The sequence below is a fragment of the Lactuca sativa genome, chromosome 4 (genome assembly GCF_002870075.4).
Source record: "Lactuca sativa cultivar Salinas chromosome 4, Lsat_Salinas_v11, whole genome shotgun sequence".
NCBI lineage: Eukaryota > Viridiplantae > Streptophyta > Magnoliopsida > Asterales > Asteraceae > Lactuca > Lactuca sativa.
Window position 1 is genome coordinate 65,230,239 of NC_056626.2, and position 72,089 is coordinate 65,302,327.

The 72,089-nt window shown below is 34.1% G+C and overlaps 2 protein-coding genes across 3 annotated transcripts; one reads left to right on the forward strand and one right to left on the reverse strand.

The window, feature by feature from the left end:
- Positions 1–5,485: 5,485 nt before the first annotated feature.
- LOC111883622 (protein transport protein SEC23) lies at positions 5,486–9,387 on the forward strand. Of its 2 annotated transcripts, XR_006190359.2 has the most exons (13): positions 5,486–6,380; positions 6,463–6,636; positions 6,758–6,919; positions 7,010–7,152; positions 7,277–7,352; positions 7,426–7,683; positions 7,778–7,855; positions 7,936–8,097; positions 8,175–8,438; positions 8,514–8,618; positions 8,713–8,901; positions 8,999–9,050; positions 9,370–9,387. XR_006190359.2 is itself a non-coding variant. In XM_023879946.3 (12 exons), the coding sequence occupies exons 1-11, from the start codon at positions 5,643–5,645 to the stop codon at positions 8,854–8,856; spliced, it is 2,304 nt and encodes a 767-aa protein (XP_023735714.1). In that variant the 5' UTR covers positions 5,486–5,642; the 3' UTR covers positions 8,857–8,901; positions 8,999–9,253. The 2 variants fall into 2 exon arrangements, 1 of the variants encoding a protein (XP_023735714.1); XM_023879946.3 differs by lacking the exon at positions 9,370–9,387 and having other exon boundaries at positions 8,999–9,253.
- A 1,963-nt stretch (positions 9,388–11,350) lies between these two features.
- Positions 11,351–13,494, reverse strand: LOC111883621 (transcription factor bHLH10). The gene is made up of 4 exons (XM_023879945.3): positions 12,565–13,494; positions 12,031–12,489; positions 11,782–11,889; positions 11,351–11,566 (listed from the first exon to the last, which is right to left on the reverse strand). The coding sequence occupies exons 1-3, from the start codon at positions 13,267–13,269 to the stop codon at positions 11,788–11,790; spliced, it is 1,266 nt and encodes a 421-aa protein (XP_023735713.1). The 5' UTR covers positions 13,270–13,494; the 3' UTR covers positions 11,351–11,566; positions 11,782–11,787.
- Between the last annotated feature and the right edge of the window lie 58,595 nt (positions 13,495–72,089).

Sequence of the window (72,089 nt, forward strand, 5' to 3'; positions counted from 1 at the left end):
TATTCTATGACGTGTACTCTTCCTAATGTGTCTTATGAATTAAGCATGGTTAGTCGATATTAGGATAATCCTGGTAGAGTCCACTGGACAGCAGTAAAGAACATTCTTAAGTATTTATGGAGAACAAAAGAAATGTTCTTAGTTTTCGATGGAAAAGACGAGTTAAGAGTGAGTAGCTATAGTGATGATTGGTTTCAAATTGATCGAAATAACTTTTGTTCTCAATCTAGCTAGGTATTTCCTACTGAATGGTGGAGAGGTAACTTGTAATAGTTCTAAGCAGAAAATGGTGGATGATTCTACTTGTGATTTAAAATACATTGTAGAAAACGAAGCAACAAAGGAAGCGACATGGCTGAAGAATTTCATTGGTGATCTCGGAGTTATTCCATCAATCGAAGAGCCCATAGAAATTTTATGTGATTATGAAGGTTCGGTTGCTTTAACTAAAGAACCAAAGGATCTGGGGAGATCAAGGAACATTATGAGAAAATACCATTATGTTCGACATAGAGTAGAAGATGACGACCTTGTGGTGAATCGAGTATCATTAGAGGATATTCCTGCAAATCCTTTTACAAAGGGATTGAGCAAGGTCAACCACTTCGAGCATGCTAGGAGCATTGGGTTAAGAAATGATGTTAATTTTAGTAGTTAGTTGATAGTTTGAAACAATGTAGCAAAATAAATTGTAATTGTTTTTCATGATTAAATAATGAAGATATATTTATGAGTATGTTAACTACCTTCTTCAATTATTTATTATTGTGTTTCATTTTTGCATGTTTACTTCCTGTGCATTTATTTATCCAAAACGCCGCATTCAAGAATGACTCAAGACTGTCATGGAGTTTTAGTAGATTGTTCATAATGATTTGACATAACATAAAGATTGTTGATATACTCATGAGTGCTTAAAATAAGGATTTTAAGTATTGGTTAAACTTGGGCTTAGAGATTATTTCATGGATTCTATCATGAGTAATTATAAGATGATTATATCTTCTATTCTTCAAGCAAAGATACATAAGTTACGAGTTTATTTTCCATTGGTATTATATTAACGCACCTGTAACTGGATGTTATAAAATGTAGTTCCATGCATGACATGATGAGCAAAGGTTATAATTATGTAGTCAAAGTTTATTCGTTCCTTTTGCCTATTAAAAACGACATCTTTGGGGCTCTCGGTGATTTGATGTTGACATTATAATATTGGGCCCATCCTGGACTAAATTGATGTGTTCAATTCGTAGTCTAATAAGGTCATCATAAATTAGAAATCAAGAAACATAATATTAGACTATGAGATTGATTTATATACAAGTCTTGTGTCCATACGACATCTTGTAGAACGAAGAAATGGTTGATCACTTATCTTAGTGCCAATGTCTGATATGATTCAGAGTTTGGGTAGTGGCTCTGGAAAACACATTTTATTATTTATTCAAGGTCTATACTTGCAATTGTAGTTGTTGACTTATCCAAGTGTGAGACTGTTGGACTAGGTGTCTAAGGTCATAACTAAATCGGTATAATCTTATGGAATAAAATCAAAGTCCTTTTTGGGTTGCCTTCAATAACTAGAAATAGCTAGGAACATCTTTAGAGGAGTAAGGAAATAATTTGTTAGATTATTATATGATTAATTGTAACGCCCGGTTCCTAGTATGTATGTTAAATCGATTAATTCATTTTTGTATAGGAACTCGACGAGTTGGAGGCCCCAAACTCGTCAAGTAGGAATGGAATTTGGACGCGTGATTTAAAGTCTACTTGACGAGTTGCTGCTCTCAGCTCGATGAGTAGAGTTGCTAGAATGAAACCCTAATTTTCAGGGTTTAGCACCCTATTTAAACACCATAACCTCCAAAGGCTGGCCTCATTTTCAGCCTCCATCATCCTAAACCCTAGCCACGAAATCCTAATTCATTTTTGAGTGATTTGATCCATTTTGTGCATTCTTGTGAATTTAAAGAAGAGGGTTCTTGAAGAAGGAGCAAGGACATGAAGGAGAAGAGTAGATCCAGAAGTTGAGCTCCATTTCTGGTTCATTGGAGGTATAAAACTCCTATCTTGTATATTCAATGTTTAGATCTAGTTTTGGAGTGATTTCTCCATGTTTTGGTCCAAGATTTGCTAGCTTTTGAGACTTGGATGTCCCAAGTGATTACTCTTTCATATATGTGGTCTTGAAGGACGTTTATGGCATAAAGGTGCAAACTTTATGGCCATGGAAGTCACATGCAAGCTTTAGGATGCCATTTTGGCCTTTAAAGCTCTAAAAGGCTATGCATGGAGGGAAAGTCAGGGACTTTACGTGTTCATATGATGTCTAGGATCTAGATCTAAAGTTTTATGCTTTAGTTTGGAGTATTATGGCTTGTAGATCAAGATATAGGTCTTACAAAATTAGGGTTTGAGCTAAACCTATTAAGTAGGGCTATTAACGGGTTAAGTTGGAAACTTTACCCTTAAAAGGACATTTTCAGTATGTAGATGAAGTATGGGGCTTAGATCTAAAGGATAAGAGCTTAATCTATTAAGATGGCTCAACAGATTGAAGAACTCGTCGAGTCCATAGAGGAACTCGACGAGTTGGGTCGAAGTGTCCCGAGTCTGTAAAGGGCAAAACTCGACGAGTTCAAGGATGACTCAACGAGTTGATTGGAGAAGTCCCGATTCTATGGATAAGAGGAACTCGACGAGTTGGATCGCGATTCAGGGTTCATGATTCATGGAACTCGACGAGTTAATGGACCAACTCGGCGAGTTGAGTCAACCTAGGATGTTGATTTTGACCAGAATGTTGACTTTAACCAAGGTGTTGACCTTGACTTTGACTTTGACCAAAGTTGACCCTTAAGGGAGTTATGAGTATGAAAGGGGTAATTAAAGGAAATCTTGTATGTGTAGGAGTTTGAGTATAGCTGATTCAGAACCAAGGACAGTTCAACTACATCACGACATTGAGGTGAGTTACCTTCCAGTAGAAGTGGGTCGAAGGCACTAATACCGACCCACTGGTAGTTGATTATAGTTGAGATGATTGTCTTTGTGATAATTGTTTGGTATGACACTATCTGTTATGCTTTATGTGCTAGTATGTTATGATATTATGTGATAGTGGTAGGAGGGGTAGGTTAGACCTCGTAGCCGGTTGAGTTAGACTGTAGGGTAGGTCGGGCACCCAGATATGCCTAACAATATGTTATGTTATGTTATTATGTGGTAGTGGTAGGGTTGAAATAGTCCCCGTAACCGGTTGAAATAAATCGGAAGGTAGGTCGGACATCTAGATATGCCTGGCAGGGTAGGTCGAGCATCCATATATGCTTGACAAGGGTAGGTAGGGCACCCCGGTATGCCTGACAAGGGTATGTTAAGCACCCGGATATGCTCAGCAGGGTAGGCCGGACACCCAGAGATGCCTGATAGTATGTTTATTGTATGATATGTGGTATAATGGGGGAACTCACTAAGTTTTGTGCTTACGGTTTTCAACTTTGGTTTCAGGTACCTCCTCTTCGAAGGGAAAGGAGTCGGCATGATTGCAGCGCATTACACCAGGATTTCCGCACATGAGATCTATGGATTTCCGCAAATGAGATCTATAGGATTTATACTCTGATATTATTTTGTCATGACATGTTTTGATTATGGATACATTGGTTTTGATATGAGTTAGTGTTATGATGTTTTCAGACAAATGGTTTTATAATTATTAAATTAAAATGAAATTTTTGGATCATAAATTTTTGGGATGTTACATTAATAAATTATTTAGAAATGGTTAATAATTAATTTAGAATCAACCAAAATTAATTAGAAATTATTTTTGGATTAATTAGAATTAATTAAAGGTTCATGGGTTAAATTATAATTGTTTAATTTTTAAATAAGGAAGACATTCTAAAACCATCCTTATGGTGGACGGTTTTAGGAGAGGTCCAGAAGGGTTCTGGAAGTCTCTTTTAATTGATAAGGAAACTGATTTGAATAGGCTTAAAATATTATTATTTTATTCCTCAAATTACGGTTCCCCAAACTATAAATAGGACCCTTATGTAAGGAATTTTCATCCCTAGCCTTTCAAGATCAAGAATCGAAAATTCCCTCCCCCTCTCTCTCTCTCTCTCTCTCCCCTTTAAATCGTTCCTTAGGGTCTTTAGAGTATTAGGTGTGGGCTATTAGAAGCATCCACATTATTGGTGCTTGTTTTCCACGAAACTCTTGAGGACTGAAGCTTAACTATATTCAATAATACTCAAAGGTATGTACACAATCCTTTTGTGATTTTCGATTTACATATGTTAGTTCATAGTTTTCATAGTGTGTTGCTATTATAAGAAAAGCCATAGATTTCTAAGTTGCGTGTGCCCATAAAATAGTTTTATGATTCTGTTGTGCAAATTTTGTTGTTTTAACTTTTAATGTAACCTAGAAAACTCATCAATGTCAAATACATAAATAATATGTTCCAATTTTACTGACTTGTCATCTTAACCGTATGAAACACATGTAATCGAAAGGCGTGCCAAGAATCCGAGGCTACAAGATATTCATCAAATTGGAAGCCGGTGACAAGGCATAATTCCCTCATCCCAAAGGCCAACTCTTACTCCTTAATCTAAAAACCATTTCCTCTAAATGGTTTTGAAGGTGTGTGACAACTTATTTGAATATGTAATCTAAAAGAAAATGATCATCTTCTACCTCAACATGAATATCTAACCACCTACCAATTTTGCAAAGACATTGAAAGAGAAACATTAAAAATGTGGTCATGTTGCAAAAAACAAAAACAAATTACTTTCAGTATAACACTTAAGATAATTATGGATTGGTCATGGTGCTCTCGAACGTATGGTTCTAAACATTCTGAACTAGTTCACCGTATTTCAGACGTGATCGTCGTATTCTAGACTTTTTCGGAGATGATTTTCATGTTCCGAAATACGAAAATCAATTTGGAGTTACCTAATGCACATGCTATTGTAAACGTAACTACTTTTCTAATCGTTTGGGTCTTTAGTAATACTAAAAGACTACATACCTAAGGCACATGTTATCGATTAATACAACATTCCAGAACTATTCTTGGAACGTTCTTTGCGTTCCGAACTCTAGTTTTCGTAGTTATAATTACAAATTTTAACAAGTACAAGTAAAGGAGCGGAGAACTTGCACGTAATGACGTAAAACCTCTAACTCATTGGAATCAGATGACATTTCCTCTTTGCCCATTAAGTTTGAAATATTAAGATATTCTTGTATGCATTCTGAAATGTCTTATGTATGTACTGTCATTTTCTCCGAAACCCAATATCGAATGGGCCGGACCGAATAACTTTAATCCACAATGATCCATTTCAAAATAAATTATTATTTTTAAAAGACAATTATTTTATTCAAAATACCGACTCATTTGTTTAGATTACTCAATGTCCTTATACTAAATTTACAGTTATTTCAAAAAAGTAAAATAAACATAACATATGGCCGGCTAATTACAAAGTGTCATCTACCGAAAGTTGGCTCCTTGGTCTCGCTTCTTCCCTAACAGGAACCTCTGCTTCCAAATCGAGAAAACCAAAGTCCACTGCTCTCTCACACTGATCAACCAATTTTGATTCAACAGGATGACGGAGTTCTTGGATTTGGAAACCCAAGACGCCGTGCGGATGCCATGGAATGTTCTTCCCGGCACCAAACAAGAAGCCGCTCAATGCGTCATCCCAATTTCCGCCATCTACACTCCGATCAAACCCTTACCCAACACCACCCCTCTCCTCCCTTACTCCCCCCTCCGCTGCCGCAATTGCCGATCCGTACTCAACCCTTTTTCCATCGTCGACTTCTCCACCAAAATCTGGATCTGTTCCTTCTGCCTCCACCGCAATCACTTTCCTCACCACTACCAATCCATCTCCGATGATAACCTCCCCGCGGAGCTCTTCCCTCAGTACACCACCATCGAATACGAACCCCAGAACGAGAGACCCGCTTCCCAAGCTATTCCTCAGGTGTTTTTCTTCGTGGTGGATACTTGTATGATCGAAGAGGAAATCGGGTTTCTAAGATCAGGGCTTTCGAGGGTGATTGGGGAGATTCCGGAGAATTCTCTTGTCGGTTTGATTACTTTCGGGAGGTATGTTTGTGTTCATGAGTTGGGGTTTTTCGGAAGAGTTCCCAAGGTTTATGTGTTTAATGGGGCCAAAGAGATTACTAAAGATCAGGTTTTGGAGCAGATGGGTTTCTTTCTAAAGAAACCGAGACCAGCTACAGGAGTTGTTGCCGGAGTTCGAGATGGACTTTCTCAAGAAAGCATTTCCAGATTCTTACTGCCAGCTGCAGATTGCGAATTCGCCCTAAATTCGGTATCATCTCCATACTCCTTTGTGTAAATTCCATGTTCAGTTGTTAATCTTTGTATACTTTTATAACTTGATACCATATCAGGTATTAGACGAGCTTCAAAAAGATCCATGGCCAGTTCCTGCAGATCAAAGAGCACCAAGGTCCACTGGCACTGCTTTAACCATAGCCGCTCATTTGTTGGGAGTATGTGTTCCTGGTTCAGGGGCTAGAATAATGGCGTTTTTGGGTGGGCCCACAACTGAAGGGCCAGGTTCTGTGAGTATATTCTAGTCACAGACTCTTACTAATTGTGTTACTCATTATTGTACATATGTTCAAGATTTTGTATCAACTATCAAAAGCCTTGTATTCTAAAATCTTTTGCATTTTCTTTCAGATTGTATCAAAAGCCTTGTCTGAACCTATTCGTTCTCACAAGGATCTAGATAAAGATGCTGCTCCTTTTTTTAACAAAGCAGTGAAGTTATATGAAGGACTTGCAAAGCAACTTATACATCAAGGACATGTTCTTGATGTTTTTGCTTGTGCTCTTGATCAGGTAATCATTCCTTAAAAATCTTGTCACTTTCATTACATATGGATTTAAATACTTAGCTAAGTTGACCTAACAGTTAGTTTATTCTTCTAGGTTGGAGTAGCTGAGCTTAAAGTTGCAGTTGAAAAAACTGGAGGACTTGTTGTGTTAGCAGAAAGCTTTGGTCATTCAGTTTTTAAAGATTCTTTATTGCGTGTTTTCCAATCGGGTGACACTGACTTGGGTTTATCATCAAAGTAAGGTTTGATTTAATCTCTTCAATCCTTAACACATTGATATCTCATATCTTAATGTTGACTCAATCACTTCTTGTTTTTGTTTGTAAATTGTAAATTGTAACAAAGTTCTCACTTTATGCAGTGGTATATTTGAAGTAAACTTTTCAAAGGATATCAAAATCCAGGGTATTCTTGGTCCATGTGCATCACTTGAGAAGGTTCATATAGTGTTTTAAAGAATGTTGACTTTTGGTTGACTCTTTGTTGACTGATTGTTGTTTTTTTGTGCAGAAAGGTGCTTTATGTTCTGATACCAGTATTGGTCAAGGGGGTACTACTGCATGGAAGATGTGTGGACTTGATAAATCGACTTCATTGTGTTTAATCTTTGATATTGTGAAGAAAGAAAGCTCAGATGTTATTGGTCAAGCTGCAAATAATCAGTTTTATTTCCAATTTTTGACTTATTATCAACATAGCAATGGACAAATGAGACTTAGAGCCACCACTCTTTCAAGAAGATGGGTCACAGGTCCAGGAAATATACAGGCATGATTATTCATTTATTCTATAAGTTACTTTAATTGTTAATTTATTATTATTATCGATTAAGAAAAGTCAAACTTGACTTTTGCATTTGTAGGATTTGGTTGCTGGGTTTGACCAAGAAGCAGCTGCAGTAGTCATGGGGCGACTAGTTTCTTTCAAAATGGAAACAGAGGTAACAATCTTTATATATCTAAAGGTCTTAATTGATTTAACTTATTTTATTTTTTATTTTTGTGTTGACTATATATATAGGCTGAATTTGACCCCATAAGGTGGCTTGATAAAACATTGATACATTTATGTTCACGTTTTGGTGACTATCAAAAAGACAATCCATCTTCTTTTGTCCTTTCTCCTCGTTTATCAATCATTCCTCAATTTGTCTTCAATTTGAGAAGATCTCAATTCGTACAGGTGTTACTTTCTTTCTTCATTTACTTTTCAGGAACTTTTTTTTTTGCGGAAATTAAGGTTTTTTAGTTTTTGTACAGGTTTTTAACAACAGCCCGGATGAAACAGCTTATTTTAGAATGGTTATGAACAGAGAAAATGTTGCAAATTCAGTTGTGATGATTCAGCCTTCTTTAATTTCTTATGCTTTTAATTCTGGAGCTGAACCTGCTTTATTAGATGTGGCTTCAATTGCTGCTGATAGAATCCTTCTTTTGGATTCATATTTCACTGTTGTTGTCTTTCATGGATCCACCATTGCTCAATGGCGTAAAGCTGGCTACCAAAATGAACCTGAACATAAAGTACACTCTTTTCTTTTTTTTTTTTTTTTAAAGAAAAGGGTATAAAAGTCATTTCTTGTATAATTGTAATTGCAGGTTTTTGCTCAGTTGTTGCAAGCTCCACTCGATGATGCTGATGCTATTGTAAAGGAAAGATTTCCAGTACCCCGTTTAGTGATTTGTGATCAGCATGGATCTCAGGTTACATAATCTCTCAACTAATTTATTATTATTATTATGAAATCTGTAAAACTTGTTTTTTGTTTTTATATAATTGGGAATTAATTTAATGCAGGCTCGTTTTCTATTAGCAAAACTAAATCCATCAGCTACATATAATTCGGAAGCTCCTCCTACTCCTGGTGGAGATGTTCTCTTTACAGATGATGTCAGCTTTGAAATCTTTTTAGATCATCTTCAACGATTAGCAGTTCAATAAATTTTACTTTTCTTCAACAATATACGCATAGTTTTCGCCAATTTTGTAAGATTTTTTCATCTTGATTACGTTCACTATTGTTAAATGATAACATGTTTGTCATGTATATTATTATTATTTTTTTTTGTTGGTGTGGTTGTAGTTTTTGAAGTATTCATATCTGGATTATAAAGGAGGGAAAATCAGTGATACAGGTTAGAAAGTGATGATTGTAGTTATTATGTAGAAATTATAATGTGGTTTTGTTTCTTGTTGTAAAGGGTAAAAGAAAACCCAAAACTAGCTTTTATTTTTACTTCTCAACCATTGTCTAAAAAATAGAATCTGGTTTTGTTTTGGTGTTACGTGTTTGTTTGTTAAAAAAAAGGACAAAAATAAGATTGTTCATATTGATTTATTTCTTTTTTGGGTTATGGTCGCTATTTAGCAACCTAGGACATCCGATTTACATTTTAGAACAGTAATCGTTTAATTATACTTCATGAGTTATTAAACAACTTTTTGTTTCGTTAGGGTTTTCGATGATAAAGAAGAAAATTTTTTGATGTGTTTTCTTCATCAATGTTGAAGATAATAGATTGGGAGGAAAGATTTGTAAAAGAGAAAATTATAAAATTAAGTAAATGTTTTATGTGGTTATTGTAAGAGAGGAGTGGGGTTGTGGGGTGGGTGGGGGTGGTGGGACTTGTTTTATTTATTTTTTTAAATGAAAAACTAGTAAGTTACTACTCCTGTTTTGTGGGGGACTGAACTTGTTTAATGACAAAAGTGTAGGGCGTAAACATGCAAATAATTGTAAGTCATGCAGCCAAAACATGAAACCAAAAAGTGTAAGGACCAAACATGATAATATATTATGGGGCATGCAATGGGGAGTGGGATGTGGAGGTAATCTTCAAAGTTTTTATTAGGTATGGATAATTTTTGTATTTTGTTAAACATTAGGTGCGAAACCCGTGTATTACATGGATTGATTTAAAAAAAATTAAACATTAAAGTGTAAACAAAAAATATTTTTTAATTAATCTATAACTTTAAAAAAAATAACGTATTTATTGCAATTTAATATCATATATATGATATTTAATATTTTACATATATAAGTATATGATTTTAATTTTAAAAATTGAAACAAACCAAAAATTGATAAAAATACCACAAAATGACTTTAATTTTTAAATGGATAATATTTATTTTAAAAATACCACAAAATGACAAGTGTCAAAATTAATGAGAAATTGATATGTGGCAAGAAAAATCTTTATTTATTCAGGAAGATATAGACCGTTTTTGTTAGAAAAAAAAGGACCTTTTCAGTAATTAACGGGACATTTTTTGTAATTTATTTTTTATATCAAGGTCAAACTTAACAAATTCTTCAATATATGGTCTGTTTTTGTAAAATAGAAACTTTATATGAACCTTTTTTATAAATTACAAAATTATAGGGATTAAATCTATCAAAATCCAAAACTTTTGGGGCAGAACTCTGAAACTCAAAAAAAAATATTATTCCTAAGTACTCTGGTTTTAATTCATTATGTACAGATGATCTTAACAAAAGAACATACGGTGTGTTTTTTTACAAGGCATCCGTTTTTATACCCATTTTGAATTCTGGCCCGTTGTATCCGACGGATTAAAAAGCATCGATCTAGACGAATGGGTTTGTTACTTAATCCACCAAATGTCCAATTTGGTCAAACTATTAGTCTTTTTTTGGGCCAAGTAGTTTTCAAATGTTGGCGTTAATTTAGGCTGATAAAAATAAACACACCTCTTAATATTTTGCCAAATAATAACAAAAATGTAACCAAGTTTCTAAATATAACAATACATATCGCAGGGGTCCACTTCAAATGTAGTGGGCGCTATAAAATGTTATAAATATGTGTATCCCAGCAAACCACTCAAAATGAAGTACTTCGAAATGAGACTTTATAATTGAGTAATACGAAATCTTATGTTGAAAAAAAAAAAAAAAACTTGGTGCAAAAGTGGGAAAAAGATCTTTTAAATATAGACGACCATTTCGTAGTGAATAATGCTTTTAGTGAGTCCGCTAAAACAATGTATGGCAATTGTAGGAATTTTTGAAATTTTAATTCCTGGCAAATGATTAAATGAGTTAATTATTTGAGTCATTTGATCTTTAGTCGAGTACTTAGAGTTAATTTGTGAAGATTTATGTATTCTAATTAGATAAAATCAGTATATCCTAAATCAGATGATTCCTATGTTAATTGAGTCGTATTTCCGGTTTTCTATGATAACTCGAATTGATAGATAGGTGGTTGGTTGAAAAGCTTATGCGTAGAGTGTGCAAGTTGTTTTTCAGATTTGTTCTGTTTTCTCTAGTTCATTTTTCATCAAATTTAAAGAAATAGTAGTTTTGAATGAAATAACAAAATCAACAATACAAAATAAAAAAGGTATTGGAGAGAAACCAAACAAACATTTTCATGTAATATAAAATTAACAAATCAAACCCCAATGGTTGCCTTTAGGCATGCAATTTCCAAAAGTCTAATTCCAAATACCAGAATTACCCCTGCTTTTATTCTAGTTAATTGATTTGTTGTAAGTTACTCATATAGTTAAGTGTCAATTTCAAATCCCAATTTCTCTCCTCTCTACCCCCTCTTCATGTCTTCCCCCAATAGTTAGTATCAAAGCAAACAAGCATAAACCCATGTGGTCTACCATAAATCTGCAAAATTACATTAAAAAAAAATTACCATTATATTATTTAAAACAAAACTATTTAAAGAGTTATATGTAATGTAATGAACACAATTTGAAAGAGTGTTTTATAAAAGTAGATAAACTTGTATGCCCAAATGTAGCAACACAATGGAAAAGTGTCTTTAAGGAATTGGCTTTTTTCTGTTGGGTAGATTGTACTTTCTGCAAAAATAGTTGTACCTTGTGTTAGTAGCTAGAAGTGACTGGGATAGTTGCATATTGTTTGTCCACCACCTCAATTAGCTTATTGGCTATAGCACTTGCATAAACAGAGGACCCTTCACAAATCTGCACATGTCATTCAAAATCAAGAAACTTTCCATGAATCCACCAAATAATTTGTTATTTGGAGAAATACCCAGAAAAATTGAACAAATGGGTTGTAATGTACAACTCAACATTGCATAAGATGGCTTAAAGAAGTTGTACCTTGGTATTGAACAGATAGCTGTAGAAATCACCAATGAGTCCACCAGCGACATGATGAAGATCCAGTTGAAGTTCATGAAGAACTTTTGAAACAAGAAACAAACAGTTGATCCTCTTTTGTTGCACCAATTTGATTGTAACTTCATCATCAATGATTCGAACATCGATCTCTGTGTTTTTGGATTTTCTCTGTAGCCATGAGCTCCTCATTGTAGAAGTTGAATTGCCGTTGTAGGTTTGTTGATCATGAGCATGATCTCCGGCACCGGCGCTGCCACCTCCATTGCTCTTTGTGTAAATACTCTCTACATCTAAAGTCGAATCGTCTTCTGTTTTGTGCTTTTTCATCCTACCTCTGTTGCATCTCTTCCTCTCCACCAAAATCTTCAGTTCTTCCACAGTTCTCTTGAGTTCGTTGATGTATTCAATGGCATCTCCGACCACCGATGCTCGATCAGCCTTTTCTTCAACAAGAAAACAGAATTAAAATTTGTAAATGTTATCAAATTCATCTGAGACTCAAAATTCTCATACCTTTGTGGGATTTGGGACTAATCCCTTCAAGGCCTCAAACTTGCCATTCAATTGTTGCCTTCTATGTTTCTCAGTCGCAAAATGTTTTGTATCTTTGTTTTCTCTCCCTTTTCCATTAATTATTCCCCCACCGAACTCCAAAACCGCATCTCCGTCATGATACAGTTGATTCTGTTCTCCTCTGTCCATATCCATCTCGCCAAAAATGGAGCCACAACCAGTCAAATTGAATCCGTTTGGGAGAGAATTCAGCAACTCTCTGAAGAATGGAGGCTGTGGAGGGAGATTGTGAGGCAATAGCGGATCGAACATGACTTGACCCGAGGTTTGATCGATATGGGTCGGGTTGGAAAAGCATATTGATGAAGAGCATCTGGGTAACTGGAAGAGATTAAGGAGATCTGGTGGTGTGGGTGTAGGCAAACAATTGTTATCGTTCCCGATAAGAACCTGATCATGAGGATTATGAGCCCAGTTGATTTGTTGGTGGTTTTGGTGATCCATGTCCATGTTCATGAGATGTTGGTGATGAAGCTGATCTGCAGGTGCTTCAATGGCGGAGAAATTGGAAATTTGGTGGAAGTTGGAGACATGGGGTTGTGGGAAACTGTCACCTTGGTGATCAATAAGCACTTGTTGATGGTGAGCTACAGAATTTGGATCGAAGCAACCACTTGCTTCAAACATATCTGAATTCTCCAGCATTTTCTCTGCAAGTTCTAGAGAGAGAGAGAGAGAGAGAGAGAGAGAGAGAGAGAGAGGGAATTTGGAAAACTTCTAAGCTTTGTGTATTCGAAAAGATTGAAAACGTGAAGTATTGATCGTAACAACACGAAGATGAATTCACAATCTGGCGATAGAATGAGAATTTGAGGAGACACAGAAGCAGATATCACCAAGTAACCAAAAAGGAATTGCTATTTAGAGAGGGAGGAAGGTAGGTTGAGAGTAGGGGACTGGAAGTGAAGATATAAACGTATTTATATTAGTAAAATTTGCCACAAAATGACTCCAATTTCATGTTAAAATACAAATTATCAACTTTCACATATTTGTTTGACATATATTATAATAAAAAAATCAAATACATTGTATCTTTTTGAAAATCCTTTTAACAAAACTCAGTAAACTTTTTGGAAACTTACAAATATTTTCATCAGCTATCATTTCTTTTTGTTGAGTAGTGGCTATGAAGAAATATCAATCCCCATCAATATCTTAACCTAATGGTTAAGGAACAGATATACAAATTAGATTATGCTCTTGCTAATTAACTAAAAACATTTTGAGTATGTTTGGCCAAAATAATTTAGTTAATTTAGTTGAAAGTTATAACTTTTATTTGTTGAACAAATGGTTCACAAAAATACTAATTTTAATGCAAATTACCATTATAATAATATATTTTGTGAACACAAAAGTTTCGATTGCATATATTCTTATAATATATATTTTTAAATAATTATGGTTTATGCAAAAAAAAATTATTTATATATAACATTAACCTTTTATGTTATTTTAGGAGTAAGATACTGGGTGTATGTATTAGTCATTCTAAAAAAATCTAATAATATAATTTTTAATCATATATTTATATAAAAGAAATTAAATATCCTCTTACTTTTTGTTCCTACAAATCCTCCTACTCAATTAAATAGTGACACGTGTAACATTTAATCACTTTTAAATCATCAATATTTGGTCAATAACAAAACAGTTTAAAGCACCATTGCCCTGGTTGGAGTTTAGATGACGGATTAAATTGTTAAAAAGTGATCCAAATATATCAAAATTCTTATAGGTAAATAATACTTCTATTTTATATATATATATATATATATATATATATATATATATATATATATATATATATATATATATATATATATATATATATATATAGTTAAGTTTCCTTTTGAAAAAAAATGATGATAATCATCATAAAACATAATTAATTTTATTAAAATATGACATTCATCTTATATTTGTTATCTTCTTTTTTATATATATATATATATATATATATATATATATATATATATATATATATATATATATATATATATATAAAAGAAGATAAATAAAAATAAAATGTAAAAAGATATTTAATTTTTCAAAAAAATTATAGCCATCATCTAGTCTAATTTATAGACAAACTAACCATAATTCTTGTAGTAAATAACCGTAAAATAATGCACGTGTTTTATGACTACTATTATTTTTTTTTAAAAATTTAATAATTCTTAATATAATCCATATTTATATGTAAGGGTCAAGAAATGGAAAGAAAAAGAAATAAATTTTAACAACTTCCAGTTCGTTGGTGGGAGATTCTGGGTTGGACCCACCAGAATTATTTGATTTGATTTTGTACTTTGTTTCATTTTCTTTACCCTTTCTTTTCATTACACTTTATGGTATTTTCTTTGCATAGTACAATCGACGGTTTAGATCTTCTTATCATGAATATATACAATTAACTTTTTTTTCGTATATAAGTAGGACAAGTATTTCCTTTTTGGAAAGACGAAGATGTTTCTTTACAAAAATATTAGAAACAAAGATTTAATCTGGTTGTTATATTGGATTATATTAAACTATGATGGATTTACAAATCATGTTTATTTTAAGATATTTTATGAGCTATTTATGAGTTTTGTCATATATATAAAAAAATTCTAGTACTTTTTTGTGTCTTGTTAGTTATTGTACCGTCATTTGAAATGGAGAATATGAATATGTACCATTTTGTATATATCGTACAAATAGTACATAATCAAGACTCTAAAAAAATTGGCAATCCAAAAAAATATTTAAACAAATATTTAAGATATTTCTTTGCAAATATCTGTCACGTTCATAGGCATGTGTGTCTCTAATGCCAATTATTAGTTTTTTTGGGCTTTTACATTCGTTTAATTTTGGTCTATTGATGGTAGCTCTAGTTTCATATGGATATCATGGATTCTTTTTCCCATATTAGTTATATTTAGGTCTTAGGATATTCATCCGATGATCAAAATTTTATAAGTGTTATATGGTAATAACAAATTTTGTCTTCCTCTTTGGCAAATGACCAAGAGGTTCAAATTATTTGTTCTTGTCGAATAACAATTTCGAACTCTTTTTATTTTTTCAAGAACATTCAAAACGATCTCTAGTTTGAAAATTCACAATCTAAATCGAAAATTTTGAATTTGTTCACGGTTTTTGTATTTTGCCTTCGTGTTTTTGGGTTTTGTTTTGAATGAGTTTATAAGTTTTGAGCTTGTTCACGAGTATCAAATTGGTTTTTTTGTGTTAAATATTTATCATAATGATATTAAAAAAAAAAAAAAAAAAAAACTTTCTTTATTGAAAAATGAAGATTTGTGAAGAAGAAAGAAAAATAATTAGAAACTTTTAAATTTCTGAAAAAAAAATGGTCATTTGCAAATAATTAAAAAAATAGTTATTAACTTCTAACATTTTCAAAAATATATAATAACTTTTTTAGGATATATTGATCCTTATATTTATATTTTATTTTATTTTATGAGTATACATTAATATACATTTATTTTTATTTTATTGTTATGACGATCGGTTGGTGGCTTATCTAGTAATACTTAGGGGGTGTTTGTTTTTTTGCAAAAGCTCTTCTTGACCGCTTATGTCTCACCGCATAGACGTTTGGTCTTGCAGACTGTTTGTTTTTTAAAAGACCGCGGACCTAAAAAGGTCTGTACATCCTTTTCTTGGAACAGATATAGACTTATGTCTTCTAACATTTTCTAGCCTTTTTTTACCTCTTCCCAAAATATATATATATATATATATATATATATATATATATATATATATATATATATATATATATATATATATATATATAACCTTTAAAAAAGAATTTTTTTTTTGTGATTATTGTAATTATTGGTTTCTTTATTTATTGTTTTTTATATCATAATTATTTATTAACCCAAATGTTTATGTATATGATTATGTTACATGTTTTTCTATTAAGATAATATATTTATCCAAATAATTTTGACATAGTTTGTAGATATTTTTATTTTTGTGCACGTTTACATTTAATAGATAAATCTGGTAATTTTTTTTATGTTATTTAGGATAGAAACAATATCATCAGTTAGTTCATATATATAATATCAAAAATCTTAATGAAGTTTTATTTTTCAGTTATCATAATTTATACCACGATAATAACTAAGTTCATTTAATTTTTTGATTATTGAATCCCAACAAAATTTTAGCCTTTTCGAATCTCAATCACATCGTCGAATTTTATATCCATTTCAATTTATTATTTTCGGTTTGTTGTGTTTTATCATGTTTTTTATCGGTTTGGTTTTTGCTCACCCATAATTATATTTGTGAATTAGTCGTATGCTTTATTTAGTTGCTTAAGTTATAGTTGATGAAAATTTTACTTTGTTGTAATATTTTTTATGTTTAAAAAAACTGGTATATCTAAATCTCAATTTATTTTAACAACATGCAGATGTTAAAAAGACAGTCTTCTTCTTGCAGACTGCAGACATTTGTTCCACTTCTTCTATTGCAAAGGTTTGTAGATGTGGTCTGCAGACTGTATACATTTTGTCTACGAAAAAACAAACAACACCTTAGTAAGCGCCACCCATAGGAGACTCAAGCTCAATGTCCTGAGTACTTCAATCATCCTAGAAAATGTAAGGCCCCGTTTGATACGCATCTTTCCAGGTCCAAACAGATCTTTCTGGCTGAATGGACCGGAAAGACTGTTTGATTTGCACAAAAGAAGGGTCTTTCCCGGTAAGATATGTCTTTCCCAGAAAGCCCCAAAATCATATCTTTCTGGCTGAATGGGCTGGAAAGACAATTATACACCAAACCTTGCCACTTTCTTTCTTTATTGGATTATTGATTTTTTTAAAATAACTTTTTTTAAATTTATTTTTTATTCAATTATTATTTTTTTTCATCATTCAGCACAGTCAATCAGATGTACAATCAAACAGCATGGTTTCTTTCCCAATCAGAAAACTTTCCTAGACAGCACTTTATCGGACAACACTTTCCCAGACAGAAACTATCAAATGTGACCTAACTCAATTCTGCTTGCAAATTAGCAAGGCAAAGACCGTTCATGTATCTTCACCTAATCACTCACTTGCTGGGAGATTGACTAGTTTGTTCTAAATGAAAATACTTCTTTTAGAAAACAATTTAATTTTTTAATATAGTTTTGTCTTTTAAAATATCTATCAAATTGTGAAAATGCTATACAAATACAAAGCAATCAAGATAAACTAAAGATAAAATGTTATAATACAAAATTACACAATTACATTTTATTTTTGCATCTAGCCCTTAAAAAATAGACTTAATCTTTTAAAATACTTCTTTTAGAAAACAATTTATTGTTTAATATAGTTTTGTCTTTTAAAATATCTATCACACTGTGAAAATGCTATACAAATACAAAGCAATCAAGAAAACTAAAGATAAAATGTTATGATACAAAATTAAACAATTACATTTTATTTTTGCATCTAGCCCTTAAAAAATAGACTTAATCTTGTCGCCAATTAAATGTTTCACATTTTAGCTTTGATTTTAATCGATAAATTTATAGAAATCTTTCTTATTGTATAATTTTTTATGTTTAACTAATAATCAAGTATTTTTTTTTATAATGGTTACATCCACATAAAGACTTTATTTTTGTTATCACAGTTCTTCAATAATTTTTATGCATGAGATATTCATCAAAATGATAGATATTAAAAAATAACTAGCTTTTTTAACAAGAAACATAAATGACCATCAAATGCAAAAATTTTGAATTTTCAAATTCATTCTTTCTAAAGAAAAAAAAAGTTTGTAAAATGTATTTTTCCATAAAAAATCCATATATAGTTACTATAGTTTGAAATTTCAAATAATTTTTCGTGAATTTTGAACTTGTTTTTCGTGTGTATAATTTGTAGTAACAATCAATGACATGATATGATAAAAATACATGTCAAGAAACGAAATTGAGACAAAATCCGAAATTGTGTTCATATCTAGTGTGAAAAAAACACAACATCATGTTTTGTATGATTAAGTATTAATTAAATAAATCAACAGTTATTTTATGTAAACTTAGCCATGTCGTGCGTGTTTTAATTCAGCCATTTTCATTTAAGTAAATAAAACATGACATCGTGTCGTGTCATGTCCGTTTTTTTATAAAAACTTATCTTTTCATTTTATGTCATACAAAAACACGATACGATTGTACGATTTAATACCAGATGTCTGAGTTGTGTTTCAAAATTATATTTTGTTTCGTATATCTATTTATACTAGAGATGAGAGATGAGAAAAAAAAAATCTTCATTACAAAATAACTATTTTAAAGAAAAATAAGTAATAACGATGGTGAGAATTGATGGAGAAGAAAATGTGACAGATAAAAGAAAAATCAAAGAAAAGTTTAAATTTAGTTCGAAAAAAAACCCCACTAGGTGTTAGGTTATTTGTTAACAAGCTTGTCAAGTTCTAATACATGTTAATAAATTTGGGTCATCGGTGAATATTATTCCAAACTTTTAGAACTGCATAAACTTGTTAAAAATCATTTTTCTAAAAGTAAATAATTCAAATCATTATTTGAAATATTTTAACGTTCGCAATTAATTTACTTTTCGAAATTTTTTAAATTGTTATCAACCGCAAACAAAAAGGCATACATTTTTATTAATAATTCATCATTCTACATACTATTTTATATTTTTCTTACTAGTTTTTTGGCTATAAACTAAATGGTTTTAAATAGCGTAAAAATCTACTAATCTTATCGATTATTTTTAACCACACGTCATATGTTTCAAATAAAAAAAAATTAATTTTATGTAAATATTAAACATAACTGAAAACATAATAATACAAGACACTTGAAATAATAGGCCTAAAATAATAGGGTTAAGGAGGATAAATCTCCACTAATAAATGAAAGTTTTTTTTGTCATATGTCACATTTTCATTAAATTTGCCAAATGTTATTTTATAATTATTTTAAATTGATTTTTTTTCACATGTTTTTTTATGAGTTTTTCTATTTTAATAAATTTCATACAATATTTTAATATAATAATTACAATAAATGTAGTAATAAATGAATATCAATTTAATTAATGGACTTACCTTCTTATTTTAAAATTCCAAAATTAAAGCTAATTAGTTTATTTTGTTTATTTATTAATATTTAAAAGATAAAAAAACCAATTTTAACAATTCATTATTTTTTTTTCTTATAAATCCAAAGTTCTTAAATATTTAGATCTTTATAGTTAATTTTTTTAATTAACTCATGTAATACATAGGTGTTACACCTAATTAAATAATAGATTAGTTTTTATTTGGTATATTTGATATAATATTCTTCTTATTTTGAGATAATGGATTGTATAAAAAAACTCAATAACTATTTATTTTGGAATAATAATTGATGGGGCTATATTTTGTAAAACTAAAAACACACACACACACATATATATATATATATATATATATATATATATATATATATATATATATATATATATATATATATATATATATTTCAATGGTAATAAGCTTTAAGAATTGGTTGTACAAATAATAATAACTAATAAGTCTTGCAAAACCCTTTCAATGGAGTTGATTTATTTTTTATTTTATTTTATTTTGCCAATTTTAAGCATGTACTTTTATCATTATATATAAAATGACGACGTATCGTAGATATCATTTCACAAATTACCTGGAATTAAATTAAAAGGTAATTTGTGAAAAATGGAAATTAATTTGAAAAACTGATATTCGTTATTACATGCTTTTACTTATTTTTCTACATTATATTGGATCACACAATTTGCAACCATTCACCAAAGTATGTTAGTTGGAGAGTTGCAATTTGGTTATATTTGTAATTAGTTTCATTCTTATACTTACTGGGTCCCATTGTTTTCCTTTTCATGCAAATTGCCCACTCTAACTAACTCAAGCAACCACCATTTTCGATTTTTATTTTAATTTGATAATACTTTATATCGATTATTGAGTTAGATATTGTCTTATAAAATAAAGTATTTTCTATGTGATTTTCTAAGGTATTATAAATCTTATTTGTAGGTTGAATCAATATATTTTACAAAAAATGGTTTAAGCTGTTAGAACTAAGAATGTACCGACTTAATACATCGGTTACCTGTATAAAAGATCATACATATTTTCATTTTTTAGATTAAATTTATATTTTATTTTATTTAAAAAGAAAAAATAATTATATATATATATATATATATATATATATATATATATATTGATTTGATATTTTAATTTAGATTAGTTATACAAAAAGTTATATGTTGGAGTTTTTTAAAATTAAATTTGAATAGTATAATGTATATTCCAAAGAAGCCCTTGTATTTTTCAAATAAAAAAAGTTTAAAACATAAAAACTATTATTAAAATTAAGATTTAATTCGAGAAAAACTTACAAGTTCTTTGTTGTGATATCTTTCATTTATTCAGAACCAATTAAAACTTTTTTTTTTATGCTTTAAAATAATGAGTTGTTTTATTGTGAAAAAACTCAATTTAATAAAACATTTTTATTGAGATAACAAACATTGTTTCAAAATATTACAATACTAAGGATGTCATAATTAAATATCTAACCCTCGTTAAATATTTAAAGGGCTTGAAAGCCCACAATAGTTTAGTGATATTAAATTATATTAATAACCTTATAAACAAACATTTCCAAACAATATAGAGATATAAATCCAACGTCCTTAGTACGACTACTTGTGATACATACAAATTGAGTGAGTCTGGTTTAGGAAACATGATAAGATACATAACGTTTTCAAGCCCACAATAATTTAGTGATATTACATTATATTAATAACCTTGTAAACAAACATTTCCAAACAATATAGATATATAAATTCAACATAATTATTTATAAGACATTCTACCAGGACATACCCAACCCAATCGATTCTCACAAATCCTAGTTCAACGATTATCTCCAAGAATCATCTAACCAGATAAATCGGTTGAACAGTTGTTTGGCTACATAGTTAGGGGGGGGGGGGGGGTCCTTGGTCAGTGTAAATCTTTTTAAAGACGACCAAATTTCAGAGTATTTGATAAATATGATATCCTATTTTATCTATGTCTGTAGTTTATAACGTCACACTATTAACTTAATTTATAGGACCATCTAAAATAATCAAATGTTGTCATCTCACTCTAGAATATGCTTCGTACATACCCTCCGACTGTATGATCTACACCTGCCAATACTGACTATCCAAAAAGATAAAGACTACTACACTCTGCTTTAAGTCTCAAACAAATTACCCAACTATAAGACTTCAGATTTTCAATTTAGTTTGATCTAATATCCTTTTTTTATAAGTCTTAAATTAAATTTAGCAAAACTATAATAAATGAAAATCAACTTTAAATAGATTTCCTAATTTTACAATACAATTATAACTTAGTAAATAAAATCAGCACAAAAATACATATATTAAACAGTTAACATATAAACAATCATGTGAACGATAAATACTTGTGATAACTAATTTTAGTATAATTATGCATTTAAAAGTAACTACACACTCACCTGATTAAATGTAAAAGACTTTAATTTAAATTTGTGCTCCATATAAGCTTAAGCTTTTTCTTTTAAAAATAATCTAAATAAATTATTACTATGTTTGGTTATCGTTTATATTATTTGTAGTTACAATTGTTGTTTTTTAGATTTATTAGTAATCCCAAACGAAATAGCAACTTATAGTTGATATGATACAACTAGGTAAGACCGTATTAGAGGTATGATCCGTTTGGTATGTAATGTCACACCCCCAGTCGAGGCGGCAGAACATGCCTGGCTATGCGACTTGGTCCAGTGATCACAAGCAATTGAATATACAACACAAGTACAATGATAAACAAACAGTAGTTGAATTTCATCTTGAAATTTAATTACAAGGTTCTTACAGATAATGATAAAGTACAGTAGTTGCCTTAAACATGTAGACAGATATAACAAAATAAAACTAGATAACTAGGTCGCTTGAAATCCATGACTAACCTTCTGTCTGAAATCTTGTTTAATAATATGCTGAGAATACATGTAGTTTTGATGGTCAGCACAAGGTTTGTGAGAGTAATAGACTTTCAGCCAACCATAGTAATGACATTTTTAAAATGATCAAAAAGTATTTGTGTTTGTAAGTAAAACCATGCCTGAAAATGAGGTTGTAAAGAACCTTTAAAGATCTTTGAAAACAAAAAGTATTATTCCATACATAACCATACTTAAACTATTTTGTAGTGAGAAAAACCAATTCCATGGTTTAGAGAGAGAGAGAGAGAGAGAGAGAGAGAGAGAGAGAGAGAGAGAGAGAGAGAGAGAGAGAGAGAGAGAGAGAGATCTAGTTCATGTTTATAGTAAGTCCTATAACCGAACTATGTGACTAGATGTGACCCTTACAACGCTTCATTGGACGTCATAGGTAAAGAATTAAGATATTTATACAGATAAAGTTATATGGATGAAGTTATAAGGATAAAGTTATCTGCCAATTTTGTAGTTAGCAACCGCAGATACGGATAAAGTTGTATTGATAAACGCCGAGTATGTTCGATAAATATAAGCGTAAAAGTTCATGATACTCATTTTAATAGGTGATAAATCTTATGGTAGTGTACATAAGTACATGTATAAATCTAGGATATAAGTTTAATAACTTTTATATATATATATATATATATATATATATATATATATATATATATATATATATATATATATATATATATATATATATATATATATATATATATATATATATATATATACTAGTAGGCTACCCGCGCGATGCGGCAACACGAAATAGTTCTTTACGGCGGATTTTTTTTATGTGACGATTAGTTTTCTTTTCATGTCAAATAGTTCGTTTTAGTCTTCTAGCAAAAAAAATTATGTTGGATAGTTCCATTTGACGAATAATTTCTTGCTAAGCACGTAGATGCTGGAGCGAAATAGTTTCTTATCCGATATTATCTATTGCTCTAGCTTTTATTTTACAATTAGATTAAATGTAAAAGTGTATGTAACAATTTTTAATGTTCAATGAATGAATACGTTGTATCATCAATTACTTTCATTTAGCATATAGGAATAGTTTCCTTTTCAAATTTAGGTTTGGTTCATTTTTTTTAAGTCAAAAGTATTTTATTGTTTTTTTGGACGATCCTAAATGAAAATTAATAATAAAAATACATAATAAATTAATTATTTCATATTATATGAACTTCACTTTCTCATCTAGTTACAAATTAAATCAATTATTTCATATCTTTATTTTTTAAAGTGATTATATATTAAAATTACATAATAAATCAATAATTTAAAAACTTTCACATGAAAATTAGGGATGAGCATATGGACCGGGGAACCGGCTGGAACCGGTCCCGAAACCAGAATCGGTACCGGAACCCGATGGAACTGGTCGTTGGAACCGGCCTAAAACCGGGAACCGGACCGGATAACTCACTCATATTTTGAAAGTTGCATAACTCACTCAATTTAACTTTTATTTGACCTGAATCTTTTTCCTACATGTAGATTATGATTTGTAGTTAAGTTTAGACTATAAAAACATTTGATTTAGTTAAAAATTGAATGAGTTACAAGGCCCGCAAGAAAGGTGTCAAATCAGAATTTTTTATATTTCAACAATTAAATATAATCTAAATTTGTTGTTCAAATGTGCATAACTCACTCAATTTAATTTTTTTTTTACATAAATCTTTTTCCTACATGTAGATTAGGATTTGTAGTTAAGTTTAGACTATAAAAACATTTGATTTGATTAAAAATTGAATGAGTTACAAGTCCCGCAAATAAGGGTGTCAAATCAGAATTTTTTTATGTTACAGCAACTAAACGTAATTTGACTTTGTTGTTCAAATTTGCATAACTCACTCAATTTAAGTTTTTTTTACCTGAATCTTTTTCCTACATGTAGTTTAGGTTTTGTAGTTAAGTTTAGACTATAAAATCGCTTGATTTGGTTAAAAATTGAATGAGTTACAAGCCCGCAAGGAAGCGTGTCAAATCAGACCGGTTCCAAAATCGAAAATCCGGGAAAAACCGGAATTGGTATAAATGCCGGGCCGGTTCGGTTCTTGATTTTGGCCAAAGTCGGTTCCCGTTTCGGGTCCGGGTCAGGCCGGTTCCGGCCGGTTTGGTCCGTTTGCTCATGCCTTAGGAAAAGTATCTTTTCAAATATAACATTCTAAAATAAAAGTTGATAGTATTTTAAAACAACGAAAAACAACTTATATCAAAACAATTACCAAAAAGGAACTTAAAATAATTAAAAGACATTACTCCTTAGAAAAAAAAATAAACAAAAACGATAACCTTTGTCATCACAAATGATATTTAACATTGATTTTAAATACTCAACATTGCTATATTTACTTACTAAGCTCGTATATATTTAACACATAATATAAATTATAACATGCTAGTGTTTGTGTCTTGATTATAGCAACTTAGGTATATGTCCTAAAGTACGCTATCACACACCTCGCCATTTACACTTAGCTTCTAAGTTTAAGTCCAAAATTTATCAAAAATTCATAATTCGCTTAAACTAAAGTTTTGATACTAACTATGACATCCCCATTTTTCAGAACCAATTAAAGCTTTTTCTTTATGATTTAAAATTGTGGGTTTTTTTTTTTGTTGTAGAAAATCCTAGTTTAATAAAACATTTTTATTGAGATAACTAACATTTTTTCAAAGTATTACAATACCAAGGATATCATAATTAAATACCCATCATATGTTATAACATAAATATTTAAAGGTCCTAAATACTATAGTAGGCTTATCTCTTATTCACTAGACATCCTAACTTAGATTCCAACAACCTTAGTACCGCTACTTGTGATGCATACAAATTGACTGGAGCAGGTTTGGAAAACCTGATGAGATACAGCCTATAATAATTTAGTGATATTAAATTATATTAATAACCCATCAAACAAACATTTCCAAACAATATAGATATATAAATCAAAGTAAATTTCTATAATACATTCTAACCGGATATACCAAGTCCAATCGATTCTCGCAAATCCTAGTTCAATGATTATCTATAAGAATCACCTAACATGATAAATCGTTTGAGCAATTATTTGACTACACAACTAGGGGAGTCCTTAGCTAGTGTAAGTCTTTTTAAAGGCAACTAGTGTTCAATGTATTTGATAAATATGGTATCCCATTTTATCTACATTTGTGGTTTATAACGTCACACTATCAACATAATTCACAAGATCCTATAGAATAATCAATTATCGTCATATCACTATAGAAGATGCTCTAGACGTACCCTTTGGTTGTCTGATTTGGACCTTCCAATATTGAATATCTAAAAATAGGAGTACTACTACAATACGCTTTATATAAGAAGTCACATCAATTTATAGCCAGCTAGGAAGGACGCTCTGCATGGGCGCGTCGCGCCTATGGCCACGTGTTACTCATCTGTTCGAAACCGTTTCAAGGAAAGGGTGTGTCATATTGCCACACTTGTCGCACTCCTACGGTGCCACATGTCGCTTCCTCGTTACCAAAAAATTAATTATTTTGTAAAATTCATAACTTTCGTATACGAGCTCCATTTTCAACGGTCTTTATATCCATGTGTAGCTATCAACATGTACTACAAATTTCATGTATGTGTTGTTTGTTTTTTCGAACCGAAAATGTCTGAAGTTTGCGGACCGCATCTACAACCCTTTGAAGAAGAATAGATGGACCAAACGATTGCATCATGTAATAAGAATCTGTTTTTTTTTTTATTTTTTTATTTTTATGTCTACATGTAGTTGCAATAAACTGAAATTAACTATATAATAGTTAAAATTAATTATAAATAAAAAAATTATTTAGTTTAATCATATGCAAATCAAATATAAAGATCATTGTGATGATATGATTTTTAAAAACATTTATATAAAATAATTAAACATCGTATTTGTTAGATAACAGTAACTAAAATTGTTAATTTAGCAAAAAAAAAAAAACAAGTCCATTTTGGTTAAACTTTCGATAAAGATGGTTATTTTTTTCGGTTAATTTTAATAAATTTAGTAATTTTAGTGAGTAACTATATAATTTATTAATATTTGGTTATAGACAATATAACACAAAAAAAATATTTATATGAAATTTATCAAACGATTTTGAAATTATATAAAATACACTCGAATTGTTTATAATATCTTTCATAATATTATAAAAAAAATAAACATGTTGTTGATAAAAAAAATTAGACAAAATTGCAAAAATGGTCCCTGTGGTATGCAAAATTTTGGGGTTTTAGTCCAAACCACGAGTTTTTTGGAACCATAGTCCTTTTGGAGTGGTTTCTATGTGGTTTTGGTCCCTGGACTTAACTCCCGTTAAGTTGGAACTGTTAAGCCCCCTCACGTGCCTCACACGTGAGGGTAATTTCGTCATTTCATGTCAGGGACCATTTTTGCATAAACGGTTTTTTGGATTAATTGACATTTACCCCTCATTTACTTTCCCCAACACTCGTCAACTCCCCAACTCCCTCCTTCTTGCTTCTGCTCCATTGAACCTGCAAAAAACCCTCGTTGCTTATCTAAACAAGATAATCGACACTACACATATAAGGGCATACGTTTAATAGGAAATGGTGTTCGTAATGTGGCATATCAGACCAAAACACGAAGTTGTTGATGTATCAACTGTATATGGTAAGCTGCTCTGTTTTCTTTAACTTTTATACTTTGCATTTTCTTATTGATTTAGAACAAAAAAATGCAAAATTTTAACTTTGTTAATATGTATAATTTTGATTTTTAGCTGGTGCACCCACATGGTTTAGTATTAAGCTTCATCACGGTGGGAAATTTACTAAATTACCTGATATAAAGTACATTGGAGGTGAAGTGCGTTATGTTGATTATGTGGACATTGATGATTTTTCTGTGCATGAACTTGATGCCATAATGCTTGACCTAGGTTACCCAGACCCACGGAATTCTGAATTCGCTGATCAATCCCCAGTTATATACTACCATTTTAGGATACCCAATGGTGACTTTCAATTTGGTCTTAGAGCTTTAGGGAATGATCAGGATGTGATCAACCTTTCTAAATATATTGCACATAACAAGCTGATTGAGGTGTACACAGAGCATGGAAAGACAAATTTATTGACTTACTTCATGTCACCAAATGCAAAGGGTAAAGTTGTCATTGAGGAATTACCAGAAAATGATGATCAAGGGGCTGAAGTTGAGGGTCAAGTTCATGCAGATTCTCCAATGAAAAATGTGAACCATGGTAATGGTGAGCCTATTGGTGAGTTCATGTCTCTGATTCTTTTTGGGGGTAAGAATGATAGTTTCTCACCAGAGTATAGAAGGGGTAGGGTTGGGAATTCCAAAATAGGTGAAAGTTCTTGTAGCAAGAGGCTTAATTTAGATTATATTGATGAGGTTGTTCACATTTCAAAGGAAAAGAATGATGATCTGGATGGTTCAACTAATGTTCAGGAGGCAGCAACTTGTGTTCATATTGATGATATGGATGGTGTTAGGGAGGCTGCAAATGTTGTTCAAGAGGCATCAACTTTTGATGAAGAAGGCTACAACACCCCCCTGTTAATAATGATGATGAACAATTGAATGAGTTATTTGATAACCTTATGGAAAATTTGATTGGGAGTGATGATGATAATGCAGAGTATGAAGGGGATGGAGAATCTGAAGAGGGTAATTGTGACAACCCGAAATTTCCATTGTACGAACATTATCTATTCAATAGAAGCCAGTTCAGTTTCAGTGATTTTCATACTTTTCCGAACAAGTTGTGTACATTAGGGTTTATGTTTTAGGTGATATCAGGAGAGTGGATGCTCCTGGTTTTGTGAAATTTGGGCATTTCAAGTTTCATAATGTTACAGTCCAAAATCAGGAATAAAAATATTTTCTGCCAAAATATTCCAGGACTATAAATAGTTTTCTGAATTAAATTAATTCATTATTCACAATTCCAAATAGAGAAAAGCCATATTCTCTCTGACGGATCTTCGGGTTTTCATCCCATATTGTGAGTCTACTTTACTAAATGTGTTTCAATACTTGTTAGATGCTTATTAACATCAATAACATGCTTAGATTACAAGATCCGGGAGTTTACCGCCCAAGAACGTTCTTGGGGAGTAAACTCCAAAATGGAACTTTAATGCTTTCTAGACCCATCCCCATGTTAGACAACTTATCAAGGACTTAGGGTATGATCTTTGTAGGCTAGAAATCATCCAAGAAACACAAGTTATAGGAGTTTACGGCCAAGGAACTTCCTTGGGCCGTAAACCCCTTTTCAAGGGCTTAATGTGCCCTAAACTTCCTCTTATGCTTAAAGACTTTAACCCTCAAAGGCTTATGCTTATTTAAGACATCTAAACCCTTCAAAATCATAGATTTGTAGGAGTTTACGGCCAAGAACCCCTCTTGGGCCGTAAACCCCTTTTTGTAGGGTAAAAATCATTCCAAGCACACCTTAGGCCTTAAGACAATTTACCTTGAATACTTGGGACTAGAATGGAGAGTAGAACACATAAAAACCACTCCTTGAAAGGAGTTTACGGCCAAGGAACATATCTTGGGCCGTAAACTCCAAGTGAAGGCACAAAGGTGTGCCTCTTGTCCCCATTAGCCTTAGATAAATTCATGGAAGCCATCCTTGATGTTTAAGAGCCTCAAAACAATTAAAAGCCATCACCCCATAGGAGTTTACGGCCGTAAACTCTAGGGTGAATGGACTTTAGGCCGTAAACTCCCATATGGAGTGTTCTAGAGCCTTAAACTACTTCATGTGTTATTCCAACAAAGCTAGGAGTGTTCTAGGATCAAGATAGCACCACAAAACACCCAAAACCACCATTTGAGGAGTTCACGGCCATAAACCCATGAGTTTACGGCCGTAAACTCCAAGGTGTGGGGTTTGTTGGATGGTGAACTCCTATACAAGGCCATTTGATGTTTCAAACCCTTTTGCCTTGTCCCGTAGCAACTTAGATGCAACCATTTGAACCTTAAACACTCATAAAAGTGTTTAAATGTTTTCTAAGTGTCTTAACTTATTTATTTAAGTTATTATTTGTCTAATTAGTTATATATATGCTTATTATATGATAACTAGGCTCGTGCGTGTAAACAAGTCTCCGTTTGCCACCTAGCACGGTATCCGACACTGCAATTCAAACGACTCACCACAAGTGAGTTCATACCACTTGAATCAACCTTTGAAATGATTTTAAATGTTTTATAACACTTTATGGGGGGGGGGGGATACAAGTCAAATACTTATAAGTTATTGCTTCAATCACATGTGATTGCATTTAATCACATGTGATTAATAACTAGGAAAACAACGATTTTTACCAATGTTCAAACTGTTTATCAAACTACTTCACTTTGAAATGTTTTACAAACTGTTTTACTATCCAAACTTATTTATAGACTGTGATTCAAACAAATGCTTCTTATACTTAAATTGTTTTATCAACTTATGCCTTCAAAATGTTTTATAGATCGACATTAAGTCGATCTTCTCTTGAAATTATATTTATGCTTCAAATGTTTTATGAAAACTTATTTATGCTTTTATATATCCAATTGCATGCCCATATATGTATAGATATATAAATAATGTTCAAAGGGCTTAGGAAGGCCATCCGCCCTATTTCCTTTTCCTCGATTTGGATGTGGTCTGGTGGGATTTCGGGTGACCATCCGAAGGTCGTTTCCATATTACTTATATATCATATATACATGTATAGACATAAAAGTACTTCCATATTCATACTCATCAGTACATCATTTAGTTGGTTACCATCGGGGTAACACAGGATCATACATATACAGATATACTAGAAACAAGTACATATACAGATATACCAGAAACAATACATATACAGATATACCAGAAACAATACATATACAGATATACCAGAAACAATACATATACAGATATACCAGAAACAATACATATACAGATATACCAGAAACAAGTACATATACAATCATACTAGAACGAGAAACAATACATATACATAAATACGTAATAATTGTGATCCACTGTGTCGGAGCATGCCTTAAATGTCATGACCCGAGTTGTAGCCAGAATTCTCTTGGAGGGGGAGCGTGAGTTTGCGTATAGATCTATACTGGATTGACTATCCTACACCTTGCTGCTAGCTACAGCCGGACCTGCAGGTCTGCGGGTGCCAAACGTCATTTCTTTTATTACGACCATTCATTATGTCGTTGTTACCAGTCGATAGCATGGTGCAATTTATCACATTATACCTTAATATAAATCCGGTTTAAGGTAGTAGTATTTAGTACAGCAGTAGTCTTATTATACAAAGCTACAGTACTACAATGATTTACCCATTACATATTTTAGTGATAACCTCACTTAAGCATTAATGTACAAACTATATTTTAACAAATGATAGTTATACTTGGGAAATTACACACTTTTACAACATACAAGTTTACAAAACAGTTTAGCCTTGGTAGAAGGTTACTTTTATAGAAAATATAGGATTTTCTGAGAGATTCAAACTTTTACAAACACTTTCAAACATTTAATTACATTTTTACAAACTCATACATTGAGACAGGTTCAAACGCTTTTGATAAGAAACATTGACACTAAAATACTTATGAACTCACCAGCTTAATGCTGATAAACTCTTTCAAAATAACTTGTATTCTCAGGTCATCAGTAGACAGGTACCGAGGCCAGCTTTTGAGAAGATGGAGTGCATTCAAGACTCATCTCATATTATTTTGTGTTACATTATTTTTGGTGTCTATAACTGTACAGAACACACTTGTATTAAAATTATATATTTAATGCAATGGATGATGTTGTTTGCTTATTTACAATTACTGTGTTGTGATACTATACATGACGTCCTCCGCCCCAGAACGTTTCCGCCGTTTTTGGTTTTGGGGTGTGACAGTAATCAAGAGTATGAAGAGGATGATGAATCTCAAGAAAGTGATCCAAATTTTGAAGAGTATGATGAATCTCAAGAAAGTGATCCAAATTTTGAAGAGTATGATGAATCTGAAAATAGTGATCCAGAGTATGAAGAAGATGAGAGACAAATAGAAGATGAAGATCATATGGATGACATAATGGATGTTGACAACAATATACATGATGTGGATGTGGACATGGGAGATTTCACTCTCAATGTTGAAAGTGATGTGGAAGGTTCTTGTATAAATGTTGTTCATGGGAATGAACCTGAAGATATGGAAGTGATTAACAATGAGGAATTTGAATCTTTGGATGAAGGATCTGACCAAGACAGAGAGAGAAGAGCTCTTATCAAGAATTTGAGAAAAGAAAAAAGGTGCAGTCTTGGGGTAGTACATAAACAATCTTTTTCAGTTGGAGATAAATTTAATAGTAAAAAAGAATTAAAGGAGGCAATTGATCTGCATGCACTAGAATCAAGAAGGAATATTTTCTTTAAAAAAAATGACAATGTAAGGCTTAGGGCACAGTGTAGAGGTGTTGTACCTGTCACCAATAAAGGCCAAGTGGGTAGTCAAGCTACCACTTCAAAAAGAAAGGGTAAAGAATTAAAGACACAAAAAGTAACATGTGGTTGGTACATTCATGCATCTAGGTCAAATCCTGAATCCGACTAGTTTATAAGGACCTTAAACCAAACTCACACATGTTTGCAAACAAGGAAACTCAGGGCTTGTACTGCTTCTTTAATCAGCAAGAAAATCTTTGATCAAGTTGAGGCGAATCCAGATATACCTTTGAGAGCCATACAAGATCACTTTCAAAAGACCTACCAAGTGGGTGTTAGTATGGACAAGGTGTTCAGGGCAAAGGATAAGGCAAGAAAGCATATAACTGGTGACTACACAAAGCAGTATGAACTGTTGAGGGACTATGTTCTCGAACTTCAAGCCACCAACCCAGACACCACAGTGAAAATAGATGTATGTTCTGAGCCTAACCCTGATTCCCCAACTAGGCAGTTTAGAAGAATTTATGTGTGCTTGGGTCCACTGAAAAAAGGGTTCAAGGCATGCCTTAGGGACTTATTAGGTTTTGATGGTGCCTTCATGAAAGGACCATTCCCTGGGCAAGTCCTTTTAGCAGTTGGTCTTGATTCCAATAATGGAATTTACCCATTAGCATATGGGATTGTTGAGTCTGAACACACAGAAAGCTGGAAATGGTTTTTAGATAACCTTGGGGATGACTTGGACCTTGGAAGAAACTCAAATTTTACTTTCATAAGTGACAGGCAAAAGGTAAAGTTGGAAGTAGTTTTTATACATTTGGTCATTTAAAGTGTGGTTGTAAGTTAATTCTAATGATTGACAATTAATTTTTGCAGGGTTTACATACTGCAGTTGAGCAAATTTTTCCCAATGCTGAGCATAGATATTGTATCAGACATATTCATGACAATATGAGGAAAAGATGGAGGCAAACAGAGTACAGGGACCACTTATGGAGGTGTGCATCAGCTACCACCATTCCTGAGTTTGAACATTTGATGAAGGAGTTTAGTCAGTATGAGAAGGAGGCATGTGAATGGTTGAAGCAAATTCCTCCTAAACATTGGGCAAGGAGTCATTTTTCAGGTAAATCTATATATTCCAATTTGATCCTTATGTCTTTCACTTAGTGAACTGTTTTACTTGTATGTGAATTGTATTAAATGTTTTTTAATGGTAATTTACACACAGGAAGAGCAGTTTCTGATGTGTTGATATCAAACATGTGTGAAGTGTTTAATGGGAAGATAGAGAAAGGAAGGGATAAACCTGTCATTGGATGTTTAGAATTCATAAGGGAGTATCTAATGAAGAGGATATGCAATGTCATGAAGGAAATGAAAAAGGCTACAGGTCCACTAACACCCACAGAAACAGACATCCTAACTGCAAGAAAAACAGTTGCTTCACAATACATTGCTAGGTGAAATGGGGGAGACAAGTATCAAGTCACAGGAGCTTTGCAGGATCAACATGTGGTTGATGTTAGGAACAAAACATGCACTTGCAGAAAATGGGAATTAATTGGAATTCCATGTAGACATGCAATTGCAACTCTGAATGAGATGAGTAAAGACCCAGAGGCTGAGCTTGACATTTACAAATGGGTTCACAAGGTGTATTTTCTAGAGACATGGAAAAAGGCTTATTCTTTTAAGGTGGAGCCAATTAAGGGTAGATCCATGTGGCCCAAAAGTGAATGTCCCACAAAGCTAATCCCTCCTCCAAAGTGAGGGTGAAAGGTTAAGCAAAAAGCAGAAGGCAAGTCAAGGTGATGGAGTGAATGCTGCACAAGAAGGAGGTTCCCAAAAACCAACAAATGATGGAGTGCAGAAGCTATCAAGGAAGCATATCAGTGTTACTTGTAGCAAATGCAAGAACAAGGGACACAACTCTAGGACCTGTAAAGGGCAAGGTGGGAATCAATCCAAGAAGTAATGTGTCATGCATGCATGGAGTTTTTTGTGATTTTGGTTGGTTATGAAAACTTGGTTGTTATATTTACAATATTTTGTTGATAATTTTTGGTTGGTTGTTATGAAAACTTGGTTGTTATCTTAGGTATGGTAATGTGTCCCTTTTGGTAATGTTTAGAATCTTTGGTTGTTATGTTTAGAAACTTTGGTTGTTATATTACAAATCTTAATGAAATATGCATTTTGGTTATGTACAATTGGTTCTAATATATATATTTTGGTAACACATTCATACCATTTCTATTCATATGTTAATTCTTATACATTCATACCATTTTGGTAAAACATTCATTACACTTGCATCATAAAATTGTACATATATCATTATCATCATAAGTCACTACAAACTTGATCACATAAAATTACAAAAAAATGACCAAAACACCCTTCAGAGTATACCCCTACACAAACCAAATATAAAAGAATACAATCACAAAGAAAAACCAACTTCCAAACATGTACATTTTCAGCTTCAAATTATCATCCTTCAATGCTCTGACATTTGCCACCAAAATGTTGTTCTTGCATATCAGTCCATTGCATTGATCCTGTAGCATGTTCATACCTCTAACCAACTCATTGCACCGTTCCTGCACTGAATTCAAATTTCTTAGCAGACCAGGTATGATGGCTTTAGACCTAGCACACATTGGGGGATCAAGCCACCCAATAAACCCACAAACGGAATCATTCATAGGGCATGCAAAAAATCTCCTTCCTGGATTCAGAGGGGTCCAAGACGTTTTCACCACAGCAACTTTTCCACAAAAACATAGCACCATTTTTGTTGTAGCAGAGCTCAAGAAGAAGAAGGGTAGGAGAAAAGAGACGTTGGGGAAGAAGATCGCAGGAAGTGGGGGTATTTAAAAGGAATTAATCCAAAAAACCGTTTATGCAAAAATGGTCCCTAACATGAAATGATGTAATTACCCTCACGTGTGAGGCACGTGAGGGGGCTTAACAGTTCCAACTTAACGGGAGTTAAGTCCAGGGACCAAAACCACATAGAAACCACTCCAAAAGGACTATGGTTCCAAAAAACTCGTGGTTTGGACTAAAACCCCAAAATTTTGCATACCACAGGGACCATTTTTGCAATTTTGTCAAAAAATTAAAACAAATCTATGAAGAATAATATAACGACAAAATTGCAAAAATGGTCCCTGTGGTATGCATTTTTTTGGGGTTTCAGTCCAAACGTCGACTTTTTTTGATTCATGGTCTTTTTGGCCTAGTTTGTATGTAGAATTGGTCCCCCGACTTAACTTCCGTTAAGTTTTTTCTGTTAACCCCCTCATGTGCCTCCCACATAAGGGTATATTTGTCTTTTAACTTCTAAGGGACCATTTTTGCATCTGAAAATAATATATCCTCCTTTTAAAAAAAACAATAATACCTATTTATTTATTTTAATAATTAAAAAATAGAATCTCTCTCTCTCACCCCCCTCTCTCTATCTCTCCTTTTATTCTTCCCAAACACCATTGTTGAAGAAGCATAACCCAAAATCTCCTGTTGAGCATCAAACAAACAAACACGCCATGGGATAGTTGTTTCCGGCGAGATCAAGAGGAGCTACAACCCTCTCGACGACTGTAATCGATGTTCAACACCTCTACAACCCTCCTACAGTCGAAAAAGCACAACCCCAAACACTTCACCTCAATCGTTGGTATTGCAGCTACTCTGATTGCCTTCCGAATCGTTGTTATCGATGACGAGAAAGAAACCACGATTAGGCTCACCATGGTGCAGCCTCGCCACCTCCTTCAGTTCTTCATCGCATCTTCGCACCTTTCCTTACTGAAGTTGCTTCCGCAGCTTACCTGTTTCCCTCAGATATTCCTTCCTTCATTCTCTTTCGCAAATCAATGCTTAAGAAGCCCTTGTTGCTTCCGATCTTATTCTTCCCTAATCAGTTCGATTGAGCACCTATGTGAATGAGCTTTCTGAAGTTCCAGTCATCGCTTGGGTGTTGTACAACATCTTTCAACTAGCGGTTACACCCGATCAACAAGATAAGGAATAAATGAGTGGTGGTTAGAATCCGACACTCCAAGTCCGATTAGGTCTGTTAAAATCCTTTCCCTATTTCGTTAGTTTCTCTTTGTTGTGAAAGTAGGTCACGAAGATCAACACAATCACACCCAAACTGTACACATCATTTTTTTTGTTTGATTTCTTGAGCTTTGAAATCAATTCATATTTCTAGGTAAAGATGATGAACAAATGATAACCAGAGGATCATGGTTGATTGAAATCAGCATATCAATGAAAATGAATAGCAAAAGATCAGCATACCACAAGGACCAAACATGTAATTTACTCTAAAGAAATATAAATCGAAGCAAATAACTACAGGTAGAGAAAGGTTAAGGCAGATCAAAGATTCAGGTCTGTAGTCTCGATTGATATTCTATTTGTTCTTTAACTTCAAGGGTTGTTGATTGTTGATGATAATGGGGGATGTGATCATCGGCTCAACATGATCCGATTCATGATCAGGTAGTTGCAAAAGAGGGGTTGCGTCAGGGTCAGATTGAATACGTTGAAAGATCTAATACGGTGGAGGATGGAGGATCCATGTTGATTGAAATATATTGGGATTTTTTTCCTTTTGAATCTTCTATTTAATTGTGGTTGGGTAAGTTGGAGGTGAAGAGAATGGTTCCTGTCATGCTATTGAGGAAGACAAAGAGGACATCAGGAGTGAATTTGGAGATTCAGGAAATCTAAGAGGGTAGGATGGAGGATGAATGAGTTCATCTGGTTATGTATGTTTATGTGTGAAACGAGAGAGAGAGAGAGAGAGAGAGAGAGAGAGAGAGAGAGAGAGAGAGAGAGAGACAGAGAGAGAGAGAGAGACCACTTTTATTTTTTAATTGTTAAACTAAAAAAATAGGTATTAATTTTTTTTTCTTTTAAAAATGGGGATATATTTTTTTAGATGCAAAAATGGTCCCTTATAAGTGAAAAGACAAATATACCCTCATGTGGGAGGCACATGAGGGGGTTAACAGCAAAAACTTAACGGAAGTTAAGTCGGGGGACTAATTCTACGTACAAACTAGGCCAAAAGGACCATGAATCCAAAAAAGTCGAGGTTTGAACTGAAACCCCAAAAAAATGCATACCACAGGGACCATTTTTGCAATTTTGTCTAATATAACTTAAAGTAAAGTGATAAGTGGTTTGTGATGTGCAACGTAGCTCACGCACAACAATTTTTAAGTCACGAATCTTCTAAAAAACAAACAGTTGTGAAACGTCAAGTGTTGCGTTTGTGTTGCGCGACCCAACGCAGCCAAAAGTGTTTTTTCTTAAGAAAAAAATAGCCCCTTAGATTTCGTCGGCTAATTTTCACTTTATTTTTCGTTTTACGGCTCAATAGAGCTTAGACTGTAAATAACGTTGTGAAATCCATAACTTCTTCATACAAACTCCTTTTTTGACATTCTTTTATTATTGGTCTCCTATTGAAGAGTACTACAAGTTTCTTTTATATTGTTTCGGCTAATAATCAACCAATTTTTATTTCAATTTCTGTGTCGCACATTATTGTACTTTGTCACACTCGAAACCTTGAAAAATCATAATTTTCTCATAGAAGTCAGAATTATGCATTCTTTATATGCACACATAGCTATTGACGAACACTATGACTTTCGCTTAGACTTTGTCGGCTAATTTTCGCTTTATTTTTAAGTCGTATTTTTAGCCTTTCATCTCATTTTAATCGTATTTTTATACAAATATTATTTTGTTATAATAATTATTCGTATAATATCAATACTTGTTTTATACAAAGAACACTCCGGAAACACATATCACATAAGAAAAACATCTCATTTATTATTTATTTACGATACAATCTACATTTAAACGACAATATAAATAAGAGTATCCACGAAGCTAACTACTCTTAATTTTTTGTTCCTAATCTATATACCAATTATAATATAAGTCAATTTCATTGCATCATAGTAATTTAAAACGCTCACTACATCTCAAAAGTTTTTTTAACTAATAAATAATTAGTCACTGTAATTCAAGAGTTTTATAACTTATGGGTATATATGATTAGTTATGAATACTTATGATTACAACATTAAAATAAAATCACTACAAGTGAAAAAAAAAATAACTTATGGATAGTATGTGGTAATTATTATATGGAACTGGTTAATATAAGGATATAAATAGGTCATATATGTTGATCAGATTGCTAGAGTTTAGTGATAAGAGGGAGAAAAAAATGATTTAAGAATACTTAAAACTCTATATTTATGGTGAATGTATTATAATTTAATGAGGAAAAGGAAAACAGAAATTTATATAAGCAAGATCAATTTGACATCCTCCATATTAATTTCCTTGAAAGTTGCGATTAATATAAAAATAAGTCAAACAATAATCTCAATTATTCTATTTTCATATCAAAAGTTGATTGTCTTTTTATAATGTATGTGACTTTTTAATTTGTGTGCTTTTGTAAAAATTGAAGTTTTATTGTAGCGTGTAACTATGTAAAAGCAGAATGATGGTATGCCTTTTAAAATAGATATTATAATTATATCCTTAGATAAATAGATATCACGTGCTTATTTCGAACATAAGAATCATATCTCAAATCTTATGTAATTTTTTTTCGATTTTTGGCTAACTTTTCATTATTTGTTTTAAAACATAGTCATAAATTTAGATAATAAAAAAAAAATCTTGCAAAAGAAAAAATAGTATTGGTCACATGCGCAAGAAAGTCCTCTTACAAGCTACTAACAATTAAAATAACATTTTATAATAAAAATGGTGTTTCAAAGGAATTATTATTTGAAATAAGCCATATATATATATATATATATATATATATATATATATATATATATATATATATATATATATATATATATATATATATATATATATATATATATATATATATATACTAGCCGTCTACCCGCGCAAAGCGGCGGACGGCGAATAATTTGATCTATTTAGAGTTAAAACCATTTTGCGTTCACTTCGAGAAATAAATATTAAATGACACCTATTTTTCAAGAACATTATCATACCATATTAAGGGGGTGTTTGACTAAGCTTTTTTAAAACAACTTATTAGGTTCCACATCACTATAAGTTAAAAAAGTGTTTGGATTAAAATAACTTATTCCGGTGGGGAACCTCTAATACGTCATTTTTTCATAAGTTACCATACACTTACTTATTAACTTATAAACTAATAAACTAATAAGAAATAAGTTTTTTTTGCCAAACACCCCCTAAATGGTTATTACTTCCATTTATACATACCCAAACCACTTGTACTGTTTATCGTCATCTTTTTTTTTTTTTCCTTAATTCCTTTATTAATTTAATGTCCTACTAATTAAATGCTAAAATATATAAATAATAGTTTATAAAAATAAACTTTAGAATATCAGGTGTTGTGATTCAAAAATTGATAAATAGGCCTTTGAGAAAGCCAAAATACTCAGATGTCAACTTGTTCATTGTGATTTTAAACCAAGTTTGGTCACAAATTAAAACATTTTCAATGATGGTATGTAGTTCAAGGATTCATATTGATTTAGGTTCTCGAAACCTTAAAATATTTAACAAAATCTATATAGAACCTTATAATAAGGACAATAATCACCGTAATCAGGAAGTTCATGTGATGAAACTTGATATTATAAGGACCAATAATGAAAAAGGTTTCATTTTTAGACTAAACAAGATGAAAAATATACAAACTACCTTAATCATGTCAAATCTTGTGTTTAATCGTTCTTTATTGCAAAAGTAAGATGCCAAAATATACAGACTAATGATAATACAATGCTCTAACTAGCCCTCTTGGTTGAGTTCTTTGAACCTGCAAAGCCAACACATTAAAGAAACATAGTAAAAACCTTTTTAGGAACAAACCTGATATAATAAAGCTTTCACCCAATATATTTATAAGATAAAAATACAAAAAAGTTAAAAATGATGAAATCAATTACAAGTAAGGATTAAAATAAAAACCTGTTAAGAAAGAGTCATCTGCAGAAGAGATATTTGAATCAACATGTATTTTCTGATGGTTTCAAATTTTGAATTATCCGAAATTTAGGGAAGGAGATAGAATTTGTTGAGAAATATAAGGATTCAAAACACAAGTTAAAATTTAATATTATTTTATTGATGACTACTTGTACTATTAGCTTAATGATTTGAACGTCTTAAAAAATAATATTATTATATTTTATCTATTTTTAGAAATAGTGAGATTTCTTTTATAAGATAGTAAAGATATATATATATATATATATATATATATATATATATATATATATATATATATATATATATATATATATATATATATATGGAGTGGTTCAAATGAGAACCATAAAAGATTAAGAACCTAAGAACCCCATTAGTTAATAAATATTTACATGATATTCTTATTAAACATGTGAAAATCCTTTTTTTTTCTCTCTTTTCGATACAAAAAGGGCAAAATTGTAATTTTTGCAGTATAATATTTTCATTCTAATATGCTTTCATATTTGAACACAAAACTTATATAAATTACAAGTTTATACAGTTCATTCGTAATTTAATTCACAAAATTCACAATTTAATACAAACTATTTTATACTAATTCACAAACTTAAAGAAATCAAAATTTCAAACCCTACTACTACCACCACCACACGCTGCCACCAACCACCTATACCAGCATCGCAACCATTATTTTCTTCTAAATTAGATCTGTAAGCAAAGTCATGCATTAATACATAAATACTGCATTCACACTCTAATAAAACCATTTATTTCACTGATTTTGAATTTAATGCAAAATTATTATTAAAACTAATGTATTCTTATATACTTATACAATACAACAAATAAATATATTCAGAAAAAAATTAACAAAAAAAATTATACATAAATCATTCATATTTTAAATTGTGAATTTAATATATTAAGTCGTGAATAAAATTTACATTATTTCAAAAGCAAACAAAAAAATTATAAAATAATCACAGCTTAATGTCAATTCATTCACAGCTTTATACAATCAACTTCTAATTTAATACACAAAATTTACAGCTTAATATAGTTAATTCATAGTCTAGGAAGAAAATATACTGTTTAATGCAGTCAATTAACAGTTTAAAACACAAAAGTCATAGTTTAATACACAAAATTCAAAGTTTAATACACAAAAAGTATGCATCCATAACCATATTTTCAGTTAACACTCTTTATATAGTCAATACAAAGTTTATACACAAAATTCATAGCTTAATACAAGTAACTTCATAGTTTCATACACACAAGTCACAACTTAATCTAGTCAATTTACAGTTCAAACAGAAAATTCACAGCTTAATACAGTCAATTCGTAGTTTAAAAAGAAAATTCAAAGCTTAATGTAATCAATTCACAATTTAAAACACAAAAATGACAGCTTAGTAGACTAAATTCACATTTTAATACACAAAAAGTAGTATTCACATCCATATTATCAACTTAAAACACTTATTACAATTAATACACAATTTAATATATAAAACTCACAAACTAGTATAATAAATTTAAAGTTTAATTGAAAAAAATTATACATTCACAAGTTAATAGCAGTTAAAACTAAGACTAACAAAATTATATGACAAATGAGAGATTAAAATATCAAATTCACACATTAACAGAAAAAAAAACAACCAAAATATAATAGAGATCTACAACAAATGCAAATAGAAAAACATAATATCAACTTAAAACTTTTAATTCATAGTTAAATACAGAAAATTCACTGTTTAATACCCAAAAAAAAATATGCATTCAAAAGCGTATTTTCAACTAAAAAATTTAATACAATCAATTCACAGTTTAATACAATTAATTCATAGTTAAATATACAAAACTCATAGCTTAATATAGTCAATTTACAGTTTAAACAACAAATTCACAACTTAATGCATTCAATTCGCAATTTTAAACACAAATATCACAGCTAAATACACAAACTTCACAGTTTAATATACAAAAAATATGCATTCACAACTTAATTCACAGCTTAATAACTTACCAAATTTCATTGAGGCATTTGATCAAACACCTTGTGTGCATCTTTTTATCAGAACTTCCTTTTGTAAACACAATCAATGTAAACACCATACACACACCAGATCTAACCTGAAAAGGGACAAAAACATCATATCAGAGTCGATTTGGTGGTGTTTTGACCAAAAATAAGAGAGACAGAGATGAAAACGAGTAGTAGAGGGGAAGGAGGCGACACATAACAGATCTGGAGATGTAAATCATAGATTTCTAAGCGAAAATCAGAGATATGTCGTCAAAGATCATAGATCTACAGCTGGAGATCATAGATCTATAAAGAATCAACACAAATCTGATGAAAACGAAAGCTTTTGGAGGTCGAAGACACGTATCAATGGTAGGTGGAGGTGGTGGTGCACCAGATATGAACAATTTTGGTGGTGTTTCAAGGAGATTGAGGAAAAAAAAAAGAAGGCGGATGAAGATATGTAACCGGAGCAACGTCATAAGAGTGGTTGGGTTGTGGTGGTAGATGTTTCTTCCACCGAAAGTAGGTGGTGACAGTGGTTAGTGGCGGCACCGGAGGTAGCAGGGGGTGGTGGAAAGTCACCGGAGGTAGGAGGGAGAGGAAGAGATGTTTGGTGAGAGAGAGGGAGAATGAGCTTTTCCAGATCTGATGTTTTGATCTGGTATTTTAAATTTTAGATGAAATGATGTGTTTGTGACAAAAATACCCTTTATAAGTTAAAATTAGAAGTTCTTAGAGTTCTTATTATTTTTTGGTTCTCATTTTAATATATATATATATATATATATATATATATATATATATATATATATATATAATCGTGATAAACAAGAGTTTCATTGTCATGAATATTCTCATTTAAAGAAAAAAAACATATGAAACCAACCTGATTTTCACATCGATAACTTCTCAATAGATATAAAAAGAAAATCGAAATTTATACATGATTTTTTTTTTGGAACGACACATGGTTGAAACATATTTCATAATAAAGAAAATCTGGTTAAACAAGCTTATTTAAAAACTTTATTGATTATAAAGTTATGGCAAAAAAGTTGTTGATTAAAGAAATTCATCTTTAACACATATATTAATTTTGGTATGTGATGTAGGATACATAATATGATTAATAATTGTATAGATTCAAATTTAATATTATTTTCATTTCTTAAAGTTTTAATATGATTAATAATTGTATAGATTCAAATTTAATATTATTTTCATTTCTTAAAGTTTATCATTTGGATTTTTTTTATATTGTTTGAAGATAATATGAAGCGAAGTTTATGGTTATTTTTTTCTATTCTATATGATTTATGATTTATTTATCTTTAAGATATACGAAGTACACAAATATACCACGTGGAATCCTCTACATTATATTTTTACACCATATGAAATTCACGAAAAAAAGATCAACAATAATATGATACTAACATGTGATTTTGTATTATTAACAATACGTTTTTATTTTTGTTGTAATAACTTATAGATATTACTAAATGTATTTTAGGTGTTGGTTATGTTAACATGTCGAGCATGTGATTAAGTTTCATATTTGAGTTTTATAATGGAAATGTTACATTATTGTTAAATAACGGTGTATTGTGATGATCAAGTTATAATTAGTTTTGTATTAAAATTGTATCCAAAATTCATAGGTTCATATATTTTTAGAGTAAATTACACGAATGGTCCTATGGTTTAGAGTAATTTGCACGTTTGGTTCTTAACTTATTTTTTTAATTCGGAAGGTCCTTACTGTTTGTTTTTGTTACACGTTTGGTCCCTATCTTAGCTTAAAAGACTATTTTGCCTTTGATTTTTTAATTTATTTAGATAAACACATCCCCAACCCCACCCACTTACCTTACCTTACCAACCCCCACTATTTTTTCCTATTTAAATAATAGTATTTTTAGGTAAGACAAGGACCAAACGCGTAACAAAAACAAAAAGTAGGGACCAAACACGTAATAAAAGCAAACAGTAGGGACCTTCCGAGTTAAAAAAATAAGTTAGGGACCAAACGTGCAAATTACCCCAAACCATAGGGACCATTCGTGTAATTTACTCTATTTTTTATCATTATATTTTAATCATGAGTAACGCACGGGTATATGCCTAGTATTCGATATACTTAATGGTTGTTTCTTGAGTTTTTACCGATACTAAAGATGAAGCGAACTACTCTTAATTTTTTGTTCCTAATATTTAATATACCTAATGATTGTTTCTTGAGTATTTACCGATACTCTACGAAATGGTTACAATTTAGTTTTTTTTTTTTATAAGAAGAATTTATAAATTCCATTTTATGCCCTCACTAAATAGCAAGGTTATTATTATTTTTGTCTTGATGGAGATAACGGTATCCCTAAAGCAATTACAAATACATTCATATTAGTCCAAGAAACCTACAATCGAATATCAAAATTCACTATCCGAAATTTTCGGATATCCGGTTTTGAACAACGTTAACACAAACACCGCTAACACAAACACCATACCACAAAAAGGACATATAATGTCACACATCATATACTGAGAAAACTCACATAAAGCTAGAACTCCAAGTCTCACATGCAAGACTCCTCGAATGAACCGACTAGAACAAGCCACCTAAATTCACCATTAGATGCATCTCATTAATAATTATCGATGAGATATCAAACATTAGTTCAAAAATCCATGTCGATTAAAGTTTGAGCAATAGTCAAATTAGTCAAAAAGTCAATGGTCAATGGTTAACACGTCGTGACGAGTCTCTAGTCGTGTCGCGACCACTATAGTCCAAAATAGTTATGAACCAGACCAAGCTCCGCGCTTCGCTTTCTAGGCAGAATAACCACTTCTTATTAAGTGATTAATACATTAAGTTAAAGGTTGTTGTAAGAACCCAAAGTTCAAAAAATAATTGACTTTGAGAAACTTTTTGACCAAAAGGGTAATTTTTTATTTAAATGAACTTCATGAAATTGTAAAGATGTAGTTTCGTGAAATTAGCCAAGATAAGTTTAAGTCACTTTTATGAGATAAGTGGGTTCAAGACAAAAAAAAAAGGCAATAGATTGTGCACTTAGTCCATAAAGGGTAAAATGGGAATTTATTCCTTTAATGGCAAGTTTGTAACTGATAAGTTATAAAACAAACTTGATGATCGATTAGATCTATGAAACAGGTAAGTGATGAATATAAAAACAGTAAATAACCCAAGTATGAATCAAGATGTGTCGAATGATTAGATTACTCAATCCTCAGCAGAGCTCGACTAAGAACTTCCGCTGTAGAGGATATTAGGGTTACAAAAACAAGAACGATAAACTTGCTGAATAATAAATCTCTGATTGTATTCTTCTATCGTGCTATTCTAGGATGCATGCAAGTACCTATATATACTAAACCCTACAAAACTCACGGATGGACAGGCCCATATCGGAGATACATATTACACTAACTAACGAGCCCAATAGACGCAACACAAAATACAAAACACGACCCAACAATCTCCCCCTTTTCGTCAAATTGGAGCGAGACTACTTCTTCTTCTTGCTTGGGCCAGCAGCGGGAACTTTCTTCGTTGTATCAAACAGACGTGAGATCAGCGATAGGATAGTTTGTCTGAACCGAATGTACCATTGAATCATATCATCAAAGTACTTAACATCATCCGCTGTGTTCTGCTTACATCAATGGATGATCCCCAAAACATGTTCCAAACAGGCAGTGGTGTAGAGATGTTTGTCTGCCAAGGCGAAAAGACATTTCTGTCCTTCGTTCCTGGTAAACATGACCGAGTTTCTCTTCGGGTCAATCTTCCCCATCTGCATCAAGTTGAGATCACTGGCAGAGCCAACAGGAGATATGGTTGGTTTCTTCTTGAACACGCTCGCAATCTCCTGATCCATCAATGCAACTTCCATGATGTAGCAAACAAGCATCCTCTTAAAATGGTCGATGATCGGAACATATTCAGCTTCGTTAGTGAGGAGGATGTTGTGCAAGATAATCTAATCATGGGGATTAAGGTTGGGAAGATCTGTAAGTGAGATGGCATGTTCGGTCTTGGCAGATCCCCGAAGTACCTTGAAGCGAACATTGGTGAAGTTGCCTTCCCTGTACGGCTTTAGGACCCAAACATTGACGATTTTCTGAGCACTCCAAGTCTGATATTAGGGTTGAGCAGCCTTCAGATAGAAATCGATTAAGTCCCGATCAACTTGTGGATGAGGATGAGGGAACTCTGCAACGTTGGAAAAGGCATGAAAGATAAACGCCTTTCGGGTCAGTGGCATGTCAAACTGTGAGTCGACAGTATTGGAACGATCTAAAGAGATCACAGGTTCCAGCCACAGGATACTTGGTGTGTCGATGGCCTCTTTAATCAGCCTCTCAAGAGTCCAGGAAGGAAAAAGAGTTTTCCTACTCTCAAGAAGATCGTGGGCTTCCTTCTGTTTACGTTCGGCTTCTTCAGCCTCTCGAGCCACACGAGCACTGATGTCAGCCTCATTGTTTCAACTTTGCCGCTTCAGAATGTCGGCAATTGTCTCTTTATCATCATCTTCACTCTCCTCAGCAATGTTTTTTCCTTTTTCTTTCACACCGGAACCAGAGGCTTGGCCTACTAGAGGAGGTTCGGTGGTGTGTGTTGTTGTTGAAGTAGGAGGTGGTTGAGACACTTGTTCTTTTTCTCCCCCTTGTTTCGGAATGGACACGAAATCAAGGAGCCCTTCAATTTTGCTGAGTAGAGCGAGGGCAGGAGCAAGCTTCTCTGCAAGGTCACGTCTCATAGTGTAGTTGAGAATTGGATCATGTGCTTCAAGGATGTTTGAGATAGCAGAGTGGACATCCAAAACACACGACTTAACCACCTCTCGTTCAGATCGAAGATACTCAATCTCCTGTTGAGAGTTGGAGAGTTGAATGCTCTTCACCTTCAGAGCAGTAGTTTTCCTTGCAAGAACATCCATTAGAGTGTTCTCTGCAGCCAAGTCTTCTTGAAGTTTTGAGAGACGTTCTTCAATTGTTGTTCTGAAAGCTGAGTTGTCTTCAGAAATGGATTGTCTGAGGGAAGCGAACGACTTCAGCTCAGAAGCGACTGATGTAGCCAACTGGTTGATAATGGGTTCCAGCATAGTCTTGGTGGCTTCAGCACTTTCCTGTAAAGACTTCAACAGGGAAGAGGCATCAGTAAATAGTTTATCGACTTTTTCGGTCGCAGCCTGACAGGCTTTGGTGGAGGCATCTATGGCGGTAGTGGCTGAATCAAGGGAAACTTGCTGAGCTTTGGAGAAAGCGTCAACAATCTTCTGAATTGCAGCTTCGGATATGGATGACTGAGAAGTGGAAGAGGAGGCGATGAGCGAGTCGATTTTGTCATGTAGCTCCTGGAGATGCCTTTTGGTGACAGGAGCGTCGTCATCGTCATCACTCTGTACTTGAAACGGACTATAATAGACCGAGTCAAAAGTCATATTCTCCCCGCCAAGGAGTGGTTCTTCTTCCTCTGATGCGTGAGCAGGAGAAGATGGTGGTGGTGAAACTGGTGGTTCGGTAGTATGGGTAGGTTCGGGTTGGGTTGTGTGTTCGGGTGTGGGTGTGGGTGTGGGTTCGGGTGCAGGGGTGGATTTTGGTGCGTCAATATGAACCCCCGTATCAGATACGTTGGTTCTAACAACTGCAGTGGTGGTGGTTGTTGCTTCAGTAAAGATTGGTGGTGGAATTGGGATAGATGTAGGAGGTATTTGAGTGGTGGAAGTTATGGGGGGAATAGAAATAGGTATTGTAGCTTGTGGAGTTGGAATAGAAGAAGTAGAAACATGAACTTCTGGGGTTGGAGATCGTGGTGGAGTGTTACCACGTGGAGAGCCTTCAAAATCAGAACTCTGTTCCTCAGAGTCGCTTGAGGATGAAGCGATAACCAGCTTTCGCCTCGGTTGAGTTTTTCTCCTCTTCTGTTGTGGAGACTGAGCAACCCTGGTAGTTTTCCTCTTCTTGGGAGATGGGCCTTTTGCTCCCTTTTCCACCTGTTTTCCCTTGTCAGCCTTCTTGCCTCTTGGAGCAGGCTTGTCGGCGTCATGAATTGATTTCAGCATCTCCGGAGTAAGATCCCTCGGACCAGAACGCTTGAACTCCTTTTACGTCCTGATAATCCGGCTATCAGCAGGAACATCATCATACATCATTTCCGGGATAGACCCGTTGAAGGGAAACTTGGAAGCGTCCGACACAATGATCTTCGTGGTATGGAAAGTACAAATCGAAGACATTGGAGCACTAGCGACAATGGGGACGTTGTACTTGTCCATCACCCATTTCGTGACAATGGTCCAGAACCGAGCATACGAGATCTCTGAGTGTCTGGAAGTGGAGGAGAGACTCTGAATAAGTTGTTGCTAGAGGACCGACCCGTAGTCCATCTTGATGCCATTGTAGATCCCATACATGATGGAGAGGAATAAACGACTGGCCCCATCAGATCCGGCACTTCTTTCAGATAAACCCTTGAATAGAACAGTGAACATCCCATTCCACTGTGGAGGTAGGCACGACTTCTTGAATTTCATCACCGTAGTAAGCACCTCAGTGTACCCCATGTTGTAGAACATGTTGAACAGATGACCCATGGGAATTGTTTCCGGATTAACCCTTGAAGAATCAGCGTCAAACCCTAACAACGAGCAAAACCTATGCTTTGAAATCGACGCCTTGTGCTCAAAGACATCAAAGAAAATCTTGTCAACGACCTTGTCGTAGTGTGCTGTAGCAAAGATTTGAGACAGGAACTCCATTGGAACAGCTTCAGCCCTGGTAAGAGCAGGAGCGATGGAGGAGTACTTCAGGCATTCGATAATGGGATACATGAACGCATCGTACACCTGAGGAGTGAGATCATTGATCAAACTCTGCTGTGAGCGAATGGGCAGGATGTGAGATGTTGCGTAAACTGAGGAAGAATCTGCCATTACTGTGAAGAAAGTGGGAGAGATGATGAATAGTGAAGGTTGAAGGATTTCTTGCTCTCTGGAAATATAGGCGCGGTAAAGAGGTAAATGGTGGTTTACACTGCCTTTTATACTGAGGGTAAAGGAGAGAGAAAAATCTTTCCCAAATCTTCGATTGAAAAACGAAGGGTTTTCGGAGTTGACTGACGCGTGACAATTGGCGTAGCCGATGATCACGCATGAGAGAGAATGTCAGGCCCTAATTACACGTCTTCCCATCAGGCGCCGTTTGGAGATGAAACGGTTCCTATTCGCACGCTTTTCCCTCTTTCACCGTTTGAAATCAAATTGATTGGACTCCTTCCTGAGTCATCATGTCGTCATCTTATCTCTTTAGAATAAAACGACATCTTTTAAAGTAAAATCCCCACGTGGATCAATATTAACCACAGCCTTTAATAAACGACCAATCCAATTAAAATGCCTTGTAATTCATAAAACCTGAATTTTGAAAAATCAAAGATTTTCGTGCTTAGTGTGTAAAAGAAAAGAAATAAAGCAACACTTTTGGGAAAATATGTGATGTCAATAAAGACACGAAACAAAGGATCCCGGGCACGAATCTCTTCCTTCAAAGTCAAGAGAGACCTTAAAGTGTTTGTGTGGTTTCCCGTTGAATAACGATCAGACACTTATTAAGAAGTGTTGAAAGACTTCTTTTAATTAGGCTTATGAGGGTGGCTTTCGCTTCGATTCAGAATTCCTAATCTTGATATAAGACAGAAATCGAACGAAGTACTTGTGAGACCGGTGTAGTCTATTGAACAAGTAGGTTGGAGACAATTTTAAGTAGCAAGATAAATTAATATATATGTGAAATCTCAAAAAAAATAAAACTGGATCCCAAGGGAAGAAATGTTATTGGATTTAACAATTTCATAGGAATCACTCAAAAGAAAAATAGAGATTTCATGTTGTACCACCATGGATAAGACCGTCAATTCATTAGTGAAAGCTAGAGCAAATTAATTGTTCACCGTCAATGCATCTTGGGTATTGAATATTGGGTTTCACTTAGCACGTAATGGCACGAAGCTAAGATCATAAACGCAGAAATTGTGTAACCATAAACCTCAGTGGTAATTTCTGAGAGTCTCAAGGGTTACGTTTGTGAAGCGAATGTGATGGAGAAATGTAATGTAGATGGTGTAAAGAAATCAAAGTACCTCTGCTATAAAAATAGGACCAAGCAGAAAACTCTTATCTCATGTGAGAAGAGAGTTAGGTAGCTCATGATTAGAATAAATATGAGAGCCTAATTAGGAAGACAAGGTTTGTTTATACCAAGTCAGTAAGGCTATTTTTCAAAATCAGGTGAGGCTTTGGACACATACAACAGCATGCTTCTATGGACACATAGCTAGTGAAATGATTTACCCACAAGCAGACATAAAACAATAAAAGCCAAAAAGAAAATGAATAATAATAAAAAAATATTTTTGGAGTTTTTGAATTTATAAAAAAGAAAAAAATATCTTTGGAATTTTTGATAATAAAAAAAATGTACAAGTAAAAAAAAAATTGGAACCGAACCCGAACGTTCAGTCTATTTCGGTTGCCCAAAAAAGTAAGTTTGAAATAGAAAAGAACTTTGAAAATAAGATAAATGAATTTGAAAAAAATAATACAAAAGATGTACAACCAAGGAAACTACCTTTGAGTGATAAGCAAAGATCAGATGATACAACCGAACCCGAGCGTTCGGTTCATTTCGGTACACTAGAACAAGACCCGAACCCGAGCGTTCGGTCTATTTCGGCATACAAGAGACCCGAACCCGAACGTTCGGTCTATTTCGCTTCTTACTTTTGATCTTGAGAGGTAATTTTTGGTACTGACTCCGATTCCATCATTCCAAGCCCTTGTAGAATTTTGTTGAAAGATGCTTCAGGAAGAGCTTTGGTGAAGATGTCAGCCAGTTGATCAATGGTTCGAACAAAGTGAATTTCGACGTTCCCATCTTCCACATGATCCTTAATGAAGTGATACCTCAGTGCTATGTGCTTAGTCTTGGAGTGTTGCACTGGGTTATGACAGATCCTAATTGCACTTTCAGAGTCACAATATAGTGGGATCTTTTTCATATTGAGTCCATAGTCCCGGAGTTGGCTTTGGATCCAAATCACTTGAGATGTACAGGAGGCAGTTGCGATGTATTCTGCTTCAGCGGTAGACAGAGATACACAAGTCGGTTTCTTAGATTGCCAGCTTACCAACTTCCCGTCAAGGAATTGGCAGCCTCCAGTGGTGCTTTTCCTGTGTAGTCCACAACCTCCAAGGTCTGCATCTGAGTAGGCTTGAACAAAGAAACCTGAGTTGGATGGATACCATAAACCGAGAGAGGTAATTCGCTTGAGATACCGGAGTATGTTCTTCACTGCAAGCATGTCAGATTCACGAGGATTCGCCTGAAATCTAGCACAGTAACAAACAGAAAACATTATATCAGGCCTGCTAGCAGTAAGGTACATTAAAGAACCAATCATTTGGCGATATAGCGTAATATCGACTGCTGGCTTATCCAAGGATGGAGTGAGCTTGGTGCCGAACGCCATTGGAACTTTAACCTTTGAGTCTCCCATCATGCCAAATTTAGCAAGGAGAGTCTTGGTGTAAGCTTCCTGGTTAATAAAGATGCCTTCGAGTCCCTGTCTAATATTTAAACCAAGGAAAAAGTTAATCGGACCCATTGAGCTCATTTCAAATTTAGTCTCCATCAGCTTTCTGAATTCAGCTGTTAAGCTAGGATTTGTTGAGCCAAAGATGATATCATCAACATAGATTTGAACAATCATAAGGTGGTTACCTTCCTTCTTACGAAAAAAGGTTGGGTCAACCGAACCTTGTTTGAATTTGGACATCTTTAAAAACTTGGTTAGCGTTTCATATCAGGCCCTAGGCGCTTGTTTCAGTCCATAAACTGCTTTGTCCAGAATATATCAGTGATTGGGATATTTTTCATTGACAAATCCCGGAGGTTGCTCCACGTACACCATTTCTTCGAGTTCTCCATTTAGAAATGCGCACTTTATGTCCATTTGGTAGACGTCAAAGTTCTTGTGTGCAGCATAAGCAAGAAATATTCGAACAGATTCCAGCCTAGCCACAGGAGCAAAAGTTTCTTCATAATCGATTCCTTCCTCCTGGCAGTATCCTTTCACCACTAGTCGAGCTTTGTTCCTTATCACATTGCCTTCCCTGTCCATTTTATTTCTAAAGACCCATTTGAGACCAGCAACCGAGGCATCTTGAGGAGTTGGAATGAGGCGTTAAACTTTATTTCTTTCGAACTCATTAAGTTCGTCTTGCATAGCTTGAACCCAATCAGAGTGATCAAGAGCAGTGTTAACTGTCTTTGGTTTAACTTTTGAGACGAAAGAATTAAACATGCAAAACTCTACTTTTGAGAATAGAGAAGTTTGCTTTGCCTTCAGTTGAGATCGGGTCAGGACCTTTTCAGAGACATTACCCACAACCTGTGAAACAGGATGATCTCTAGTCCATTTGACAAGAGGAGGGTAATTTGGATCATACGATGGATCTAATTCAGCATTTACCATCTCTTCTAATTCAGATTGACTATCATCGTCATAAAGCATGTCGGCATTCTCCCCCTCGACTGATGAGCTTTCAGGTAAATCTTGACTTTCCGGAGCTACAGGAGTTTCGGGTGGTGTTAAGCTTTCGGGTGTTGCAGTACCTTCGGGTGCAATAGAGCTTTCTGGTGCAGCTAGAGAGGAGTTCTCCCCCTCAACTTGTGAACTTGGCTGTTTTGAAGAAGATGGATTCTCCCCCTTAACTGAAGCACCGGGATGAGAAGGTTCAGTTGGAACTGATTCCCCTTCACCCGGTCGTTTGGCAGCGTCATCGATGATTTGCTTCAAATGATCAACTTTGTTGTCTGCTGCATTGGCTTCTGAGAGAGTAGCCTTCTCCGGTTCATCAAATAACTCAATAAATTGCTCAAACAAATTTGCAATCGAGGCTGTGACTTGGCCTGTTTGAGAGAAGATTTCTCTAACTGTTTCTTTCGTGGCCTTCAGCTTCTTGACATAGTTGTCATCGAAAGTCACATAATACGTTTCTTCAATCTTCCTCGAACGCTTGTTCAAAACCCTATATGCTTTCGAAGTGAGAGAATATCCCATAAAAATCCCTTCATCGGCTTTTACGTCGAACTTGTTACGATGTTCTTTAGAATTGAAAATGAAGCATCGTGAGCCGAATATGTGGAAGAGTTTGACGTTTGGCTTTCTGTTGTTGATGATTTCATAAGGAGTGAGAGTAAAGCGCTTATTGAGATAGGACCTGTTCTGCGTAAAACATGTTGCAGCAATAGCATCAGCCGAAAAATATAAAGGTAAAGAAGCGAAACTTAGCATGGTTCGTGCCGCCTCACACAAAGATCGGTTTCGTCTTTCGACAATTCCATTTTGTTGAGGGGTGTAGGGAGCTGAGAAGTTGTGACTGGTTCCTTTTTCTGCTAGAAAGTCTTCAAATTCTTTATTCTTGAACTCCAGCCCATTGTCACTTCTGATGTTGCGAACGACTTTCCTCAGCTGCACTTCAACCTGCTTGATGAACATCTTTAGCTTGAGAGTTGCCTCAGATTTGTGCTTCAGAAAGAACACCCATGTAAAACGTGAAAAGTCATCAATAATGACAAGAATATACTTGCTACCGCCGATGCTTTCGATAGATGATGGACCACACAAGTCAATGTGAATTAACTCTAGTGGTTCAACAACTTTAGTGTTTATAATCGATGGATGACTTTGACGACTCTGCTTCCCCATTTCACACGCAGCACACAAATGTTCTCGATCAAACTTGAGTAATGGAAGACCCCGAACGTAACCTCCTGTGACAAGTTTGTTGATATCCTTGAAGTTGAGATGAGAGAGCCTTCGGTGCCACAACCAGCTTTCGTCAGAGTGTGCTTTGGATAACAGACAAATAGCTGGATTTCCTTTGATAGGTTTGAGATTAAGAGGAAACATTTCGCCTTTGCACTCCGATTTGAGAATCACTCTTTTTGTTTTCTTCTTTATTATTTCCGAACCCTCATCATCAAACGAAACTTTAAGACCGGTACCTCCAACAAGTTGAGATACACTGATGAGGTTATGCTGTAGTCCTTCAACATATGCAACTCTTCTAATCGTGAAGTCTCCATTTGTAATCATCCCATAACCTTTTATTGTGCCGAATGAGTTGTTCCCGAATTTGACATTCTCGCCGTTTGGAAGAGATCGAAGTTCCCTCAGCTCTTCCTTCCTCCCTGTCATGTGACGTGAGTAGCCACTATCAATATACCATTCTTCGTCGAACTGCTCGTCATTGATAACCTGCAAAAATCAAGCAGATTTAGGAACCCAAAGTTTCTTGGGTCTACGTGAGCCTTTCACAGGAACAGGAATAGTAAGAGAGATGTCAACAAGATATGTTCTTTTAATTAAAGTTGTTTCATCTTTCTTCTTAATGGTAAAAACTTTAATTTTGTTGGGATTTGTTACAGATGGTTTGGATCCAGGTTTAGGCGTTTGGACCTTGGAATGCTTTTGATCATTCTCGATTGAGGAAACCTTTGATTTTCCTTTCAAATCCGTTGAAGATTTTGGATTTTGAGATCGAACAGAATTGGATTTAGAATGGGGTTGAGAAGAATTAGAAGAATTAGAACGAGAGAAGTTAGACTGAGAAGTTTTCTTGACTTGAGGTTCTAGGTGCCCCTTTTGTTTTTGGTCATTAGTGGGACCGAACCTTGAACCTTGGAAGCTTTTGCTTTCGGAACCGAACCTATGCTTTCGGTAGCTGGTCTTCTCTGAACCGAACCTTTCCCTTCGGTTGATATTCCTTTCATAACCGAACCTGTCCTTTCGGTTGTTATTACTTTCTTGCTGCCTAATAACACTTTTCTCTGACTTTGAATTTCTGTCATGATAAGAGAAATGGGCGTTTTGAGATCGCCAAAACTGTTTTCGCTCTGAGAGATTCTTCTTGTATCTCAGATTCCTTTGCTGCTTCTGATCCTTTACTTGCTTCGGCTGTCGGTGGATGTTGGCTTTTTGCTTTTGCTTTTTGTCAGCCGGTTCACTTTGAACTGATGATGTTTCGCTTAAAGGAGTGACTTCTTCTACAGGAACTTCTTTTTTGCCACTAGTACTTGGCACGTCGAAGTTGTCAGTCTTGTTTAGCGGCTCCGGCACATATCTGCCCTTGGTTTTCCAGGACGTCCGTTCTGACAGACCGACGGTTTCATCTGCATTGTCTATAGGAGCAGACCAGAAGAACTCATCACAACCATCTGCATTATCTTTGTTTACAATGGTTGTGAGTTCGGCTGTCTGATGTTCGGTTACTCCTGTGACCTTATACACCTGATTGGGTGTTGTTCTTACCTTTTGGTACACAACAACTTTTTCTTCTAGAATCGAGGACTTATTTTGGGACAAACGAGCAAACTCCATAGAATTTCTGAAATAAGATTTTTGTGGTTTTCGGGTTCGCTCTTGACAAACTCAGAACAGTCAACTTCATCCTCTACAGAAATTTCACTCATATCATCATCCTCATTAAGCTCATATGCATTTTCAACATCAATTTTAGTTTCTGAGCTCAAGTTGGCATTCAATGAGTCAAACTTTTGTATGGTTTCGGTCCTTAGTTTCAGTTTATCATTTTCATCCAAAAGATTTTTTAGCATGTCCTTATGGTCCTTGGATTTTATAAAAGATTCAATTTTGTCCAGGCCATACATATAAGTCGGATTCACATCATCAGACGAAACTACACTTTCGCAATTATATGCTTCAGCGTCAATTTCATCCTCCTTAAACTCAAGGAAGGGCAAAATCATGCGATGAATTTTCTGTCCTATTTCACAGTTAAGATGAAGCTGAGTGATGTTAGAATAAAGACGCTTAGCAATCAAACAAAACACATTTTTTTGTTTCAAAAGTTTTAAATTGTCTCTTTGTAAATAAATGTTTTCGTCTTTGGATTTGATCAGCTCCGACTCCTTCAGCTCTATCCACATCCTCCGTTCCTCACTTTTTGATGACACCCTGCTTATTTGGTCAGTTAGGTTAGAATTGGTGACCCGTGTTTGAGTTAAACTGTTGTCTAGATATGAGATTCTAGAATTTACATTTTTTAATTCTTTTTCATATGAATTTTGTGGGACTTTGAATGAAACAAAAATGGATTGTACCTTCTTGATCAATTCATCAAGCTCATTAAACTGCACGCTGAGAGGTTTTGCTGTGAAGCACAAGTCCTCTCGCTCATTCGTGTCTTCATTCCCACCATCTGTATTGTATCCCCTCATTTGAGATACATCCGTCACCATCAAGCACTTCCCACTACTTTCTTCACCTCTAGCCACATAAGCCTTTCCATGAGATGGCTTCCTGACTTCATCATCCTCTGAGTCGGTTGAACAGACCTGCACGCAACCGAACTCATCATCCGCTGCCGAACCCTGCAAAATTAAAGCATTCATTGAAGGGTTAGCAGTAGTTTTCTTTCTCTTGATCTCTTCAAGCTTTTTCATCAACACAGCCTCTTCATCATTTTCTCCATCCTTCTCTGCCATTTTCTTTAGGACACAGTCTTTGGCATAGTGGTTCTTTCCTCCACAGTAGTAGCAGTTCACACCAGAATCCCCTTCGACTTTCGGCTCTTTCTTTGGTTCTTCTGCCTTCGGTTCCTCCCTCACTTTTTCAGAACTATAACTTCCCTGCCAATTTTGGTTCTTATTGGTAGGAAACCTTTTCTTAATAAACCTCTTTGGATTTGACACCATCATTGCATAACCATTAGAGGTAAGGTAATAGTCTTCTAAGTTAAGGTCTTCATCTTCTACCACACTTTTGCTTTTAGACAGAACGGCCAAGGATCCCAAGCTTGAGACTACATTTTTCTCCTACAAGACAATCTTTTCTTGGGATTTCAAAATCCCTACCAGCTTTGCCAATGAATAAGATTTGAATTGCTCATGAGCTTTAACAGTTGACACAACCGCTCTCCACTCAGATCTAAGACCATTCAAAAACGTAACTTTTTGTTCAATCAACTTCCTTTCTATATCGTGTTTGATCATCTTACTAAGAAGATGATTGAAGCGATTGAACGTCTGAGTAACAGTTTCCTCGGAATTTTGCTTGAATTCGCCAAACTCAGACAAAAGTAAGGTCTGAATGGAATGTTCCAGATCTTCGTCTGTGGAATATAGCTCTCGCAGCCTATCCCATATTTCTTTAGCGGTGCTGCATGAACTCACTAGCCTGAATGTATCGGATTGAAGAGCGAATCGAATCAGTCTCAATGCTTTAATATTGCACTGAGACTTATCCGTTTCGTCTTGAGCAATATCTTTTACGTCCTTTAACAGATCATTATACTCTTTTTGAGTTTTAATGATTTTTGATGTTGCTGAATGAGCAAATGGTCCAGATACGATTGCTTCCCAAATAAGATAACCATTGTCTTCAGATCCGATGACATAATCTTCAAAGTGATGTGCCCAGACTTCGTAATCCTAGGTGTAAAGAATAGGAATCTTCGTTGTTGATCCAATGTTGTTTGAGATGTTGATGGGATTTGATTGTGACTCGTCCATGCTTGATCATTTAACCTGTTTGAAAGATCAGACTTGTAATGAATAATATTAGGGCAAAACAAATAAATGCTGAGTTACGTCAATTATGGAATGACGACTCAATAAATATTAGTTAATGCGGAATAACCCTAATCGCAAACTCTTTCACAGAAAAGATGTGTATGAATTACACAGCCTCCTGCTCTGATACCAACTGATAAGTTATAAAACAAACTTAATGATCGATTAGATCTATGAAACAGGTAAGCGATGAATATAAAAACAGTAAATAACCCAAGTATGAATCAAGATGTGTCGAATGATTAGATTACTCAATCCTCAGCAGAGCTCGACTAAGAACTTCCGCTGTAGAAGATATTAGGGTTACAAAAACAAGAACGATAAACTTGCAGAATAATAAATCTCTGATAGTATTCTTCTATCGTGCTATTCTAGGATGCATGCAAGCACCTATATATACTAAACCCTACAAAACTCACGGATGGACAGGCCCATACCGGAGATACATATTAGACTAACTAACGAGCCCAATAGACGCAACACAAAATACAAAACACGACCCAACAGTAACTTAATGGATTAAGACTCGTAGATATTAAGTCTATAGTGACTTAATGGAATTGCAGAACTCCTTCCCACTTTCATGCGGATATAAAGATCACTAAAAACGGGTTTAAAACGAAGAAGTTATGAGTGTTTGAAGTTAGAATTAAAATTAGCCAACGATAGAAAGAAATCAACAAATAAGTTTGTTGTTGTGCAACAACTACGATACGGTTTGCGAAACGGTAAAAGTGAAGAAACTTTCTTCATAAGTAGAGGGCAACATGTAACGACCCGTCTCCGGTATGATGATTCCATGGTATTTATTTTTGAAATTGCAAGAGGGACTCGGCGAGTTCATAGCCTGACTCGCCGAGTAGGGACGGGATTTCGAGCACGTGTTAACCGGCGACTCGGCGAGTCCATATTCTGGACTCGGCGAGTCTGTCTGTCTGAAAGAAACCCTAAATCCCCGGGTTGCTCACTATTTAAGCCACCTTATAGCCCCCAATCTCGCCTCCTTCACCCTCAGAGAGCTGTGAGAAAACCCTAATCCGTTCTTGAGTGATTTAAGTGTTCTTGTGTGAATTTGTGAAGGCTTGAAGAAGGAGAAGAAGAAAGGAGCAAGGAGAAGAGGTGTAGAGCAAAGATTCAAGGGAAAATCAGAGTTCCTTGAGGTATTCTTCGGATTTCCTTCCCTTTTATGCTTTAAAACCCCATTAGAACTCTTCTAGATCTAGTTTGATGCTTTTCTCAAGCCTTATGATGGTATGGATGCCCTATTAAGTCGAGATATCCTTAGTTCTGTTCATTTAGGAGTTGTAGAGCCCAGATATATTGTCTTTTGTTGATACCTTGTATGAAAACCCTAGATCTAGCCTTCTCTTTATGATTTTGAGCTATTTTATCTTCATGGATGCATATGGGCACGTAAAGATAGAATCTTTACGTGCTAATCGAGTTAAGGGAGTCCAGATCTATAAGTTTTATGCACTGGATTCAAGCAGAATCGAGTTTTGAGTTGTTGCATGCAAGCGACTCGGCGAGTCTGAAGAACGACTCAGCGAGTCGAGTCGAGAGTCCCCGATTTTTCCCTTTTCGAGTGATGCCGAGTAGGACCAGTGAGTGGTAGAGTGGACTCAGCGAGTTTGAGGTTAGACTCAGTAATGGAGGGACTCGGTGAGTCCAAGGCAATCTTCTTAGCTCGAAGAACAACTCGTCGAGTTGTTCATATGACTCGGCGAGTCGGATGCAGATTGCCTAAGTTTTGATTCGAAAGGGAACTTGTCGAGTTGATGCCATACTCGACGAGTAGCAGCGAGTAGGACCGAGAGGTGAGAATAGGGACTCGGCGAGTTGGCGGCCCAACTCGGCGAGTCAGGTCAACTGTGGGTTGACTTTGACCAGGAGAGTTGACTTTGACCAAGGGTAAAAGAGTCATTTTACCCTAGTGCAGTGATTAGCATTGATTGAGTGTGTTTATGGACTTGTAGCCGGGGAGATACCAGAGCAGCAGCAGATAGCTTCCAGAGCCATACACGCAGCAGCCAGTTCACGAGGTGAGTTTCCTTCCAGTAGGATCAGGGTCTAAGGCCACAATGCCGACCCATTTAGTTAGTAGCAGTTCCGGACTTCAGTCCGAAGCAGTAGTTCAGTATGCTTGATGTCTCCGTGATTCAAGCACGTTGTGTGTTATATGTTCCGGACTATGGTCCGATGTAGAATGCAATATGTGTGTTATGTTAGTTGATATGTGTTATGCCATGCTATGATGAGTAGTTCCGGACTTTGGTCCGATGCAGTCAGTTCCGGACTTCGGTCCGATGCAGTCAGTTCCGGACTTTGGTCCGATGCAGCTAGTTCCGGACTTCGGTCCGATGCAGTGGGCAAGGCCCAGTATGTGTTTTATATGTATTGTATGGTATGTGGTAGTTTGGGGGAGCTCACTAAGCTTCGTGCTTACAGTTTCAGTTTTGGTTTCAGGTACTTCCGCAAGCAAACGGAAGAGCTCGGGATGATGGCATCGCACACACCACAACTTCAGTTTTCATCCTGGGAGTTGATTCAGTTCTTGATTTTGATATGATATAGATATGATACGGTCTTCCTCACAGTGTTTTTACTATGTTTGAGATACATCATGTATGGTTTTATGATATGATACTCAGATTATGGTTTTTGGGTATATTGAAAAATGAAATTTTTGGGTCGTATTTTTGGGTCGTTTCACAACATACTTTGACCTATGGCACGACATGATGTTTTCTACGGTGCAGGAGTGAAAGTAGAATTCTAGAATGGAATAGCACCGCGACATGGCTTAGAGAGACCACGATGCAATGCAAATAGAGGCACCGCGACGCGGTATCCATTTGGCCATGGTGCGGTTTTGCAATCAGATAATATATTTTAAATCTGTTAAGGGTTCATAATCAAACCATTTATCCCCAAATTTGATGGAGAGATGAGATAAGGTGATTTTGCTGCCAAGATGGAGATAAAGGATTGCAAGAATTGTCATCCTTTCCCTCTAAAGGTAATGGTTTTTCTCTTTGATGGAGCTTTGAGATTTAATGGTGAAAATGTTAGATTAACTAGAATGCTTGAGTTGATTGACCTATAGTTCAATTAGTATGTTATTGAGAGTGTTTAGAAGCTTTATACAGGATTTGTATGTGATTTCCTTGGTGAAATCCATTTATAGATAGTTAGGGTTCCAAACCCTAACTAGTGAAAGAAATGATATGATATAATTGAGTTTAGAGCTTAATCAATGAAGTTATCTAGAAGCTTAATCTGTAAATAATGATTGATTTTGAGATAGAAAGTTGACATGGCAAATTATGATCAAATGAGTGATCATTTTTATATAGATAATAATCAAGCTCTTAATGACTTAAGACAAGCTCTAAGGAACATGGTATGTTGTTTGAATAGTCCTTGGTCAAAGAAAATGGACAAAAAGCATTAAGTGGAGATTTTAAGCCAATGGTAGTTAGTTTTCACTACCTAACAAGATGAGTTATAACTTCCATTAGAGCATGATTATATGTGTTATATCTTATGAATGAGTATGTATGCATGGTTAGATATTATTAGTATTATGTTAAATACCTACAAAATAATATATGAATGTTTATTTTAAGTACTACTTAATGAATTAAGTGCTTGCTAGATAGTAGAAGATTTCTTAATGAAATGATATTATAGAATGTTTATGCACAAAGTGATAAGGAAGAGTATGAAAATGTATAAATGTAATTGCTTCAGCAATAGAGATATGTAATTCGTTCTTGAATCAAGATATGAGATTCCTTCGGAAATAAAAATATGTCATTACTTTAGGAATAGAGATAAATAATTCCTTATAGAACAGAGATACATAATTCCTTTGGGAATAGAGATATGTGATTCCTTCGGGAATAGAGATATGTGGTTAGATATGTAATTCCTTCAGGAAAGAGAATATGTGTATAATGCGAAGAAATAAAGATAGAAAGATGATGAGAAGAGATAGAGATAGAGAGATTAAGAAGAGTTAAAGATAAAGATATAAAAAGAAGACTGTTGGAAATAGTGTTCTAGGTCATTAACTAGATGGTAATATTTCTAAATTATAACATGATCCTTTTGGGTTGGCCTAATGACACAAATAGCATTAAGGCAATGGAGAAAAAAGTTGTTAATTTATTAAGGACTTAATAAATAAATTATAAACTATTTTGGTAATTAATTAAATTGTTCTTTAATTAATTAATGGAGTTGAATATTAATTAAATTCTTTGGATTAATTGCAATATTCTAGAACTCTCTAGAGAAAGGAGGTGGACGGATTTTTGCTTCTCCTGATAGGGATAAGGTAGGTTTTGAATAAGGTAAGGATTATCCTTTAAGGTAAGTTTGGTTGGATATAATGGAATAGCAAAAGAATGGAATGGACCAAGTAATGAAATAGAAAATATAATGGAATGGTTCATTACCATTCCATTGTCATGTTTCGTTACTATAAAGGAATGGAATGAGTCATTCATACATGTTTGGTATGTATAAAAAGAGAATGGAATGGAACAAAAATACTTGACAATGAAAATACCCCAACAACAAAAACTATGACTCTACTTTGTCGTTACGTAAAATTAAACACAAAAACCCACGAGTACAAAAATTCTGATTAACAAAATTAAAAGGAAAACTGATGCTAGCCTTCAAAGTTCGTTTCTTTATGAGTAGCTTCAACAAGCGCATATGAAAAAAAAGCTTCGGGATACAGGTAAATATACACGACGACTTCCTATACAGAGAACAATCGTATTTGTTGTTGATGATCTGGTGGCTTTGGTGTGATAATGATTAAATTGATAGACGATTTTGATAAAGTAGGGATTACTATGTTGAGCTATACACAATATCATATCTTCTGATCTTGATGGAGATTGAGGGAAAAATTGGAAGACATTCTCATAGGAGGGAATGGAATGAAAAAACAGGGGTACCCTCATGAACAAAAACCCCATGTTCTCCAGGAATGGGATTCCATCTTGAATGGATGATTCTTTTCCTTAAACAAACAAAGCACATATTTTTTCATACCCTCTTAATGATTCATTCCATTCCAAAATGCATTATGCCCTACCAAACACCCCCTTTAGAATTTTAATTGTTTAAGGATTAATTAGTTGCCTATAAATAGGGAGATAAGGATCAAATTGTAGATGTTTTTCCTTCACAAATTAGTTTGCCCCTCTCTCCATGGACGAAAATTATAAGCCCTCTCTGGGGTTATTGAATTTTCGAATAAACCCTAATTAGGGTTTATTCCTTGTTGTGCTTTTGAAGTCTTGGGTCGAACTACACTAGAGGAGTTCTCTATTGGGCTCTTCATCCTTTGTAAGAGATGTTCATTCCATGATCTAAGGATCGACAGGTAAGTATTTTATCCTTCTTTTAGTATTGTTTAAAGTGAGTTGCTAAAACTAGTAAAACCTAGATTCTAGTATGCATGTGCATTTAGGTAAATCTTTGATTATTCCGCTACCATTATGTCACACCCCCAATCGGCGGTGAAAATGATGGGTTGTGCGACGTCTTCACGGACTTCATATATTGATTATAATGAATAATACACATAAAGTACAACACAAACATTAGTTTTATTAATGATTACATATTCTTCATAATACAGACATAAGAAATTCAATTACAACATAATGTCTTAACAATAGTTGAACAAATAGCACTTCCACAATATCTCTACATGACTTCTCAAACGATGTCACGTTTGTTTTTCATTCCCTTGAAAATACATATGATTTTGAAAGATCAACATAATGTTGGTGAGTTCACATGTTTGAATGTTATATCTTCAAAAATACTTTTATACATAACTTTAATTAGTTTTGTAAGTATTTTTCTTTACATTGTTAGGGTACCTTTATCTTTAAAGTAGTATTCTACTATATATATATATATATATATATATATATGTGTGTGTGTGTGTGTGTGTGTATGTGTGTGTGTACTTTTATGTTCATTTTTTATATTGTTCATATCATAACTAGTATATATTCTATTATTTAAGGCGTGCCCTTTATTAAACGTTTGTAAATTCTTTTACACTTTTCAAAGGCTGGAGGAACAATGTTTAAATGAGTTCTTATAATCGAGCTTATGATGTATAGAATATGCCATCACACGATGCTTCATCGAACATGGTAAAAGTTTAGATATTTATCCCTGTTGTGACTCGACCGCCAAGGTTGTAGCTAGCAACCACATACGGGGGGTGTCAATCTCGTATAGATTTATACATAACTCTCCCACTCACTTAAACTTTAGCGATTATAGGCCATGTTTTTAGCTAAAGATTAATTAGCTAAGGTGATGAATAGTTGTCTCATTTAACACTTGTGTGGTTTAGCCTTAAGGTAAGAAAAGAGAATTTAAATGTTTCCTTGTTTTATATATATATATATATATATATATATATATATATATATATATATATAGATATATAGTTTAGTTACTCTAAAAGGATAAATGGGCAGAGTAATGACTAGGCATAATAAGAATAACTACCAGACATGAGCATAGTAACGACGTACGATAAAATACTGGTTTTTAATATAATAATCAACAATAATTATATAATTAATACCTTATTAACATGTATCACCCCCTAAAAACTTTGAAAAACATAAAAGTGGGGCCGTAAACTCACCCTCGAAGCGTGCTTGACTGCTCGGGGTGTCATGTCAGGAGGCGCCACGAAATCGGGAAAACTTCAAGACGAGGGAGAGGGGAGTGAGAGATGTTGTTATGGGGTGTAGAATAGCAGAGGTTGACTTAGTTATTTATAGTAATTTTGGAGGGCGCGTCGCGTTATCTTTCAGGTAAGTGATGTGCATTTATGCATTGGCTCCACCCGGACACAACCATATGTCGGTCTCTCATACGCCCACCTCATCTGAATCCGCATTAATTTGTTGTTGTGTGGAGCCATGTAGCGCACTGTGAGCGTTCCACGTAGGCTATTTAGCAGGTCAGAGTCCGAATCTTTGAAAAAGTGTATCATTCACATACGAGCTCCGTTTTCGACGTTGTTTATATCAAGTCGTAGATATTTACGAGTACTACAAATTTCATTTAGGTTGTTTTAGCTAATTCCAAATTTATTTTTAGCTCATTTTCTTGTAGGGGTACCCTAAATGGTTTTATAAAAATCATAACGTTCTCATATGGACTGCGTTTTTGACGTTCATCTCATTCGTCTTATATCGAGGAGTACTACAACTTTCATTTGTATCACTTTAGCTAAAAATCAAACGATTTTTATTTTGTTAATTACAACATACATTTTTGTGAGTGGTTGCTTTTTAAACTTAAAAAATCATAACTTCTTCATACGAAGTCAGATTTTTACGAAGTTTATATTTCTGGAATCGCGTTGATGAGTACTGTAAGTTCCCAAAAATCAAGACTAAAAATTTTGATTTTTAAATTAATAAAACCATCATCCAAACAACATCATAGAAATCATGGTGAATCAAAGTGTATTAATATCATCCAAGTACATCAGAGTAATATAAAAATATGGAGCGATGTGGTGTGTATGCTGCAATCATCTCGGGCTCTTCCCCTTTGAACCAGAAGTACCTGAAACATAAATTGAGAACCGTAAGCAAAAAGCTTAGTGAGTTCCTTAAATTACCACATACCAACCATATCAAACATATAATGGGCGTCGCCCGTCATCGGGCCCCGCCTGGCACCGAGCTCTAATTGGTAAACAAATTTGTCAGTCATCAGGACCCGCCTGACATCGGGCCTCGCCCAGTATACATATAAACATATAATCATACAAACATATGCAATAATTGCAAAGGTAAATAACATACAGGATAGTCATCGGGCCCCGCCTGATAAACCTATAAACACATAACACATGCAAGATTCATGTAGACAACTAGCATCCTAAACATAACAAACCATGGGCCAGCATTGATGCCATCGACCCGCTAAACACGGTGAGGAAACTCACCTCAAACTACTGAATGTCTCAAATAAAATCTTGCCCTGCTGGTCCAGAAAATTCCCGTACTAACATCATCAATAATACCCAATTAATAATTAGGTCTTAATCCAAAATCAATAGTCTAGTTTACTTGTCCAACATCCATGGTAAAATACCATATTACCCTTTCTCCTACTTGGCCCAAAATCAAGGCCCAACTTATTTTCTCTCTAAAGGCCCAATTTCCTAAATGGAACCCAAAGCCCAAATGGCCCAATCCAGAAAAGCCCAAAATCCAGAAATTATCCATGGGAGTTAAGGGGCCAAGCCCAAAAAAAACATAGCCCAAAAACCCAAACCCACAATTCCTTTGGCCCAGACTAGCGTACGCTCTGCATAGCAGGCTCGTACGCCCTACATATGCAATCCATGTAGAAACGGGTTCGCATCCAGTATGCTCAGCGTAACCAGGAGTACGCCCTGGCCTGATCCCAACCCTTTGGCCAAACGACTTAATCACTTTAGAACTTATTATCCAATCCATAAGATATCATCATATTAAGGTCCTAACCCATAAAGTCGACGTCTTTAAGCCTTTTCATGGCTAAAAACACCCCAAGGTCCAATTCTAGCATCTTAGCACCATGAAATGAGACATCAACTTTGCATGGTTGCATAAAACCCATCAAGGTGGCATTCTTATGCATTAGGAACCTCTAAAACTTCTAGATCTAGATGCTAAGCTCCTAGAGTAACCTTTACTCAGAAGGACAAACTAAAAAGGACTAAAATAAGCCATAAATCACACCAAACTAGATCTACATAAGGATTTGTCAAGCTAAGAACTTTATACCTTCAAAGGCTTGCTAAAGACATGATAAATCTGGATCTCTAAGCTTCACTCCAAGCAATGAATCTTCAATAACCTTCTATCACTTCGAAATGCACAAGAAAACACTAATATTCTTCACAAGAGCTCAAGAGCACTAAAATGGTGGCTAAGGTTCGAGATTAGTGTTTAGGAGATATGAAGGTTGATAAGAGGCAAAGCTTATGAGACTTAATGAGATTATGTAGGGGTAAAACCCTAAAAATTAGGGTTTTCAGCTGGCCATAGTACACCCTGCGTTCTCCCACGTACGCCCAGTGTACATGGGTGCATCCGCGACCCTTCAGAGAGCCAGTATGCTCAGCGTACCCATAGAGTACGTCCCGCGTACTGAGATAGGGAACAAAATGAAAGGTTTTTTTTCATAAAGGGGGGGGGGGGGGGTTAAAGATACCAATACTTTCGAATGTTACATGTACTTTCCAAGTATTATTGTTATATATAACAGTACAGCTTTTGTGCGTTTAATTTTTTAGTTTTTTGATTAATCTAAGCGTATTTGCACGAACATGAGAAGATGAAATAGTATATTTTCATTATAATTAAACAAATATTATATTTTTAGCCTATAAAATTGCTTATTTCCGCTATTTTTATCAACGTTCAGTGACGTATTTTCTTCAGTTGTCACACTTTAGATAGTGTACTTGATGTAATAAATCTCTAACAAAGACAATAAATAAAGAGAATGAGAAAAGATAGATAGATAACGAGAAAAGAAGAGATAAATAGAATGAGAATAGAGAGAGAGTGAGAGAGAGAGAGAGAGAAGAGTTAGCTAGATATAAAGAAAATGAGAATATATAGAGATAAAGATAATGAAGAGATAAAGAGAATGAGAATGGAGAGAGATGATGAAAAGAGATAAAGATAGAAAGAATGAGAAGAGATAGAGAGATGATGATAAAAGATAAAGAGAATGAGAACAGAGATAGAGAGAATGAGAAAAGATAAAGAGAATGAGAAGATATGGAGAGAATGAGAAAGGATAGAGGTAGAAAGATAATAAGAATAGATAGAAAGAATGAGAAGAGTTAGACCTAGAGAGAATAAGAAGTATAGTGGTATGGAAAGAGATGATGATATATAGAAAGATGAAGAGAATGGGTAGAAAGAGTAATGGATCCGTAAAGCATCATTGTAATCCGCGAGGGATTATACGTAGTGGATCCGTAAGGGATCATTGGAATTCGCAAGGGATTTATGAAAAAAATGTTAGTAAAGGATCCACACGGGATCAAAGTAAAGGGGCCTAAGTCCAAATGATTGTCCACCGGTAAGGTCAGAGTTATTATGTCACTTTACGTGATAGATGTCGTTATTTATGTGACTGTACCATTAGGGTTTTAATAAGAAAGGAAGATAGTAGAGTATGAGAAAATGTGAATAAAATGTTTTCTCACCAGACTTGGTGTCTGATGTTTATAGTTTGATATGTGTTGCAGGCAAGGTTGTAGAACTCGTTACTCGACACCTGTTCGGCCGACTACCGAGTAGCGAGTACTCGGGAGTACTTAGGAGTACTCGAGGAGTACTCAAATTTGGTAATTCATGTAGAAATATTTTTAGGAAAATTATATATGTTAAAATCATAAGTTAAAATCAAAAGTTGATTGACATATATAACAAAATTAAATACATGTGAATACACAAAAACTAGAAAACACATAATGGTCTCACTTTGTAAATAATTGTTGAAAATTTAAGATATATACATAGTAATAATCGCATGTGTGTGTGTTAAATAATAAATAATTAAGTATATTATACACATTAATCACCAAGTTGATCAGGTTTACAATACTGCTCAGTTTAGTAAAGGGTCAATCGGCGAGTACTCGAGATTCTGCAACTCGCCTCGGTAAGAGGACGAGTAGCGAATATTCGGAGGAGTAATCGGAAAACTCGGCAAGTTTTACAACACTGGTTGCAGGTTTAGGTAATAGTTGTAGTACGAAACAGAGCAGTAGCACCAAGGACATGGACTGGATACTGATTTCTTTTGGTATATCCTTGTTGCTTTAGATTATAGTTAAGATGTGTTGTAAGCCCGAATGTATTGTGGGATGTAAAATGTTTTTAAAACTTTGGTTTTTGAATGTTATAGAAAAACTTTGATAAAAACCCATAAAATTTTATTGAAAAAAGGCGGGTCGTTATAGTTGTAACTATCCATACATGGTCTTGGGAGGTGCCTAATGGATAAAATCCATACTTTATCACCATGCAAGCCCCTAACATCTCAAACACTAACCCTAGATCCAAAACAATGCCAAAAAGGCTAGGGTCCTCTTGCAAGGGATCAAAGAGAGTTGATTTATGAGCTCTTTTCACCTTAACTAGTCTAGAAGAGTCCTCTAATCAACATACTAACTTGAAGTTTCCCAAACTCCAAAGCAAAAAGGGACCAAACATGACTACAAATGCATAAAACACTAGATCTAGAATAAAAGTGTAATAAAGATGCAAACTTGAATACTTACAAAGTAAAATAAGAGGATAAGAAGGTTGATACTCTCTGGATCTAGCTTATTTTGCACTAAAACTACAAGTTTCTTCATCAAGTAACACACTAAAGCACCAAGAACTCAAGAAATGATCGAAGGATGCTAGGATTTTTTCTAGGGTTTCTAGAGGATGGAGGTTGATAAGAAAGGAGACCCTAAAACTTAGTGCTTTTAAATAGGGTCCAAAACCCGGGACTTGAGATTTTAAGATGTAGTCTCGCCACGACTTATCAAGCGGGAACGCGCCGCGACGAGCACCTGGTCACATCATTGAAGTCAACTCCTTCCCAAAACCTTATTTCTTATTTTCCTTAAAATAAATAATATACCTAGAAAACAATCATCTCCATGCCAAAACCTCAAAATCAGTCCACTACTTCATCAAAATCTAATTTATGGCTTATGAGTCAACTTTTAATGATCCATTATAAACTAAATACATTGAAAACAAGTTCAAAATTAAAAAAAAAAAAAAAAAAAAAAAAAAAAAAAAAAAAAAGTCATTTTTATTTATCATCTATTTTGGATTTAATTTATGATTAAGATGTCCACACCCCATTGACAACTAAATAATACCCTAACTCGTCAAATTGAGAAATTGTTTTAGGTTTCATCAATCCAACAAGAATTAACTTTACAAAATTATATCCAAATACCATTTCATCATCTAATACTCTGTGAGTGTCATGTAGATTTAATCCAAGGAATGATCTTCCGTTGATGGAGCTTCAATTTTTTAACTTCAAAAGAGATAGAATTGAATCGTCTATGATTCCTAGAATAAAACTAATGGGATAACCTTTAATTTATCATTTTATCTTCCTTTGAGCCCTATATATAAGTCTCTCTCAAGTTTCTCATTTAAACATATTTAACCATTCTACTTAGGTTTTACTCCAAGCCTACCCTAACTTGGGACAATGTTTACATTAGGGTCTCATACTTACCTTATTAACCATATCCTACTATATTAATTCATTTTTGGTCCAAATAGATAACAAGACAACAAGTTAAGTTACATACCTTGTATTCTTTCTTTGAAAGTCACCAACATAATCATTCTTGTAATATAGCCTACAATAACACTTCTAAACTTAATTTCATAATTAACTATAATTAATTAACTAATGAAAATTATGTCTCAATAAATATATACGGTCTTTTATGATAGTAATCCTTTTATTTTTTATTTTTTTATTGTGAGCAAAACTAATTTAAAATTGTTGTCCATTTTTCCCCTTTCTCCAAGTTTGCACTTAGTTATTACAAAGTTTAAATAGGATAATAGGTCCAAATTCTTTTGATAACAAGACAAGAAACATAATGCTAAATTTATGGACAAATATCTCTCTTTCTTTATAGTTCGTTTAAATAGAAATGCTTTACGTACCGATTTATTCTTTCTTTGTTAACGACATTTTCGAATTATTCTTGTGTAAGCTCACACGTATGATCTTCTCATTTTACTTCTAAAATACTATAACATTGTCATATTTTTAAAAGGAGGAATATAAATTTTGAGGCTATGAATCTCAAACATGATCCAAAATATTCTTTATGTGATTATTGTATAATCAAATTTCTAAAGAATTTACTAAGATTAAAAATAAGGAAACAGTTGTTGATCTCCAATACCGTAGAGATCTATGTTACGAGTTACGACACATCTCTTTAAAGGATACTTGTTGAAAAGTTGCCAATAATGGAACTAACTCGGTTTTATAGGCATCAAATTAGATGGTTCTTGGGAAGCAACATCTTCATGTGTGTTATTTTCCTTCAACTATGAATTATATGTTTTCAAAGCCTTTCGACGCTAAGTGATTCCTATATCACGGTTTTTAGATTTAATGTGATTAATGAAACACTATTATTTTCCTAATGAATACTTTCATTAAACAACGAAACATATATACAATATACACATAATACACACAAATGGGCTGCATAATATAAACAAATGGGCTAAACTAAATATGGAGAATACAATAAATACATATATTCTAATATTCCCCTGCAGTTTGAGCAGGAGCTTGAGAGCAGATGCTCAAGCTGGATATGAAATCTATGAGGAGAGATGATGGAAGCCTTTTAGTAAAAATGTTTGCAAATTGAAGGGAAGAAGGGACATGAAGAACAAGGATTTGACCGGTGGCAACCTTGTCACATACAAAATGAATATACATTTCTATATGTTTGGTGCGTTGATGTTGAATATGATTTGATGATAAGTAGACAACACTAACTTTGTCGGTTGTTGTTGCAATAGGAGAATGGAGCTCTCAAAGAAGGTTTCGTAGCCAATAGGTTTCAGTTACAATATTGGCGACACCTCAATATTCTTATTACGCACTAGATCGGAAACTGTTTGTTGACGCTTCGATGACCATGATAAGAGGTTATCGCCAAGGAACGCAATAACCACTGGTAGATCGTCTAGTGGTAGGGCATCCCCCATTCTGCATCAGAGTATGCAATAAGGCCCGTAGTGGAGGAAGGATGAAGTTGGAGCCCATAATCTAGAGTACCTCGAACGTAGCAAGGAATTAGCTTCAAAGCGTGAAGATATGATTCCCTAGGATCGTGCATGAATAAGTAGATGTGTTGCACGACATAGGATAAGTTTGGACGGGTGATTGTAAGATACTGAAGTCCGCCCGCCTAGTTGCGATACATAGTAGGG

Excerpts from the sequence above, each read along its gene's own strand:
- LOC111883622 (XM_023879946.3), top strand. The coding sequence starts at position 5,643 with ATGACGGAGTTCTTGGATTTGGAAACCCAAGACGCCGTGCGGATGCCA. Across the intron at positions 6,920-7,009 it reads TTGCTTGTGCTCTTGATCAG|GTTGGAGTAGCTGAGCTTAA; the intron begins GTAATCATTCCT and ends TTATTCTTCTAG. Across the intron at positions 8,439-8,513 it reads AAAATGAACCTGAACATAAA|GTTTTTGCTCAGTTGTTGCA; the intron begins GTACACTCTTTT and ends TTGTAATTGCAG.
- LOC111883621 (XM_023879945.3), bottom strand. The coding sequence starts at position 13,269 with ATGCTGGAGAATTCAGATATGTTTGAAGCAAGTGGTTGCTTCGATCCA. Across the intron at positions 12,490-12,564 it reads TAGTCCCAAATCCCACAAAG|GCTGATCGAGCATCGGTGGT; the intron begins GTATGAGAATTT and ends GTTGAAGAAAAG. Across the intron at positions 11,890-12,030 it reads GCTATCTGTTCAATACCAAG|ATTTGTGAAGGGTCCTCTGT; the intron begins GTACAACTTCTT and ends TGACATGTGCAG.